The 72089-nt window shown below is 42.2% G+C and overlaps 1 protein-coding gene across 2 annotated transcripts; it reads left to right on the top strand.

Annotated features, from left to right (window-relative positions):
• The first annotated feature begins 21406 nt into the window (after positions 1 to 21406).
• On the top strand, positions 21407 to 70079 carry RUNX3 (RUNX family transcription factor 3). 2 transcript variants are annotated; one of them, XM_083173632.1, is made up of 6 exons: positions 21407 to 21450; positions 22960 to 23201; positions 26662 to 26818; positions 36892 to 36996; positions 55910 to 56074; positions 65929 to 70079. In XM_083173632.1, exons 2-6 carry the CDS (start codon positions 23016 to 23018, stop codon positions 66444 to 66446), a joined length of 1131 nt encoding a protein of 376 aa, XP_083029758.1. In that variant the 5' UTR covers positions 21407 to 21450; positions 22960 to 23015; the 3' UTR covers positions 66447 to 70079. The 2 variants fall into 2 exon arrangements, with proteins under 2 accessions (XP_083029758.1, XP_083029757.1); XM_083173631.1 differs by lacking the exon at positions 21407 to 21450 and having other exon boundaries at positions 22704 to 23201.
• The last annotated feature ends 2010 nt before the right edge of the window (positions 70080 to 72089 follow it).

Below are 72089 nucleotides of genomic sequence, written 5' to 3'. Positions count from 1 at the left end.
GATTGTGTAAACAATCAGAAGATTAGATGGGTCGTTTAATGACTGTAAATCAGTGGTTCTCAACCTCAGTCCTCAAGGACCCCCAACAGTGCACATTTTCCAGGTCACCCGGCAGGTGCACAGGTGCGCTCATTATTCACTGACACATTTTAACAGATCACAGTTGAAGCTAATTATTTCCCCTCTGATTCTGTGTGGGGACCTGAAAAACATGCACTGTTGGGGGTCCTTGAGGACCGAGGTTGAGAACCACTGGTGTACATAATAAACTCATCATTTCCACACGATTCCTCTTGGCTACACATGGGGCCTGATTCTGGTTCACTCGCAAAAGGAAATTATCTCTCTAATGAACAAAACCATGTGCACTGCAGGTGGGGCAGATGTAGCATATGCAGAGAGAGTTAGATTTGGGTGTTATTTTGTTTCTGTGCAGAGTAAATACTGGCTGCTTTATTTTTACACTGCAATATAGGTATCACTTTGAAGTACAAACACCACCCCAATCTATCTCTCTCTGCACATGTTACATCTGCACCACCTGCGGTGCACATGGTTTTGTCAAATAGAGAAAGAATTTGCTTTTGCAGGTGAACCAGAATCGGGCTCATGGAACATTGTGTGCCAAATCCTGCAAGACAAGTGGTTATCTTTCTGCATGTTGAAGGGGTTTAGCAAGCTAGATGAACGACAGGTGGGTATGCACATTGGATCATTTTTTATTTCTTTATTTACAGTTTCTTATATAGAGCAGGATATTCCAATTGGTGGAAAATGGACATATGATTTAAACTATCTTACCATGTGTGGGCAACTTTAGAGTGATGTGTGACTATATTATTTTATTATTGCGAATATTGTGTGTTACCGTAATAAATTAATTTGTATTTATACTTTACTGTATATGCAATCCACAGGGTTTTTTTTCCAGCTTTAAATCTACTTATTCTGGGTGCAATTTTTGTACTAAAGTATATGTGCTTTGAGGATTAGTATATGTAAATGTAGTATAACTGCTGCAGCACTTGATAAATAGCTAGCTATGTTTAAAGATTTTGAATTGACAATGACCATGTCTAGGTCAACATTGTTAAATGGTCAACATGGCGATGGTTGATACATGAAAAGGGTGAATTGAGTTTTATTAAAACTGTTCCTTCTTTTAAATTTTTCATACAGATGTAGCCACGCTTATCGTGGCTACTTTATGGAACGCTCTTACCCATATACAGGCGTCTACTCTAGGGCCCTTATTCTGGTTCACTCACAAAATAGAGCAACCAGTATTTTCCCTCCACAGAAACAAAATAACTCACCCAAATCTAAATCTCTCTGCACATGTTACATCTGCCCCACCTGCAGTGCACATTGGGCCTTATTCTGATCGGTGCGTACTTTTCCGCATTCCTACGGTGCGGGCCGCACGCCACGCTGTGCGGACGTCGGCCGTAAAAACGCCCACCGAGCCTCCGCATTCGGACGGACTCGCACTTTAAGAACAGGGCGTGTTTACGGACGACATACAAACCATGCGTGTGCGGTGGACACACTCAGATTCTGCACGGTATTACAGAGTATGCACGGTGATACCGCATCCGAATGGATGGCAAGCGGGGCGTCCGCACCGAAGCGGTGTATTTACGCAAAACTAGCCACTTTTATGTCTACTCTGCAATACATCATATGACCCACTTATTCAATTACCTATCCTCATAAAAAAAAGTTTATTTGTAATTGGAATCAATTAAATGCCAATATATACTTAAACCCATGCCTAACACATCCATTGCACACATTAACCCTTACATCAATTGAAGTGCAATGGTTTGTATTTGTCCCTGTGTAAAATATTATAAACAATCTACACATATACTGTTTAATGTGAAAAGAAAACCAACAACTTCGAACTTGCATAAAACATTTATTTAGAAAACTTTGCAACAGTAAAATAATAATAAAAAAAAAAAAAATTACAACAGCAAGTCTCGAAGGTCCTGCAGGTCTGCAATGAGCAGCTGTATGTGGTGCCGCATCCGCATGAGGGCCCCACGAACACCCTCATCTGCTTGTGTTGTGGCATCTGTGGGCATGTAAAAGGGGCAAAAATTATTCATGATATTCATGCATACATTTCACATACTCCTACATAAATCGAAGAAATGCAAGGTGACATGTATGTATGTATATATATATATATATATATATATATATATATATATATGTAGAGAGATAGAGAGAGAGAGACACAGAGAGAGACACACATAGATAAATATATATGACACATACATATATACATACATGCATACATATTTAATTAATACTGTGTTTTTGTCCCTCTACCCTTTACTCTGCAGAAGACCTAACAGTCATAGTGTTTCTTCTGATTCACAACCCACCCATGACTAAGCAATGACAAGCATGTCATGTCCTCCGTCAATAACAACTTGTCACAATCTCCTCAGTCTAAGTTCAGTGATGGTTCGTGGCATGGGAGTTATGCAAATGTCAGGAATGCACAGTACACATCCTCAAAATCATTATTAAGTCTAAACCAACCTACAATTCTGTGAGGGCAAAAAAACAATCTGAACCACAGGGGGTGTTTAGGTAGAGGAGGCTCCAGGGACACTGACACCTTGTGACTCTATTCTAAGGCAGGCCTGGCCATACTCCATTTATAGCATACATCATATAGTTTATAAATATCATTCCCCTAAAACATATATTCAGCTATATGATGTGACAGAATCTACGCTTGCAGCAGGTGAATTTAATCCAAAAATGATAAACTCATCCCTTTACTCCAGGATCCTGTTTAACTACAACGGTTATGTGGCAGTCAAAATGGAGCTCCAAGCCATCCCACAAACCTGTGTAATTAAGATGTGTCCTGGATGAAAGGGATGCCTTGGTCACCCCATCTAACCCGTACCTGTATCTGTAGCTACCCACTTTGTGTTATGTATTAATAGTATTGTAACAAAAATTATCCTCACCAGTGCTACATAACAAATACGAGTACAAATAATTGATGAATGATGCATTATGTATACATACCGATCTCTTCACCCTCCACCACCTCACACGCCTCCTCCTCCTCTGCCTCGGCCGCCTCCTCGACATTCCTGGCCTCCTCAATAGGCACGACCGCCTCAGCCACCTCCTCCACATCCTCCTCCGCCACCAACACCTCCTCAGCCACCTCCTCCTCATCCTCCTCCGCCACCAACACCTCCTCCACATCCTCCACCACCACCTCCTCAGGCACCTCCTCCTCCTCCACATCCTCCTCCTCCTCCACCACCTCCTCCTCCACTTGCTCCTCCTCCTCCACCACCTCCTCCTCCACTTGCTCCTCCTCCTCCACAACATCCTCCTCCTCCACCACCTCCGGCACCTCCTCCTCCACATCATCCTGTTCCATCTCCTCAGGCACCTCCTCCTCACCCTGGCCTGCCTCTGCCCGTGCCTGTCGTGCTTGGGCTCGTGCTGTGTGGGAGAAAACAAACATCATTGTCAATGTAGGGTCATTGGGGCACATGTATTAAGCCATAACAAGAGATACATGGAAGGGTGATAATGATCGAAAATGATGCTTGAAAGTTGCTCCTTACTGTTAATGGACTTACAAATCTGAAATTTAAGTTAATATGTGATTGTTAGTAATTTGTTAAATCATTACAACCCTTGCATTTATCAATGGTTAACACATAATACATCAGGCACATTGTATGCATCCGAATCAATAATCCTATGTAATTACATATAAAAGCCACATGACTGCATGTTAACCAGGAAGAAGCACACATAACAGTCTATGGACTTTTAAACCCATGGACACCCACTTAACATTCTACAATATTTCTAGTTTATATATGCTATGATGTAAGTGCGAAATTTCCTTGTGTAAATACTCACAATCAGCTATTTGCCTCCTTATCTCCTGGAGTAACTCTGGCTTGCGCCTGCGGAGGTCTGACCACCGCCTCTCCAGTTGGGCGATGGTCCTCCGCACCCGGGTGCGGGCGTAAATACGGCGCCCTGCCGCAGCATAGGCTCGCCGTTTCTGTCCATTTGTTATAAAGGGCCCCGCACGGCCCAGCCTTGTCTCCATGACGGAGACCAGTGCCCGAAGCTCCGCAGGCGAAAAAGGGTCTGCTCTGCGTGACTCCGCCATGTTAGCACTGGCATAAATCAACCAATCATGTGCTGTAATTGGTTTATCACAGTTATTTGTGTTAATAACTTTATTGTTCATCTTTACATGAACAGCGTCTCTGCGCCAACACAAATGGCGAAAACATCGCATGCCTTAACAACGGTAGTGCTGATGTATGGCAATGAACAAATCTGATATATATAAAACACAGTGTGTATGCACTTTGCAAATCGAATAACGCATCGCACCGCCAAGCAACGCGTGCTATAGCTTTGCAACGCATAGCTGTACTTCGCATTACTTACTCTATGCATCTATGTGTATGCGTACATTTATGTTTAAAAGAAACATACACATACGTGCAGGTATCCTGAGTCCACCATTATACACCAGCGCTGCCTGCCTGCCTGCCTGCCTGGCTGCATGCCTGCCTGGCTCCTACTTGAAATGTCTAAACATGTTAATAAATTCAAATATCATATATATATATATCTGCGAACAAATCATACATCAACACATAAAAAAGTCACCAACACATAACAAACATACATGTGTTAAAAAGAGAATAAATCAATGTACTCACCAGACATCAGTGATAGTATCAACTACAATAATGAAGATATAACAAACACATAAGATCCCTTGCACAAGGTATAATTATGAGCAGCTATATTGTACTTCCAACAAAACTAAGGCCATATGATAAATATCTCCTATTTCTTTGCCATTAGGAGGGCAGGCTGCCTAATTGTTGTTTTGTAAGACTGACAACTAACACACTGTACATATTTGAAGGGGTGATTTTTACAATAATTGGTGTGTTCTGTTCAACTATATAAAATGTACCTGAAGAATCTGTGGACCACAGAGTCCCGCAGCTGGTATCCCCTACGGCATTCTGGGGAGCGGGATGGGCGCAGGGCCGGATCTTGCGGCTCAGATGGAACCTCCCACTCATCAAAGGGTATCTCACGCCGCACAGCAATGTTATGAAAACATACACACAGGCCCACGATCCTCGACACCATTTCAGGCGCATACTGTAAGTCACCACCAGTGCGGTGGAGCACTCTAAATCGTCCCTTTAAAAGGCCAATTGAGCGCTCCACCACTTGCCTGGTGGCAACATGCGCCCGATTGAATGCCTCCTGTGGGCCAGGTGCTGGGGAGCTGTACGGCGTAAGTAGCCAGGGCGTACATGGGTAACCGGAGTCACCCAGAACCCACGCATCACGGCCTTCCAGCTCTTGTAGTCTCTGCCAAATCCCGGTTTGTCGGATAACATGAGAGTCATGGGCACTTCCGGGAAACTTCGAGTTGAAGGCGAGAATTTCCATGGATGGGCCACATACCACCATCACGTTGAGTGAGTGGAACTATTTCCGGTTCCTATACATCTTCTCACTTCGTGATGGAGGCACAAATGGTACATGGGTGCCATCCACAGCCCCTATCACATTAGGGAAGCCAGCAATTTGATGGAAGGCCTGCTGGCTTCTGCGAAGGGTCTCTTGGGCAAAGGACATGGCCATGAAGTGCCCCTTGCGCCTAAACATGGCCGACGTCACACGCCTCAGGATTCGGCAGAAGGCCGGCTGAGATATTCCAGCAAGTACTGCCACTACTTGTTGGAATGATCCTGAGGCGCAGAAATGCAACACCGCCAGCAGCTGTGTGTGAGGCGGAATTGCTGTCGTGATCCCGTGAAGAGGTTCCAGATCACTCTCAATTAGCGAGAGAAGATCCAGAATGACATGTGGCGGTAACCGGTACCTAGTAAGTACCTCATCATCGGGCATACCAAACAGAGTCACCCGTGTGCGATAGATTCTAGCACGTCCTGGCCTCCTTGGCCGATGAGTGGGGAGAGCCGCAAGTGCCCTTAGCCTCCTAGCCATGAAAGCCATCATTGCTTCAGCAACCTATAAATAAATGAACATAAATAATGATGCACCTATACACATAATGGCCATATCCGACAACAAATATATTTGTAGCCTTCAATACGTACAATAGATGGCCGCCCAGTGAAGTCACGAATATCCATTTGACTCTATAATGATGTAACAATAATATTTGATGCCGACATCATGTACTATGACACATTTCAACTATTGCTGGGACATGTTGTCCTGCAATAGATGGACACACACAGGTTTAACACCTGTGAGTGAAATAGTGAACATGTGACATGTTGCAATAATGCTACAAAGCCTTTGCTGGGCCAACAATCTGTACTCAGTGAGGCAATGGTGCATACATTAATACACTTACATTGTTAATGTATATCATATCTACAAGGACCATGGAAGAGCTTACCTTAGACCCTGGCCAACTACAGATCTGGAGACAAATGATTCTAGCAGCAATCCACTATTTATAGGCCTATCACATGTGTTGTCTATAACATTAGTGATGAGTATTGCATGACTTGTGGCCTGGATTTTCTAAGGGATTGGGTTACTTTTAGATTTCAATCAAACTCAAGAATACCACAGTAGTCATGAACATTCCCAAATAGCATGTATCTTGTGCGATACTCACAGGTGTATCACAAGATTCTATGCAATCTTAGAATTGGTGACCGATATTTAATGTAGAAGTTACGCCAGGTTTTGCACAATGGATTTTCCGCAACTATGGGCGTGGCGTATGCGGCGCGAAACAAGCACGCCGTACGCTGGCGGCCGTTACGCTCGCGCACGGAACGCAGGTGTCGCTGATGTACGCCAAACAGGATACACAAACAGTATATAAAGGTGTATTAGAATGTGACAAAGTTGCTGGAAACATGGCTGGATCTCAATCTGAGGTGGACCAGGAGTTGCAGCAACTGTTTTCCAGGATGGACTCCAGCACCTCCTATGTGCCACTGCACAGGCAGGCAGTGGGAAATGATGAGGCTGCTGGCCCATCCACATCAGGGCAACCTGCAGCTGGCCCATCCACATCAGGGCAACCTGCAGCTGGCCCATCCACATCAGGGCAACCTGCAGCTGGCCCATCCACATCAGGGCAACCTGCAGCTGGCCCATCCACATCAGGGCAATCTGCAGCTGCCTCATATGCAGCCTCAGCAGAATCATTTGAAACACAACCGGTGACTTCCCAAGATAGTAGCATGGGCAGCACTTCAAGTACAGCGACACGTGCCCGTGGGCGTGGCCATGGGCGAAAGAGGGCAACAGAGGAACCAAGTTCCAGAAATATGGCATTTGAAGCACAGGAGCTTGCCATCCTGGTTCCGCGAGCACGTGATTGGATTGAGTGTCCACCGGAGAGGCTGACACACACACGCAGATGGAAGATTTGGGAAGACATAACAGCGGAGATTAATGCAGTGGCGCCACAAGTTCGTGAGGCGGAGCACGTCAAGAAGAGGCAAGTTCTTTTGTGTTACATGTGACCAGTAATAGACAAGTAATGTTTGAATTCATGCTTAGATGGATTTGCCAAATGGCCGGTGAGGTTGGTACGATACACAGACATGATTGACATGTCATTTAGTTGAGAGTTATAGTAGGGTGAGTGTGAATGTGTATTGTAAGGGTTGATATCATAGTTGAATGTCATGTTATGTTTTTGACATTAAGCACATGTCGTAATATGTAGCACATAGCAATGGCTGCAACAGCAAACATCTGGAGTGACATGTATTAATATGTCAACTTACATTGCAGGTGGCACGACTTCAAAACCAACCTGAAGAAGAAGATGACCAAGCGGTGGGAACACAGCCACAGATCTGGGGCCGGGCCCATGCCATCACGCCTACAGTTCACCCCCCTGGAGTTGATGGCCGAGTGCTGTGTTGCAGTTGAGGAGGTCAGGGGGGTGAGCACCATGGATAGCGAGGCCCCAGCTGAAGTGTTTGCGGCTTTTGTGGAAGGTAAATATTTGTCAGGATATAAGATTGTGGAAGTAATTATCTTAGAATGTGTCCTAATTGTGTTTATCATTTTCAACAGAAACCCCACTGTTTGGTGAAGACTCTTCTCAGGAGGTGGAGGAGTCCGTGCCACCTGGCCCCAGTGGTAGGCCTGTGCAGCAGCAGCCATCGGTCCAAGCCGATTATGCCAGCTTGGCCCAGATGCTTGGAGACATTAACCAGCAGGGAGAGTTGGCATCAGAACGGATGCGTAAGACAGAGGAGATCATGGCGAGCTTGGCCAGCACCCAGCAGTCCATCGCTGGGAGCATGCAGGCCATGGCTGAGGCGCATCAGGCCATGGCTGTAAGTGTTCAGGTGCTGGCCGAGCAAGCCACGCGTCAAAATGATCTCCTCCTCCACCATAATGAGCTTATGGTGGAGCTAGTTGGCAGCAATAGGGTCCTAATGTCATCCGTTTCTGGTGCATTACCACCAGCAACACTCCCTGCTGGCAGAAGGGGCAGACCATCCACCCCCTCACCAGCATCTGCTCCACCTGGGCCAGCATCTGTCCGTGGCCGAAGAGCTGCTGCACAGGCCAAGGAGCCTACCAAGGGCAAACGTGGCCGCAAATGAACTTGTGGCTGCATTAATCTCCACCGTTATGTGGTCCCAACTCTTTCATTGTGCTGTGTGTGTCAGCTTCTTGTGTCCAATCACGTGCTGAGGGTAACCAGATTAGCCCTTGCTTCAAATGTCATTTTTGGTTCCCCTGTTGCCCTCTTTTGCCTGCCATTACTGTCTGCTGTACTTGAAGTGATGTTGCTAAGTCCCTTTGTGTTCCAAATGATTCTGCTGTGGTTATGAATGTGTACAATTAAATTTATTTTATGTTATAATTTATTTATGTACATTCCTGCCATGCTTTTTGATTTCTTCACAGTGTCAGTGTCTGTGAAATGTATTGAAATAAATTTATTTATTTCACCAAAATTGTGTGGTTTAATTAGTACATGTAGAATACACATGTGTATTGATAGTATTAATATTCAGTGATGTCCATTCTTAGCAGTTTCAAAGTGTGTGACAAGTACAGCATATGTGTGTGTTTAGTAAAGGTTCCTTGAAGCAGCAATGGTTTCAATTAAAGCACTGACAAGCGTGCCATTAGTGAGTAATGAGTAAAGGAGTCGATTGTATTGTGTTCAGCTGTTAATGCTTGTAGTCATTAGGCGTTCCGTTCGCCTACCGCAGGACCGAGTGGTTTCCGCAAAGCAATACTTGCTTATGGACACCGCACATTTCTATCGGTTTTGTTCGCGTGCATTCGGAGTGCTATCCGAATGCACGCCCCCCAACATAAGTGTACTCCCCCGTGTCCGCCCATGTTTCCACCCAGTTTTGCCCACTTTGAAACTACGCCCCTGTGTCATTCCGCATGATGCCCATAATACGCCCATATTTCCCAACTGATTGCGGTGCAGTTTTGTACGGGATTAGCACGAACAGGTACGGAGTCAATGCTTGGCACATGCGCCTTGCGTTCCCCACGCATGCGCAGACGCCGTAAACACGCTATCCGAAAGTATTCGGGAAAGTACGCACCAACCAGAATAAGGGCCATGGTCTTGTCTATTTGAGAAGGAGTTTGCCTTTGCAAGTGAACCAGAATAAGGGCCTAGAATCCTTCAAAATCAGAATATATTATGTTAACAGCTGTGTTCTGTATTTAGAAACATTTGCACAATCCAATAAGTAAAAATATTAATTACAACCTATATATCCAAGGTGTTATCATTGCAGGCAACTTTTTTAGTAAATTATATTTGCGAAAGTTCCAGGATTTCATTTCTACTAAATCATGTTTTATTTTTCACCTCACAAAGGTGATGTCAACTACTGTTTCTTTATTTCATAATTGCTTCATAGTAAACAGTCAGCGTATCAATATACTTGGCTCACCCTGGGACACATTTACAGGAGCAGAATGGTCAAGACAAAGCACAAGCACATACGTTTATGGAGCTAAATTGTAGAATAAGCTGGGGGACAGATGCCTGCATCAGAAGATAGGCAGCGGAGCTGAGCACAGTTAATGCGTTCTGTTTTTAAAATGTCTTGATATGAGCTGACAGTGGGGAAGAAAAAAGGTGGAGCGCTAGGTGGATCAATTGGATATCACAATTTTAATGTATATAAAATATTTTAAAAAACAAAATGAAGAAAGACAATAACATAGATGTCAATGACAATAACGATAAAAATATATATAAATAGGACAAGGAAGACAATACTTATGTCTCTGCGTAGCTGCCTTTGTATCCCTTGAGATGAAGGGGCTTTTTACTCTCCGAGTAGTGCACTACCGAAATGATGGTTAGCAAGTTGCCGTCCTGGATGGTGTAAGGAGACGCTGGAGGATGATCTGGTTCCCAAAAACTGGGGTCCTCACTATATTGCGCTGATCTCAGAAATGGAGGCTGTGGTTAATTTCTCGCTGGAGGAAGATCTGATTTCCTTCTAAATGAAGGGTCCTCACGATGATGCGATAGATGAAATCCACAGAGTGATGGTAGATAGTTCCCCAAATTGGGGTGGGGGTTAGGACTGTAATCCGGATAAGTGACAATGAAAGGGAAAGCTTCCAGGAGAGTGCCGGGTATGGGGGGGGGGGGGGGGGGGCAGTAGGCAGAGTCAGAGATTCTTCCCAATCCTTGTTAAAAATAGCAAGTGCTGCCATTGCAGCAGTGTATGGCCACCATTAGCTTTCTAGATAGTTAGATCTACATTGTCTAGATAGACAGTCAATAGGTCTACCCCACAATGTCGACATGCAAAAAAATCGACATGGTCAAAAGGTTGACATGGTTAAATATCGACCATATCAAAATGTCAACATTAGAAAATTAGACACATGACAAGGTCGACATGAGTTTTTTATGATTTGTTTTTATTAACAGCCTTTTTCTTACTTTACCATTCATGTCGGCATAGAGGAAGAATATAATAGTGCCCAGTCCGAAGCAGCGAGCCATGCAAGGGTACCTGTTGCACTAATTGGGGTCCATATCGACAGTTGTCAACAATGACACACACAAAAAAGTGGAAAAGTCATGTCTACTTTTTCATGTTGACATTTTGACCCTGATGACATTTTGACCCTGACGACCTTTCCCATGTATAGCTTTTGACCCTGTTGACCTATTGCATGTTGACAGGAAGGTCTTGGGGTAGACCTATTGACTGTCTATGTAAACACCATCTAATAATCCGCATCCCTTCAGCCTCCGCTGGTGTCCTCTTACACTGCCAGTGTCCTCTGTATTCTTCCGGAGCTCTTGGGCACGCCGTCTCAGCTGACGCACTTGGCCGCTCTGCCTGACATCAGAATCACACAGGGGGTGGGGCCAAGTACAGCACGACAAGCGCTGACTAGCTCACTAAGGCCATTTCCCATTGACTACCATTTCGTAAGCTGCAATTGGCTCACAAATGGCAACAAACTCAATAGGCCAGTGGCAGCATTTCTTATTGGAGGCCGGAATGGTGGTGCCAATTTCAAAATGCCACCCTGTCCGAAACCCCACCGGTGCACATGGCATCTTTCTATGTAAATAGCACCTATGCCATACCTTGCACCATGGGCAGTAGCACACTACTCATTTTGACCCTGAATGTGGGGTCACTGCAGTACATTCCTGTAGGGCATCTAGAAAGTTGTTTTGCAAGAAAACAGCAGCTTAGAGCTTCACAAGGTGGAAAGTGTTTTGCCTCATTTCAGAAGCTTTATTGTACTGTAGCCAGCAAAATGTGATAACTTTCATAAGACTAAAGGTCCCCATACACTACGCGATTTGGCCCTGATTCACCCGATTCTGGAGGATTGGGCCGAGAAATCGGGTGAAATTGGCCAAATTGCATACGGTATGACATCTGATCTGATCCGATGCGCGGTCCCGTGCGCATCGGATCAGATCCGGATGTCGGACGGTCAGCACATAAGATAAATCATGTGCAGCCGTCTGGGGGAGAGGCAGGAGCAGGCTGGGAGTGTGGACCGGTCCGGGGGAGCGGCGCGAGATGTAGCTGCAGGCAGGGAGCGGGGACCGCGGCGCAGTGCAGAGCGGAGAGACCGGGGGCGCAGCGGGAGAATAGAAAGAAATCATAGCGGGACTGGGAGCGGGATGGTTTCTATTCTCCCGCTGCTCTGCAGTCCCCACGGCGAGCGGGAGAATAGAAACCATCCTATTCAAAAGACTGGGCGGTCGCTGATTGGCTGAGTTTCCAGCCAATCAGCGGCCGCCCAGTCTTTTGAATAGGATTTATTTCTATTCTCCCGCAGCGCCCCCGGTCTCTCTGCTCTGCACTGCGCCGCGGTCCCCGCTCCCTGCCTGCAGCTACATCTCACGCCGCTCCCCAGGACCGGTCCCCACTCCCAGCCTGCTCCTGCAGCTCCCCGGACCGGTCCCCACTCCCAGCCTGCTCCTGCCGCTCCTGCCCCCCCTCGGACCAGTCCCCGCTCCCACCAGATACCCTGCAGCTCCCCGGATTTTTACATGTGATAAATCGCAACCAATTTATCACATGTTAAAAATGGCACATCAAGTGCCAAATCTTATCAAGCTCCCCCGGGGAGCTGACAGGGAAGCTCAAGGGAAATCGGGGCTGACTTGTCCTTAGGACAAGTCGCCCTAGTGTATGGGGGCCTTAAGTTCATAACTGAATAATTTTTTAACAGATGAAAAACCAGAGAAACCAGTAGGCACCCCCCCCCCACACACTATAACACACACACACACTTCCCCTGGATTTAATTGGAAACAGCTTACCTGCTCGCCGTCCTCATTGTACTTTGAGTGGCTCAGTGCTCATCCAGAGGCTTGAGTCTTAGACTCAGAGGTAAATTTACAAAGATGGGAGTTCTATTGAAGATGGGGTGTTGCCCATAACAACCAATCATATCCTACATATTTAGCACCTTTAGCACCTTTTAGAAGATAATAGATAGAATCTGATTGGTTGCTATGGGCAACATGTCATCTTCAATAGAACTCCAATTTTAGTACATTTTCCCCACAATACATGGCTGGCGGAATTGGCCCTGTTTGATGGTGATAGGGCTGTATGTACAGTATGTTGACCATATGGTGTTGGCTTATTGACTGTCAACCTAAACATGTCAATCAGCCATCAAGTTACCAACACTTATCAAAATCAAATAAGAAGTTTCCAGGGGTAAGAATATGTATATTTACTTATTACCAGTTATTTATATAGTGCACACATTTTCCGCAGCGCTTTACATAGAATATATTTGAACATTCACATCAATCCCTGCCCCAGTGGAGCTTACAATCTATATTCCCTACCACATGTACACACACACACACAGTTCACTTACCCGGCTAGGCTCCTTCGATCCACTTGCAGCAGCTCCGGGTGTCGGTGGCAGGGAGGACAGCACGGCTTCAGCCCTGTGGCCCGCCATCTTCATGCCTGGCTGCCAGGCCAGGGGAGAGAGAGCGGCAGTACGGCTGTAGGGGGGCGGGTTGTGGGGGGGGGGGAGGGTTAGTCACCGGGCTCAAGCTCCGTGGCCGCCATCTTTATGCCTGGCAGCCGGCCAGGGGAGAGACAGTGGCGGCCCGGTCAGGGGGTAAAGCGGCCAAGTCTGGCCCGGCCCACCGGGAAATGGCCTGGTTTCCCAGTGGCCCAATCCGACCCTGGTGCTGTGAGGCAGTAATACTAACTATTACACCATCGGTGCTGCATAGTATGGATGTAATGTAATTGATAGAATGCTTATTTTTGCAACATAAATAATAGTTTTGATTTCAAGATCCTAATGTACCTGTATGAATTCTTCATTTAACCTTAAGCACTTCATTAAGCTAAAGTATGTACAGCTACAGTGACACAGACAACTGCTTTAAGTTTAATGCTACTACAGTGACCACTAGTGGTGGGAATGAATAACTGACCACACTGCAGCACAAATGTCACACTGTTCTCCACCGCCAGCCTCAACAATTTGCTCTTCATTATTCAAATGACATTTGGATAATCTGGCCTTTAAATATAAAGATATGTGTGTGTGCAGTATGCTATGCAGACCCCTGATCTGATTAAACCGTTTGCTACTTTATAAAGATGAGGGTAGGTTAATTGATTTCTGACAAATGACCCCTAATACAATACAGTATGTGTCAATGTCACAAGGAACGGCACTGCTGAATATGTGTGCCCTATATAAAGAACTGTTCATAACACACCATGTTTCACACTTTCATCAGGAATAACTTTTTAATTGTTTACTCTACTAAAGAAAATGTTACATATGTTTTAGTTTTTTCATAAGCTACTGTCATAGAAATATTTCTGCCTATGAAATTTACACATTACAATATCTATGACTTGCTAATATTACAGTGATACCTAATTTATTATTTCTGTTGCATACATTATTTGGTGATATTTGGTGTTTTGGGGCAAGTAAGAGGTAACTTCTATTGCCATTTTATTATTAGATTTATTTTGATTACCTTTTAAGAGAGGAACTGTGTTATCATGCAGTACAAAGCTACTGTAAGCATGTAAGCATATACTCTCACACTAGATTATATTATCTTTTAGAAGGTGCAGAATATATAAGAAATAGATTCTGATTGGTTGTTATGGGCAACATCCAAACTTCCGAGGAACTCCCATTTTAGAAAATGTATCCCTAGGAGTGCTGTGGGGTAGAGGTGATCTATGGCTTATTAGAACCAGATCATCTATTTTATGCAGAAAAGAGCAGTGTTTCCTGTCTACCACTATGGGAGCATTGTGTAGCCTGGGAAGAGTTCTCCATGTCTAATTAGTGATGTGTCTAATTAGCTATTGCAATTTGCAAGTGAACTGGGTGCTGTTGGCCACAGCTTAAGCCCGATACACACGGGGCATTGGTGGAGCTTGTGCTGAGCGACGGGCTAAAGCACAATCGCTCAGCACACATAGCGGTACACCCGCAATGCACACCGCTATGTGTGCTGCACAGGGCTTTGCCTATTATTTATAGGCAAAGCCTCGCAGTCTAGCAGCAAAGACAGTGCAAGCACTGTCTTTCCCTGTAGGCCAGGCATGTCCAAAGTTGGCCCTCCAGATGTTGTGAAACTACACATCCCAGCATGCTTTGCAATAGTTTTAGCATTCTCTAATAGCAAAACTGTGGCAAAGCATGCTGGGATGTGTAGTTTCACAACATCTGGAGGGCCAACGTTGGACATGCCTGCTGTAGGCGATGGAGACGCATGGGACCGCACATCGCCCGGGGCTGCACACACAGAGCGATCAGTGCTCCATTTCTAAGTGATGCAGTCAGATCGCATAGAAATTAGAAATGGGGTGAAAATCACCTCTTGTGTATGCCCCTTGAGAATAACGGAGTAAGCAACATCTAACCTCCAAGTCTGTGTGTCGTTACCCAGTTTGTTTTATCACTGTCTACCATTGTAAAGCGCAACGGAATCTGCTGCAATATATACTGTAAGGAACTGTAAATAAATAAATAGTGTTTATAGTGTACAATAAGTTTGGAACATCTTTAAGGGGCATATTTATTATTTTTTGCAATATGCACCCCAGCATTAAAGATTTTATTGCTGCAATCTTCAGCAACAAATAATCTGTGCTTGCCAGAATGTATTCATTCTGCCTTGCCAGGAACAGAGCCCATCTGGTTGATTAGTAAGAAGTAAAGTGATCATACAGTACTTCCTCCTTCTGCAGCCCATAATCCCCCTTAGTACTGCCACTACTGCGCATTCAGCAATGGTAAATGATCCTATGGACCTTTCTCCTGTGGGATGTGGTTAGGTAGACATGGGTTAGGTCGACAGGTAGCGAGGCCGACATGCGTTTTTTCAGTTTTTATACCCGAATGTCGACACCGTCGACTTGGACACAGTTGGAAGTCAACCGCAGCCACTCGCATTGTTCGCTTCACTCGCAATGCTTCGGGCACGGTGCCTTGCTGCACTTGGCACACTATTTTATTCTCCCACCACGCCCTAGTGGATGGTAGGGCATGAAATACCGCCTGTCGGCACATGTCGGCTTAAAAACCAGTGAAAAAACCCATGTCGACCTTGCGACCTAACCAGTAGCGCACGCAGGGGGGGTTTATGAGTACCCAGAAACCCCCCCCAGAAGTCTAAGGGCCCTAGGCTGAAAGCTGAGGGTCTCCTCTTTCCATGGGTACAAGAATTTTTAAAATCGGCCCTTGGGAACCGGAGATATCTGACTTCAAAGCAGTGGTCCCCATCCAAGCCTGTTAATTGCTCTTCCCAGTCAGATATTTCAGGTTCTGTCTGACAGAGTTTTTCTGAGGGTATATTCCAAAAGCTGGGACTCTCCCCCTTTGATGGACACTAGTAGCTTGTCTCTACTGTTCCCAGAACTAGATATATCAGCCTTCCAGCAGCTGGTTACTGCTCCAGCTCCACACACCTGGTATGTAGTTTTATATACTCGTTGGCAGATTGCTCTGCCTCCTGAACTCTGATCCCCTAGTCCCTAATACCATTTGGTACTGTAGGAGGGATTCTCTCGTTTTTAATTCCATTAAAATCTAAGAAATGTATTTCCAGGAACTGGAGATATCTGCAGTCAAGCAAGCTGTCCTCCCACCAGAAAATTGTGAATAATAAGCCCACTCCACTATACACCCCTCCTCTGCATATTAATCATCCTCTACCACCCTGGAAGTTATGTATCAGGGCCCCTTCATTCAACCCAATGCCCCCTTCTCCCACCCCATCTCCCACCATCTGTGCAGTAAAGGGGTAATTAGTGGAAATTACTGATCCAGGCCCTACATGCTGAGTGGTTGATATAATACCCCCTACCACCAGCGGGACATCAAAGCTTCCCCCACCCCTACCGCTGGAGGATTGGTAGGGGCCCCAATACATTGCTATGCCCAGGGGCCTACACTGCTGTTATGTATGTATATGTGCGTGTGTATTATTTTAATATTATTATTATTTATATACATTTGGTCTATCTATAATACTTTAACTGACCCGGCATATACTGGGTCACCTAAGTGTCCATCTCCGTGCTTTGCTCCGCCCCTCTGGAAACCCCCTTCTGAAAATCCTGCGTTTGCCACTGCTAACCCATGTCGTTAACGCATTTTTTTACCTAAAACCATGTCCATCTAGACACCTATCGACCTTCATCCATGTCAACCTAGAACCCTGTCGACCTAGTTTCCTGTTGACCCAATGGTGTCGACCTAATGACTGTCGACCTAAGTTGGGTCAACAATACGACCTTATCCCCTCCTGTGAGGGATTCCACAGATCTTTCTAATGAAGTAGCGTGTAGGGTGCAGTGGATAACAGCCTCTGGAGCTTGAAATATGTTGCATTGAAGCAGCCTATATAGAAACTTAATGTGGGCTGCTTTAGCAAACAAAAATGTGGGATCGCAGCACATATATCTGATACAGACTGGCCATATGGCAAATGCCAGAGGGGCTGATGGCCAGGTGGGCCTATTTCTTGCCGCAAGGTGGAGGCTTCACCTCCCGAACAGCACACAGAGAGAGCTGCTGTACTTGCGGCGGGTTGAGCAGCCCTCTCTGTGTGCCGCTGGGGTCCAGGAGAGAGGAGGGGATCACATTCCGCTACCCCCTTTCTCCAGCAAGTCGGGAGAGGCAGCGCAGGCACGCGAGGCATGTGCCGACGTGTGCACTTGCGTGACAAAGGTCAAAGTTCACATGCATGCACAAGTGTCAGGGTCGATTCGGCGGTCCAGTCCGTCACTGATCTGATATATATACAGTATTTGCTGTTTATGGGTGCCCCTCTAAAACAGGGGTTTTCAGATGAGTTCCCACAGATTGGACAAATACAGTATGTTCCTAAATAGACTAGCGAGCAGGGCTATCTTACTGCTTGTTGTCTGTCTTTTGTTGCCCAGTCTTGTTTTATTGGTGTGGCTCATAGGATCAACAGTTATTAGGTCAATGGTGTCTAGGTAATCCCCACAGGGTCAACATGCACAAGGTCGACATAGAATAAAGGTCACCTCAAGCAATACAAAGAATATACCTATGACACATATTCTGTGTCATAAGTATTTTCTTTATATTATTTTATTAATTTGCAAGCTGTAAAATAGTTTGGGAGGCACCAATAAGTGTGCCTCCCAAACAAGTATACTATAAGGGGATAAGGGGATGAAGTGAGGGGCGGGGTTAAACCATGGGCTAAAAAAGCCCATTAAAAATGAAGGCAAAAGCAGCACTTCTTGAAGTACTTCATTGGGGGCTGCTGTCCAATCACAGCAGTTCTTGTCAATTAAGCTAATGGAAGTGCTGCTTTAGCTCTCCCCTCCTCTGTCACTGGCTCCCCTGTCCCTGTGACATGGCTCCCCTCTCCCCTGGTGCATTGAGAATAGTGTAATTGTTTTTCCCGGGGAAGGGGCGTAGGGACGGCCAGGGGGAGGTTCGGAGGTCGGCTGCAGGGGCGTGGGGGGGGGGGGGGCATCCGTCGGCAGTGCCTCTCTGTGCAGTGCACCACCACACGACACTGGTTTTATTACTGTTTTGTTTCTAATTGTAAAGTATTATGGAACATAATGGCGCTACATAGTTAATTACTATTATTAGTAGTAGTAGTAGTAATAATAATAATAATAATAACTAGCTGATGTGCCCAGTTTCTAATGAGCAAATATTTGCTAGGCGGAACATTTTACCTATTTTCACTCCCTTGAAAGGGACTCAAAAAAAAAATCGCTGCATAATGGCTGAAAATAACTGTCACAGTTTCCACACCATGCAGCAAGTCACATTTTTCAGGTCACCCAGCAGATGCAAAGGCAGAGTTCAGCAAGTGTGACATTTTGCAAATCACAATGGTCATGCGTATTCAATGGTAGGCAGAGGTATTGCCACATAACTCCTAAATGAAGCATTCAATTACACCAATATTTGCTAAAATAATAAGTAGATTCTGTTTGGTTGCCCATAGCAACATCTCATTTGAAATATAAATCTTATCTTATAAAATTTCCCCCACAGTGGAGTGGACTTTAAAATGTCTATGGGAACTTCAGAGATCCTTTCATTATGAAAGATGATATTTCCCAGAAGACAGATTATATAAAACAAGCATTAATACACATGTTTTCCTAGTGTACAGCTATTGTATAAATGTGGTTTTAGAATCTGTTCTTTGACATAAGGTGTGTACACACGGCAGATCCTGCATCAGATCAGATCGCATCGGGACTCGCATCTCACGGCATGCTAGAGGGGCACAATTTAGACTATATAGTGCAGATCTGCACTATATAGTGTTGCCTGCCCTCTCTATCTGGCTGCCGATTTGCGCTCACACGGGAGCGTGCATCGGCAGCGCATCGGGCTCACAAGCCCTAAAAAAGCATGCGATTTGCATGCGATATGGCTTCCGATGTTCACTATATCGGGAACATCGGAAGCCATATCTTACCATGTGTACACACTAATAAACTGCCAAAAATGATATTGTTGATAGATAACTCAATAACATAAATAAGCATAGTTACAGGGGACTGCAGCATTTTATTCTATTTATTGGTATTATTATGATACATAGGGGGAAATTTACTAAAGGAAATTTATAAAAAATAGGTGTATTTGTATTCAGAAATACACTTATTTTTGACATTTACTATATCGAAAATACGGCAATTCGTATTCGTATTGATAGAACATCAATACGAATACGAATTGCCATATTTTCGGGATAGTAAATGTCAAAAATAAGTGTATTTCTGGATACAAATACACCTATTTTTTTTACAAATTTCCTCTAGTAAATTTCCCCCATAGTATAGGCTTTTATTCACACTTGAATAAATAAGACCAGAGATAGTGTGTTTCTTTGTAAGAAAGATATTATATCATATATATATATATTGACACATAAAATGTAAATGATAGCATGTTCTCAGCCTTTCATCCCTCAGCTTCTATTACTTGTGGAATTCCCAATGTGTGAATGCTAGCACGCTTCCTTGTCACATGCATGCAGTGCTAGGCCGCTCCTCTCTGACCCAAGCCTAACCATATGTACAGTAGCATGTAAAGGATAATATTTTAATCTAAAAATGTAAAAGAATAATCCATCAAATGTCTTAGAATTTTTGTAAGGAATTTTTTGTACTTAAACTTTCTCACATGTCTCACAAACTATCCCAGGAGGCACTTTTCAGCCATTTTGCTGAATTGAACACCCCATAAAATAGTATTAACTCAGGTAAATCATACTCAGTATATAACACGTGCACTATACAAGGAACAATGAGTATGAAACAGCACAATTGTGTGTAAAGTATATACCCCTTCCTTGCAACTGATATAAGTCTATCAAATTTGCGAATAAAGTTGTTTTGTTATGGCATTTTTGGCATGTTAATATATGAAGGGAAAACAACACTAGAATGCAGCATAAAGAAGCCATTGACATTTGTAAAATTACAAATGTATGCAGATATGCTGTAGAAAACATTTATTACAAAGGAAATCAGATTAAGTTATTGGTATTATTATTATTATTATTATTATTATTATCATTAACAGTAGTATATAAAGAATGCACATTTCTGAATACAACACAATCTGATTTAGTATACAATAACAATTCACATTATTTATAAAACATACATCATGTGGAATTGTACAGCTAGGGAGAGCATTCTGATAGATAAACACTACACATCTTCAATCTATTGTGCATGTATATATATAAAGCTAGTGACATTTGAAGTGTTTTCATGTCCCCAAGTTAAAATGATTGTACTGTGAAGTAATTCCCTCTTAATGCAAACCATTAGCAAAATAAACCACAACAAAAATCAACAGATAAAAGAACTTTGCATTTTTTTTTAAGTTGATGAATATTAGCTAAACACTATACCAAATGTGTATAGAGTAACAGTTATCCTACATTTTGGTCTGCATTCAATTAAAATGGATATACAGTATAATAAGGTATAAATACATAACATTTTCAGATTCCAATTAATTCCAACATTACCAGTTCTATAGTGACTGCAAAAGAATGTATAATGTATTCTGAAATACTGTTTAAACTTCATACACACTTTTATCTAATCTATCTATCTATCTATCTATCTATCTATCTATCGTAATAATCACCTGAAGGTCAGTAGCTGCTGCGATGAAGCCACTTTCTGCAGCAGCCTGTGCACATGGCATATTGTCCTGCTTGTACCTGGAATATGAAGATCTCAGTAGGGAAGAGAGAATATCGGCACATATACATACTGTATATAGCAGCAAAATAACATGTCTATTCGCAAATAAACCAATGCTACAAGCCTACCTGGCAGTGTTAATCCTAATGTGTTGCACTAAACACAGGTAGGTAGATGTGTATCCCGGCCTCTGTGTTGGTGAGTGATGTGTGTGTGCGCGGTCACCCCACGGTGGGCACTAGTGGGTATTTTATTTCTAGCCAATGGTCAGCAGCCACATTACAACCAACGAAGTCCATTAAAACCAAACTCAGCATGTATAACATGAGTTCTGTGATTATTCCTTCCAAACTGGAACAGGAGTTGACCCCTGTGTTTGGGGCTGTAGTCATTCCCAGTGCTTCCCTGCTACAGGGTACTGGTCCTGTCAGACACACCCTTTTGTGGGGTACATAGGGGTCTCATGGGTCCTAGAGGGGGGCTAGATTGGGATTGCACCCTCCTCCCCTCCCTTTGACAGCTCAGTGTACTGGCACTAGCATCAGATCAGTAGGGAGGACACTGATGGGACTCTCCCATCTATTGCATGACACACAGAGGAAAAGCACTAGCATCAGATTGAGTAGGGAGGACTCAGGACACTGCTGGTACTCTCCTATTTCATGAAATGCAGAGGGAAAGAACTGGCATCAGATCAGTAGGGAGGACACTGCTGGGACTCTCCCATCTATTGCATGACATGCAGAAGGAAAGAAAGCACTGGCATCAGATGAGTAGAAAGGACACTGCTGGTACTCTCCCATCTATTGCATGAAATGCAGAGGGAAAGCACTAACATCAGATCAGTAGATGAGTCCTAGAGCTCAGTTCTCTATTACTTGTGAATTGTGAGGTCTGTTTCTGTGTTTGCCTCCATTGGCTGCAGCAGGGGGCATCTGCCACAGGGGAGAACATACAGTAACAGCATCAGACATTTCTCCTGGACTGTTCTATAACCACCCAGCTGTACTCAGAGTAATGTCACCAGTGTCTGACAGAGCCGACCGTACCCCCAGCAGCACCCCCTCCTCTTTTTAAGCTGACATTGCATCTTCCACAGCCCTCAGGAAGGAGCAGCAGGCAGATGTGTGCTCACTTCTGTTTTTCTATGTACTTTCTCCCATTTCACAGAGTTTCTGGACTGTTATATAAAGAGCAGTAGTGTTGTGTGTGTATCCAGCCAGCAGCAGCCATAGAACAGGCCTGTGCCTGCGTCTCCAAATCACCAGGGACCGGTGCAGGAGTCGGAGAGCAGCTCCAGCCCGGCTCAGTACCCGGGACACTTGCAGGCAGCGCTGCCCGGACCGTCCTATGCACTGTGTGTAGCGTGGTCCCTGTGGCTTCTGGTGCTGGAGGGGGTGCAGCAACTTGAGAGGACAAGGTTGGGTTGAGTGTTTCCTCACATGCACACCCCCCTTCCCCTGCAGCTCTGAGATCACACACTCACTTCCTCAGCTCTCAGCTCACACTTCACTTTTTTTTTGTCTTTGAGAAAGATGATAGATAAGCAGCTGTAGGGTACACTCAGCGCAGTGTAGTGAGGAGCCGCTGGCCAGGGCCTGGGCACTAGACTTGTGGTACATCCCCGGTGGCTGGCACTTCCTAACCCCTCTTGTTGTAATGCGTATTCCCGTAGACCCCAGCACCAGCCGGCGCTTTACCCCTCCATCAACTTCCTTCTCCTGCGGTAAAATGGGAGACAGCAATGGGGCCATCAGCTCCTCTGGCCCCGGGAGGACAAGGACGGAGATCCGGACGGTGGTGGATGTACTGGCAGATCACGCAGGAGAACTGGTCCGAACCGACAGCCCCAACTTCTTGTGCTCGGTGCTGCCGTCACACTGGAGGTGCAACAAGACCCTGCCCGTGGCTTTCAAGGTAAATGCCCAGTGCCAGCTGCAGGGGCACAATCACCTGTGTACTGTGTAAGGGATCATATATATATATATATATATATATATATATATATATAATAATAATTCTAGATAAAATATTACACAATTCTCATTAATTGTGTCACCGTTCTAGATAAAATATAACAACATTCTAGATAAATGTCAGCAGCACACATACTGTATGTAGCATCATAGGATCCCCCTTTTTAAAACAACACTGGGTAGAATCCTGTATGCTAAGTTAACAATATTTACTAATTACATCATTATGTTAATTATATTTTAGAAGCAGTAGAAAGGCAACAAGTTAACAAATAAATAGACATGCACATTGCATTATGAAAGCAATATTTGTTCTCCCGCTGTCATAATGTATGCATTGCTTAACCAAATTGACTGACTCAGGCATGGTTATTATAGTATGGTTTGGTATAATCGGTACACCACTTCAGAGACTGGTAACATAACCTCACTCGTACTCCTTCCCTTTTGAAGATTATCAAGTGTAATAATCAGAACAAAAAGCTTAGTTTAACCATACATTGTGCAAAAAGCTTTTTACCACTGTAATGTAAGTGCTGTAAATATACTTCCAATAATATCAACATTTCTGTTATCTCATATTCGTTTTCAAGTATTTTAAACTCAGCATCTTATAGAACAGTCACCAATATGGATGTACTGTATGTTTCATTCCAATATTCTGATTTTTATTTGGTGTAGGTTTTAAGCCAACATTTTAAATGCTGCATTCATGTTTTCCAGAAGTTATAAAACATTGCATTTGGACAGCAGCCATACCGTTTTAGAAAAAGCTTGCCATCATGCACATATTCACTATTAGTAAACTAACGAAGAAAACAAAAAGCATGTACTGTCAGTAGATTATTATATTTCATTGCGATGACAGAATATTTTTATGTAATGTTTTATATATGCACATGGGAACATAGGTGGGTAGCTGGTATGTTATATCTAAAACATGATAGCTCTGTGGTCAGGGGAACTAGAACAGAAATAACACACATCTAGTGAGATGCTCTGTTGGTATAAAATCCAAAAAGTGCAAGCTAGCTGATTGCTTGAAAAGTGCCTGGGAATATTTTTTATAGTGCTCCTTCCCAGTTCCCAATCTCTCAATCTCCACCATCAATTATTTGATTGAGTTGTCATTTTCACTGTGTTTACAGGGACTTCTAAGTTATTAAGTGGAAAGGTAATAACTGATAATATTTGTGATGTTAAAATATCTCTTACTGCAACATGAGAAAATATTAAATGTGTTTTGTGCACAATCTTATGCAGCTCTGCAACATTGACAACACTTTTAGATAACCAGAGCAATAAAGAATATTATAAAGAAAAATAGTAATTTAACATCTAAAATGATTAGAGGGAGATACCTATTAATATGCCATGCTTATTATTTTCTTATGTCTATTTATTAATAATTGCACAGATTGCATACTTATTTAATACAAGGGTCTGATCAAAATTATGACATTTGTACATTTATTTTCTTCAATAACTTGTATAGCATTTATAGTAATATTTCTTTTTATAAAATCAAATTGAAGCTGTAGCAGTAAATTAAAATACGTAATACAAAAAATTCAATATACATTGGTGAACGTTTGTTCTTCTTTTACGATAGGAATTTTATTTATCCGAGTCCAGTTGTGAAAAAAATGACAATGCTCTATAGTAAACTATTACATTTGTACTAGATCTGATTGTCATTATTATTGTTCTAGATTTATAGGAGTGTGTCAAGGTGAATATTTTATATTCTGCTTTTCACATTTTGAAGCCACATTTAAAAAAAGTTAACAATTATAAATGATTGTATTATTATTATTATTATTATTATTATTATTATTGTTAATATTATCTTCTAAATATATTAGTTTAATAACAGTTAACAGAGTAAATGAATACTATGTGGTAAAATATGGGCTATATAGAATGCACACAAAAAAACAAAGATTGATACATTGAGGTGGAGTAAATGTAAATGAAATCAGGACAGTTGGGGAAAAGGACAAAAAGAAGGAAAACAACCCATTGAATTGCTGCCATATTGCATTTAGTGAGCTATACCAAGAAAGAAAAGGAATAAATAGTAAAACTCAAATAGGGAAAGACAATTTGTTTAAAATTTCCCATACATATACCTAATGAAACATATACCTAATGAAAACAGAAAGACTAAACGAGACATGAACAAAATGAGGACATGTTCAACAAAGTACTCATATTTTATTAATATCATTTGTAGTTATTTTTTGGGGGAATGATAAGTATTAAAATAGTAAATAAACACATTTCCAAATTACAACATTATGTACATTGCAGTCATATTCTTTGGATCAATAAAGTTATATTTTTGTGAAAACAAGAGCATGTGAATTGTTGTTTGGACCACACTTTTATTTAGTTCTTAGCAACTCGTGTGTTTATATGCTGGAACATAAAACAGCCTGTAACATGAGTTGGTTTTTAGATTAATTGGGTTTATTTGTGGGGCAAATATGTCTTTATTATCATACACCAACTCTTTTACGTGAAGCTAATCCTAATCCTAATGAAGGATCCTAATACAGATATACACCTGCATGGGATCTTTTAGATGTATACCCTTTATTTAGAAGTCAGTTGTGAACTACGGGGTCTATGTACTAAGCCTCCTAACTGTCATTTTTCAATCACAGTCTGTAGCATGACAGTTACCGTAGGAGCTGGTTGGCTGGTACTTTATCTCTGTTTTCTTAATCAATCTCAAAGGCATAGATTATACACCCCTATGACACACATCTTTATAGACAGACATGATCATTTTTTGTGATTAGAATTAATTATTCTGCTGCAAGACAGTCTGAGGAAATACTATTTTATATGTGTTTTTGCGGGTAAATGGTTCTTTAGTGCAAACAGCAATTAAACTGAGAAATATATGCAGAAATCACTAAGTCATCAGTCTTCTAGGTAGAATATTTCATACCTTAACCTATTTTTAAACTAAACTCTATTATGATGTATTTTACAGGATATTATTTTCCATTGAACATACAGTACACAATACAGTCACTTTTAATGACTCCATTACATTTATTGAGTTATCTAATTTTCACATGTATCTGGTAAGAAAAATAATATTACATAAATGAAACATTAATGATAGTCCTTTTAAATGACTTACATTGTTTCAGTTACAATAACATCTTCAATTTCTGGTTAACTCCAGATAACAATCTGATGTCTTCATAACACAATCCTAGCGGCCTCTGTACAAATACTTACTCATGGCTCATAAGGTTCGTTCATCATCTGGCCTTATAATTGTGTATTTGTATCACAGTACATGGGGTATGGTTTGCAGAATTTATACCTAATTGCTTTATTCCACTTCCTTAACACGGATAAACTTATTTTCCCATTTGCAGGTTGTGGCTTTGGGCGATGTCCCTGATGGGACAGTTGTAACAGTCATGGCTGGAAATGATGAGAACTATTCTGCCGAGTTGAGGAATGCTTCTGCTGTCATGAAAAATCAAGTAGCTCGATTCAATGATCTCCGCTTTGTCGGGAGAAGTGGCAGAGGTGGGTTATGTTGTTTACCTTAAAGTGTTAATGTATCTAACGGTTGTCTTTTGTTTTGGGTCTTTGGAGCTAAAACCATAACTGTTTTACACAGCTTCCGGTGCTAGACTATTTGTACATTGTACCCTAAGGAACCCCATACTGTTTGACATACCCAGACAGTAGCAAAGTGATTTTAATACACTAATTGCTTAATGATTTATAAGGTGCACAGCTGTTTCTTTTACCTATAGGTTCTAAGCACATGGCCTACACACCAATGACAATGTAATAATGCCCTTTCTGCTAGTGTTTTTATAGTGTAGTAATAATCATTTGCACCTATTTACCTGCATAGTTTGCAGTCCCAAGTGGAGTTTACTTAAACATTGACACATCTTGCCAATAGTCCTGTAGGTAGCATTCTGGAATACCTACACATTTCCTTTTATACCACCTTACATTATGGATTATTCATAATATCTATGGGGGTTATTCATACATGACCGATTCTGTTAATTTGCATAGCCCTGTAATCATGTAGCCAATGCCCCCGCAGAGTGAAATCCCACCCTGTGCAAGGCTGCAAAAATATCGCAGGTTGGTGATTAGCTAAAAATCCATTCACACATTATTCCCATTGCCAGATTTTTTCCTGTGTGTGCAGACTGTGCTTAACCCAGGACTTATTCATGTGAGAAAAACAGGCTGATCAAGGTCAGAGCTGTTGGCACAGGACTTCCCTGAAACCCCTGGGCACGCTTGCATCTTCCCTGAATGACGGGTGACACCCATAAACACTGACTTTCTCTTAATCAACTTGTAAAGGTCAGCGATAAAAAAAAAAGACGCTGGATTTTATCGCTGGATAGCCTCACACATGTGTACTGTGAGCCGTACGCATGTGCAGTCGTTCGATTATTGCCTGGCCAGATCTGAATAACCCCTTATATTGCAGCGATAATCTTGCATCATTTGCATCATTGGTTCCTAACATCAGACACTCTGTTGATAAAACAAATATTATCATGAACTAAAACAATGAGATAATAACTACAGTATTTCACTTTGGAAACCATGATGGGTGACTTTATTGTGTTGTATTGCATAGTCATCTGTTCTTACTTATAATTAGAATCAACAAACAGGTTACGTTTACAGTCTTGCAAACTTTTATTTTATTTAGTAAAAATACTCCTGTGCATATATTTCTAGCCTGCTGTAACATCAAAATGTTTATCTGAGCAGAAGCCTGTGCAGGATCGTAATAGTAATTCGCAGTTAGGAGCAGTTTAAACAGGAGCAAAATATGGAGCAATTTAGACCTTGGCAAAAACATGTTGCAATGCAAGTGGGGCAGATTAAAATATGTAGAGCAGTGGTTCTCAACCTCGGTCCTCAGGTCCCCCACACAGTGCAGGTTTTCCAGGTCTTGTGCACCTGCTGGGTGACCTGGATAACATGCACTGTTGGGGGGTCCTGAGGACCAAGGTTGAGAACCACTGGTGTAGAGAGATGTAAGCTTGAAAAAGGGTGTGTCACAGGAGGGATTGTAAATGTGAGTGTACAAACTACCCAGGTATTTGTTTGCTACGAGGGTGGATTAATAAATAAGGTTACAAGGAGGCTGTGGATTATCAGGTCCACAGTGTCTAGATCGACAGTCATTAGGTTGACCATGAATGCTCGACAGTGAAAAGATCAACATGTGAAAAAGGTTGACATGCATTTGGTCGAAAAGGACAAAAGGTTGACACAAGAAATAGGTTGACGCAGGAAAAAATCGACATGAGTTTCAGCTTGTTTTATTTGTTTATGTGGACATGGATCCCCAGTTAGTGTACTGCTTACCTTCCTATGGCTCGCTTTACCGTTCTCAACTGTAGTTCATGTGGATCGTAAAGCATGAACAAGTTATCTAAATGAAAAAATAAAAAAAAACTCATGGTGACCTTTTCATGTGTCGATTATTGCCATGTCAACCTATTGCTTGTGTCAACCTTTTGTCAATGTTGACGTAGTGCATATTGAACGTCAATGACAATATCGAGCATTTACTTGTTGACCAATAGTGGTCAACCTATTGACTATGAACCCAGACCAAATCGACCTAACAACCGGAACCAGACAAGACCTCTTATTGTGCAAGTGTATTCAACTTGTACATGTACGTATAAATAGTATGGCCTTCGTACCACATAGCATAGCCCCATACTTGTCTAAGCATTTGTGTTCCAATGGTCAACAAGGCATCTATCCCAGCATAGCAGAATTGGGTGTGAATCACCTTCCACCCAGGAGCTTCCACAATGGTTAAAAAGATGGAAATCAGTCAGTGCCAGGTCAGGGCTGTAAGGAGGATAATCCAGCAGCTCCCAATGGATCACTGCTCGTTTTGAATGTCTGCCCTGCTTTTTTCAAAGGTAATGAACCAAACCTAAACCTGTTTCTATGACATGATGTTATTGCTGTACACCTGACAAGTTGGTTAAGAGTTTGAGCTGCTGATGTGCCCTTTAGATGCAGAAATTTGATCACACTGCACACTTGATAGTTTGACCATATTTCCACCAGCCTTAATGTTGGGACAGTATGACGTGGTGAAAGGGAGCTTTGCTGACTTATTGAAGCACAGATCGCTCAGCACACATTGCGATGTATGCTGAGCGGTCTGTGTGCGCCAGTGTTCTCTGGTGGGAGAACACTGGCAATGACTAGAGTTTGACTGCATGCAGTGAAGATCTGTATGGGCCTTAATGGCCATGAGGATATGTAGTGGTCTACCTGCTGTGGCCTGGTGGGAGATATGAATGAAATAGAGGACAACATTACACACTTATTAAATCACCCTCATATACAAAAACAGCCAGTAATTTCCCTGCATGAAAAAAAAATGCATTTGCACCCATTGTATTGAGGCATGGTATGGGTCAAGAGCACATTGCATTTTTATTTTCTCCTTAAATGCAAAAATTAAAAATCTGACTGGGAGGAATATTTATGTAAAAGCATTTCAAACATAAGGCAAGTTAATGTATATACTGTATGTTTTCCTGAAACACTTTCATCAAAATATTAATATCTTTACAGATATTCTAGTTCACTCTTTCTGACAAAATCCTTCTTAGATGGACAAAACCATGTGCACTGCAGGTGGGGTAGATGTTACTTGTGCAGAGAGAATTAGATTTGGGTGGGGTTTTACTTCAAAGTGAGATCTATATTGCAGTGTAAAAATAAAGCAGCCAGTATTTACCCTGCACAGAAACAAAATAACTCACCCAAATCTAATTCTATTTGCACAATTTACATCTGCCCCCCCTGCAGTGCGTGCACATGGTTTTGTCCATCTAAGAAGGATTTTGTCGGAAAGAGTGAACTAGAATAAGGCCCATAGTTTATAACAATTTATATAGTTAAGAGATGGGTTTGTATTGCGCTCTACCTGGGTGGGGTATTTGGGATGGTGCAGCAGATTCTGGGTTTAGTCCACAAACCCGATTGGCTTGGCGTGATTCTAGAGGTGAATTGCGCACTCAATTGGGATGGGGTGTAGAACTAAAAGAATAACTGTCAAGAACTAAAAGAGTAACTGTCAACCCATTGAGGTTCGGAACTTTGTGTTTACTGACCATGGTTTATTAGTGACAGAAGGGTGTTATATTTTGAATGACCTGTGGTGATTGCTACACATTTGACTTATTCATTGTAAACTTTCTGGCAATTGGCAAGCATATACTGTATGAACATATCCAAGAAGAATCACAAATCAAGACCTAATACAATATGTTACATGTGGACATGAACCCATGTATATCTTGGCAATACCTATTGCTGTACATAAGGCATGCGGGAAACTACTGGAAGTGCATTGCAGAGAAGAAGCACACCACATATAACAGTAATAAAGAAAAGTAAAAACAACATTGTAAAATGCTTACATATAAAAAGTAATGCACCAAGATCTACACTGGTTTTAAGCATTCATGATAATGTCGTGAAAATGTCAACATGGTCATAATGTTGACAATGACCATGTAGATTTAATTGGCAGTAATACCTTACTTTAGTAAATTGACACTTTAGTAAATAAACACCCAGGTGTTAAGGCCCCTATACACTATGCGATTCGGGCCCGATTGCACCCGACTTTCACCTGATTGGGCCAAGAAATAAGGTGGTCAGCCCAAATGGCATGTGTCTGACATCCAATCCGATGCACAGTATTGTGCGCATAAGATTGGACCCAGATATCATACGTGCTGCACGTAAGATTCCCAGGTCACACCCCCTCCTGACGGCAGGTAGTGGAGATCTTATGCAATTCTGCCATCCGGGAGGGCCTAGGCGGCTCATAGGGAATTGGATGTGACTTCTCCAGTAGGAGAAATCCCATAATGTATGAGGACCTTTATAGCCAATCAACTGCTCCATATAATTGAATAATATGCAAATTAGAAATGTTACATCAATGCTGATTGGTTGCCATGGCATGGGCAACTTCTCCACAGCTTCACTTCCCACTGTTTTCACAGTGACTTTCCAAACACCCTGTATATATCTCTTGTCAGCTAAATGGTGTCACTGTCACTGTCTATATACTGTGTATTCATGCATTAATTAAATTAGCATGTATGAGTTATGTGCAGCATGCAACTATTGTCTACTTGTTAGGGTTTGCAAAATTGAAATCGTTGACATTTCTTTTACATTTCCGTCTTGTTTCATTTTCTAAAAAATGTAGGAGGTTTTTTTTCCTTCAAATTCTGCACTTAACTGGCTGCACATTGGCAAATGGAAAATGTCTGCTTTTATGAATTAAACTTATATTTCTGTAGTTAATTATCCTGTTAAGAGTTTTTCATGCTTCCAATACACATTTCCAAACCGGAATGCTTTATAATTCCAAGTCTTTTCTTTGAACTGATTCATCTTTTGTGTAGTGCAGTCATTTCAAATCTCCAAAATAAAAGTTCTGTATAGCCTTCGTCTATTCCAAAACTTTTGCAGTCCATTATTGTTTTTAGAATACTGCAGTTTTACAGGAAAACTGAACAAAATGTGGAGATTTAATAGGATTTTGGAGATGACTTTTACATAATTAAAAGTAATTTCAAAATAATTGTTGATGACCCTGTTCTGCAGGACACACATTTGTCCCAGGACAGAAACAGAACCTGTGTGTAAGGTAACGACCCAGGATTTTTCCAGGACCAAATTGTGGTCTTAAAAAATGCAAAATGGGTGGATATCATGTTCATTATACTGTCTCTGACCAATGAAAGAGGTGAAACACTAGTCTAGGTTTTAAGGATAGTCATAATCAGGTACTTCATACTCAATTATTCTGATTTATTTATCTGTGCTCACACATACATAAACCTGCACTTTTAGGGGGTAATTCTGCAAAAGCAAACTCCTTCTTTAATGGGCAAAACCATGTGCACTGCAGTTGGGGCAGATGGAACATGCGCAAAGAGAGTTACATTTGGGTGAGTTATTTTATTTCTGTGCAGAGTAAATACTGACTGCTTTATTCTTGCACTGCAATTTAGATTTCAGTTTGAACACACCCCACCCAAATGTAACTCTCTCTGCACATTTACATTTACATCTGCCCCACCTGCAGTGCACATGGTTTTGTCCATTTAAGAAGGTGTTTGCTTTTGCAAATCAACCAGAATCACCCCCTTAGTTTGAAATGAGGAGCAACTTTGGGTGAAGTTTTACTGGGCATACTCCCCAAAAAGGGCATTTACTGTACTCTGTCTATATGCAGATTGGTATTTGTGCCTCCTTAAGCTTTAGCGAGGCAGAATGAGAGTTTGAAGGGATATACTAATGCATACCGGTTACAGTAAATCTGTAATCATGTAATTGTGAACTGAAACAGGCATGCACATACACTAGATAGACTACTCCTGTCAGCAGGGCCAGGATAAGGGCCTTATGGGTCTGGAGATGGAAATGTTGTTCAAGGGCCTATTATGAGATGTGGATGAGGGGAGGCCAATGCCATGTAGACATGTAGAACCCATACACTAAACATCCCAATGTCTCTGTAAATATGTAAAGTACAAAAATTGCATAAATAGATAAAATAGAAATACAATTTTAATACTTGTGATTTATGGCCGACCATATGGATTGCATCCTGTTTGGATTGCATATCAGCTATATCATCCCTGGTCGGTGAAGCATGAGGGAAGGAGTCCATTGTCAATCTGACTGTTGTAAAAAAGGTCCACCGGTAAAAGCGGCTGGTTGGATCCCAATTTGAGGTGCAATTGCATAAAGTGGCAGTTGGGGGCAGGTGAGGTAAGGTATACCTTTGAAAAAGCTGTCCTTAGGAGCTGCTTGACTGGTCCTTTCTCTCAATTGGACCAGTTGACTGGTCCTTTCTCTCAAAACCATCTTTGGCGGCATAAATAGGAGCGGATCCTTATCTAATCCAAGATCCAGTGGCCTCAATGGGCAGTGTGTAAATGCATTTTAACCATATCTTCATTTTAATATTTTATTTTGCATTTATTATTTTGTATGAGTACCAATAAATGTTAATTTTTCATCTAAAAACTCCTCATTGGTCCTAGCGCTACCTCATTTTTCTTCTGTCTTCTGGCCTACAGCCAAAATGTAATGATGTAAGCATGCAAATTGCCCCAGTGCATTGCTTTGACTAGGGCCCACAACGCCAGGGTAGGGGCATTTTATACTGCACCCAGTGTAGAAGTGGAACATGAAGAGCCCACCAGGGAAAGGCATTACAATACAGAGTTTAAAGGATGGGTTCTTTAATAAATATATATAATAAATACCAACGGCGGCTCCTTCCTTTTATAGGTAGAGGGGCTGTCGCTATCTATCTCGGTGAGGGGACGCCTGTATCCTGGATCCCGGCACCTGCGCAATAGAACTGCCAGGGACCAGGGGATTAAATGCGCATGCCTAATCCTTGGCTGCATCGCCGATAGGGCTGACAACCGGACAGGGAGTGAATTCCCACATTGCAGCTCGGACTGGCAGTCCTGGAGGGAGGGAACACCTCCAAATGGGACTGCCTGTCATGCCGGTGACTGATATGTAGGACCACAACAGTAGAGAGCCTGGAATGGCGCAGGTACTTTTCAGGAGGTGTGGCCTAATCATGGGAGGCGTGGACATGCACCCTTAGAATAAAATACAGAAAAAATATTTCTTCAAGCATCTCCCTGGACACATTGCAGTGTAACACAAGCTGGGTAGAGAAGAGTTTTTGCTGCAGCTGCTGCTGCCAGGTAATGTGGGCCTCAATTGGCCCATCCATCAGACCTGGGCATGTGTAATTTTTATGCCCTTTCTCTGCGCCACTGGGTAGGACTTTCACTAGGAAATCAATGCCAGTCACAGTGAAGTCACTGAGCCAGAGCAGTCATGCAGACTGCACTGACTCAGCTGAGCTCACTACAGTGGCAGATTTTACTGGGGGGGGGGGGGGGGGGGGGGGGTGGTAGCTGCAGCCCATAGCATAGATCTGCCCCTGGCAAATACTGCTAGTGACTGCATGATAATGTACCAGATAAATAGTAGCAATCCACTGTAGCAAATACATCATAGTCCTGTGCAGTATGAGGAAGCATATATAAATTGGGTGCACAGTCTGGAACCTGCACACTAGAGGAGAATGTACCCACCCCCCAGTCAGGGGTCTCATATCTAAATGTTTTCCAGAAGTTGCCCCAGCATCCCCTAACGGGAGCCTTTTTGGCTGCTACACTCTGAACTTTGTTAACTATCTGCAAATGATGATGTTCGGGAGGATGACTGCTGGTGGAATTAGAGGGGTGAGCTGAGGACCCAACCACTTCCTGCTGCCTGTTTTGATTATCAGTGCCTGGTTAATGTCTGTGGGGGCCCTGGAGCAACTAGCTTGTGGGGTCCCCTACAACCTCCCCACCCCACCCCCTGGACACTAGTTACACAGGGTGCTGTATTATATAAGAGATACTGTACAGGCCATACTTTTATGATCATCTATAAGCTGTGTAGTACGAGTTTTTCAACCTGCAAACAAAAGTTTTCAACTCTCATGTAAAATGATATCACAGGTGATGAAGAAAATTGTGTACTTAATATTTAATACAAGTTATCCAGGCTTGCAAAATCATACCCTCCAACATGACCCATTGCATTCGGTGCACAATGCTCTGCTCCTGGACTTCCCTGGTAATGTAGGATTGCCAGCACCTGTGTGGAACTAGGTAATTGACGAGAAGGGTTTTTCACCACAGGTTATGACAATCATACATTACCAGAGACATCCAGGCAGAGGCGTAACTAGATATCAGTAGGCCCCATAGCAAAAGTTTGTAAGGGCCCCCCATTTACCAACTGATGGTGATAAATGTATGTAAAACATTAATTAGACAGTAAAGCTGGGCCCCCCTCAGCTCTGGGCCCCATAGCAGCTGCACCCCTTGCACCTATGGTAGTTACGCCCTTGCATCCAGGAACAGAGCATTGTGTACCGAATGCAATGGGTCATGTTGGAGGGTATGCAAAATACACTTTGAAACTGGTTGACCATGATTGATGAACCTGCAGACTTCCTGACTAATGATTTCTTTGCTTTGCATCAGTATATTTATGGAACCATTCAACCACGTTTAACACATCCCACCTTTTACCCAAATTCAGTACAAGAAAAGACCAGTTGCTTTTCGATACAAACCTTGCTCCCATTTACCTAATCCTATCCTTACCCGAATACACTACCTCCAGTTTTGTTTTTTTGTTTTTTTATATTGCCCACTTTGCTATAAATCTCTTCATGGTGAGAAAGCACTTATTTTCAACAAATGGCAAAGTACAGTGTATTTTCTCATCTTTAAACAGCAACATGATGGTGATGCCTATAGAAGGCTGTGGGCTTTGTATCACAAGAAATGGTCCGTTCCCTTTTTCCTGCAGTTATTTGCATGTGCTAACTGTCATATACCCAGAAGTCAGTTCTTCCCTGGAACAGCTGCTAACAGATGATCAGACAAGAAAATATTGCTGCTGACCATTAGTATGTATTTTTGTTATGTGAATAGGGACGGGTTGTTTTGCAGTGTTTTGTGATATATCTCACCCTCATTGTCTTAAACTTTATGTAAAAGAGAGGTAAGTAATTTGCAGCTTTTCAACTGAAAAGGAACTACAAGTAATTACGGCCAGTCCTTGTCTGAAAGTGCATGTTTGAAAGCTATGAATCTAATCCTAGTTTTGTGCAATACAATATGGCAAGCAAAGGACAATTTTAACAGGGTTTAGACATTTTATGACCTGACTAGCTACTCCGAAAGCCACTCTTTTGTGGATGTAACCCTGTTTACTAAACCCGAGTAGCTTTCTTTTATTTTCCAGGCAAGTTTTCTAAAAATGTTGCCTGTTGTCAAAACCTGACTGCAGAAAATGATATCACACCTCGTTTTAGGAATGGAAAAACGGTTTTGTGAAATACAGACCAAAATTTCCACCAGTCCATGTAATCATTGCATACCACAAGGCAGCTACTGCATATTGCTTTCTTTGTAGTGTGGACCACATTTATTACATTATTATACACACAGTATTCCCATAAGAATTTTTTTTTTGAGTTTAAAGAAATATATAAGTTGGGGAGGGAGCTGTGAAACGTGCAATGTAAAGAGAATTGGTCCATTGTGTTTGGCCGATGGCGGAACATTTGTCTTCTCATTTATTTAGTTCTTTTAAATTGACCCTTGCTTCCTATAGAAAGGGTCCCATTGACATACAGTAAAAATTCATAACACAGCCATGATACTTTGTAAGGTTACAGTGGCCATGGCTACTCCTCAATTGATAAAATGACCGGTTCTCTATCTCAGCCAGTAGATAATGGTCGCCCTTATTGCTCGTTGACAAATCCAACCATTTGCCCACTGTGTCAGTGCGATAAATAAATGCCAGAGGTCACTTGACATCATTGAAACTGTTTTTCCCTTTTAGTTTTAACAAGTGGTAAAGAAAGATGTTATGTATTGCATGACATAATACATTATTTTCAATGTTAACTGATATATATTGATATATATTTTTTCCATTTTCAGGTAAAAGTTTCACCCTGACAATCACAGTTTTCACAAGTCCTACACAAGTTGCAACCTACCACCGAGCCATCAAAGTGACTGTAGATGGCCCACGAGAACCAAGAAGTAAGTTGTAAATTGTGGTCAAGATGGTTATGAAAAAAGAAAACATTCAGGATAACTGAACTTTAACCGATAGCAGCCAATGAAAATGTAATATTCTTTCCTGAACTGTATAAGGAGAACTGTAGACTATGTGAAATGTCAGGGTATTACTGAACAGTATATCTTACCAAACACATGAGGAGGTACTTGTGTAGTTTCACGGTGGCAGTTACGTAGTTAGCGTAGCGTCCCTGTCAGAATCAGCGTAGTGTTCCTTCGGCCAGCGTAGTCAGCGTCCCTGTCAGTGTCAGTGTAGTGTTCCTGCCCGGCTAGCCCGAGCTTACGTAGTTAGTGTAGTCAGTCAGGTGTCCGTCTGTATCAGCATTGTGTTCCCGCCCGTTTGCGGCCAGCCAGAGCTTACGTAGTTAGCGTAGTCAGTTAACGTAGTCAGTCAGCGCCAGTGGCGTACAGTGGCGTGCGGTGGGGTGAGGCACAGCCTTTCCTGTCATACAAGCGTATATGCTGGCCTTTTGAATTGATAAAGTATGTAAAAAATAAAACAATTTAGAAAAATAATCTTATTTTTATTATTCTAATCATTTTTATAGTCAAAACTCTGGAGTAAAAAGTCTATGACAGGTGAGGCAGTGCCTCACCTGGCTACCTTTTCTGCGCATCTCTTATTAAAACTCAGTGAATCTCACAGCACCCCAGCAAGAGTCTTATTTTCTTCAAATTCAATTTGTATGACTCTTGGGGGCACCATCAACAGTAATGCTAGTGAATACATTCTAATGCATTGTGCCTTGTATGTCAGTTTTATATATCCTAAAAGACTAATGCAGCTCCTCACCTCTATGGGGGAGAATGCAAGTGTTTTGCACTGTTATGTTTGTTCCGTCATTTTAATAGGCTGTTACTAGTCTACTATAAATATTATTTAATAGATAACTTAGGATCAAATGCCAGATTCTCTAAACTTCAAAAGTGATAAAATAGAGAGTGATAAAAAGCTAGCCAATTTAGGTCCTAAATTGAGTATTCTGCCTTAGCTTTTTTTGGGCCCTATTTCTCGTCTGAGAAGGAGATACCAGACACACTGCCGGTGATTAATAAGAATTAGCCGATACTGTGTAGTGGAAAACCCCTTTTGCGTCTCGGATCTGCTGATAGTTGTCTTTGTAACGTGGGCAGCCATACAGTGAGGTCCTACTGCAGTTGTAGCAACATAAAGAGTTTGTGTATAACAGAGTAAAATATTAAATTTCTTTAATATAGTTTAACAAAAGATAGTGCTCTATATACAAATACCATAACAAATATTTTTTTTAAATGCATGTATACGTTTAAGTTACCATGAACATTCTGATTTTTCCATTAATAGATTTTCTCAGTATTTTCTCGAGGCAAATATGTTTGTTGCTCAAAAGTGCACGAAGCTCATATACCTGGGAAAGTTGTTAGCAGCAAGAATTAATTTAGGCTTAAGGTCCCTACACACTGGGTGACTATGCCCAGTGTGTATGGACAGCGATTATGTCAATCATCTCTGCGGGGAAAGCCGCTCAGTGCATACACACTGAGCGGCTTTCCCCCTGCCTGGCGCAGAGCTATGCAAAGCCATCCTCAACACCGCTCATCTGCTTGTATTACCAGCAGATGAGCGGCTTTCCCGGCGATGATGCGGGAGCACGCAGCAGCGCTCACCGCTCATAGCTGGGGCATACACACTGGGCGGCTTTGAGCTGAAAGCCGCTCAAACAGGCTGTTTTGAGCAGCTTTCAGCTCAAAGTCACCCAGTGTGTATGGTGATTTAGTGTTTCTTTAAAATCTATTATACATTTCAAATTATCATTATATTTATATATTTGTGCACAGGTTTGGACTTTTTTAAATGTAAGAAAACATCTTTCTAAATGCACTTGACACATATTCATCCTTTCAGAGAAAACGTGAGGTGTTGACATACTTGAGCAAACAGGAAGAGAGAGAAAAAGATGAATTTCCTGTTAAATGTTGATCGTTATTTGAAATAAGAATCTATGTTTATATGCAGAGCGTTACAAATTGAATTTTAAACCTTTTTAAAAGGTTTGACTGTAAAGTGGTTTTCCATCTATATATAAAAGGCTAACTACTCCTTTATGAGTTGAAGTACCGCCAGTAACCACTAGCGGCCACTCGACAGGCAAAATTACTCCTTAGCAGAAAGTGAATGCAAAATGGTCTGTTTCAGACTTGCTGGGTATGAAGAGAGGGAGCTGTGAATACAGAGATTGGAGGTAGGAACTAGTTGTACGTGACTACTGTCCTTTGCTTCTAATCCATGCTAAAAGATGGAAGGAGGAATGCTGGATGATGGGAGAATGCTGCAGGCTAAATTAGCAACCTACTTTCTGCATCCCTCCAATAACCAGCTCTAAATACCTGTATGTCTCCAGTCCTTCAGTACTGAATACTCTGATGCTTTAGCATTTTCCCAATGATTCCTTATTAAAAGGATTACGGCTAATATGCGAAGGGCTACTTTACGATGTCTTCATTAATTATTTACCCATATTTTTGGGGCATGTAGTAAATTAAGCAAATCTATGGTACTTGGAGGGGGGGGGGGCAGCATGCGAGTGCAGTGTGGCTGTCATCCAGGCTTACCATAGTCAGTGTCAGGATAGAAATAATCCCCTTTCCAGCTGCTCAACTTCCTGACTCCCCGCAGCCCTATTCGACCAGCTTCCCTCCTCCGCCCTGCACCTAGCTCCAGTTCCTGCAGTGTCTGCTGGTCAGGGCCAGATTAAAGCAGGGGCAAAAGGGGTCAGTACCCCTGGGCCCCCCTCTAGCTAGGGGCCCGCTGTGGTTGGCATGTATTTATAAAAAAATATATTTATTTTAGCTAAAGGTTTTGTGCATAGGGGTGGGGTAGTACTGCAGCTTCTTCTATCTGCCAATGTGACAATGATTAATGGTGCTGAGCATGGGGTGCCAAGGCACACTGACTGCACAAGTGTGCAGTGCATTACAGGGTGGTGACTAAGTCCCATGACACTTTGCACAAGAGTTCAGAGGCTGAGAGGTTTGTGCTGAGCTCTGATTGGTGGAGCTTATTACATGCTTCTCATGCCCATGGAGGACAGCAGCAGCCTAGTAATGGGAGACTTTTTAATCAGAGGCAGCACTGGGACTGTGAGGTCTCCTACAGGCTTTTCATGTAGTATGTATGTATGGATTCGGTATGAAATCCCGACGGTCAAAATCCGGACAGGGTCAAAATCCCAACAGGGTCATAATACCGACAAGGACAAAATTCTGACAAGGTCAAAATCCCGACATTTAAAATCCCGACAAGGACAAAATCCCGACATTTAAAATCCCAATAAGGTCAAAATACCGACATATAGAATGTACAGGTGAAACAGTCACCATGCCTTTGTGTCGACAGGTCGCGAGGTCGACATGTGTTTTTTCACTGTTTTTTTACCCGAATGTCAACACGGTCGACATGGACACAGTTGGAAGTGAACCGCAGCCCCTCGCATCGCTCGCTTCGCTCGCCATGCTTGGGGCACGGTGCCTCGCTGCGCTCGGCACACAATTTTATTCTTCCATCATGCCCTAGTGGATGGTAGGGCATGAAATACTGCCTGTCGGCACATGTCGGGTCAAAAAACAGTGAAAAAAACCATGTCGACCTCGCAACCTGTCGACACAAAGTCATGTTCACTGTTTCACCTGTACATTCTATATGTCGCTATTTTGACCTTGTCGGGATTTTAAATGTCAGGATTTTGATTTGTGATCCAGCTGCTGTGCTGTATATTGCCTTTTTTCTTCATTAAAAAATGTTTTCCTCACATATATGAAGGTGTGCAGTCCACTACGTGGTACATTACCAAATCGGGATCTTATTGGCTATTCAAAACATGTGACAGCTAATGCAATTCCGATTTGAGATCCGAGTAAAACCAAACCAGCACATCTCTGAACAAGTCCAGCTGCAACATTTAGCATCGAAAATGATATCTTCCCCCACTCCCAAGCTAAAAACATTATGGCACCCATGTTTTAAGGGCATATTCAATTAGCTGCATGGTTACCTCTGTAGCTAACTGGCACATTGACTTGGTTTAGTTAGTGGGGATTCATGCACAGGGGTACTTTTCCTTGCAACCTCAGGAAAAAAGCACAATTGGGGTTCACGTGGGGAAAAAACTACTTGATTGTGCAGTTTATTTCAGTTAGTTTCCACATGGTTATCCATGATTTTTGGTGTGTGGAAATGGCTATTTAATTTAATAGCTTTTTACAACACAGACAATTGAATATGCACCTAAATTGGAGGTTGGGTTAAAACCTCTCCTATAGCATCTTCAAACAAAATGATATTGCCAAGTCCAGTGTAGTTATAAATATTTAATTTTTTAATTATTAACATTTAACTATTTATTTAACTATTAACCTTAAGATTCATAAAAACATGTACTTAGTTATAGTTATCACAAACTAGGAATTCACAATACAAATTTTTAAGTTTGGAAAGATGTTGCTTATATTACATTGATTTTGGGGTTGGTTATACTGATTTAAAGTGATTTATATTGACATGGAATGTTTAATATTAATTGTGGTCAAATTTGTACTTTCCCAACAATCACATGCTTATCTCAGATCTATTTGACTATAAGTTTTAGGTACAGATGTGGGACTTTATAGGTTTGGGGAATTCTCCAAAGCTGTCACATGTGGATGTGCCACATATTTAGTGTGTTTTTGATTTATTTCTTTTTTTTTTCTTAATGTCAGGAAACTGTATCTGCTACTTCTGACTAATATTCTTCTGCAAGAAAAGCCACAATGTTTTTTGAAGTCCTTCTCTTCTTTGGTTATTTGTGTATAAGGTTCTAATCAAAGTACCTATAAATGACTCACTAACATTTCTCAAATGGTTTACAAGAGATTGAAGGGAAGAGATTGACTGCTGCAATTCATTTGTTATATCATGTCTGCTCTGTTCTCTAAAGTGACGGGAGATCATGTACGGTATCAATATTCAATTGTTATTTTTAATTGTGCTGATAGTGCTCATGATTGCAACATGAAAAATCTTGTGTGAGTGCTCAAACAGGTCACTTTTTCGCTCATATCAGCTTGTCACCTCCGAGGGTAGCGAGCTGAAATTATGTTAGCGTTCCATTGGCTGAAATTATGTTAGCGTTCCTTGGTTGAGGGAAAGGTGAAAACAATTGAATACCGCTCATTAAATTTACTTTTCCCTGTGTCAAAGATTATTCAAAAATAGACTAGATTCCATATGTAAAGAGCTGGATTGTTACTATATAAATCTTAGTATGGACATAAAGACAACTGATGACCAGACACAGACACCCACACTGACAAAGACTGACAGAGAACCATACTTACAGAGACACACTCAGAGACCAACAATGACAGAGACTGACACACAGATTCACAAGGCAGAGAGGGACTCTGACTCTGAGACTCACACTAACAGAGACTGGTACAGAGACCCACTGATACAGATACTGACAGAGTTTGAAGAGACCCATAATAGCAGAGACTGACACAAAGACCAAGTATAACAAAGACTAACTTGAGACCTAGGCTGATGGAGACTAATGCACAGTTCCAGAATGTCAAAGATTGACACACTGATTGACAGTGACAGAAACTGTCTCTGACACCTACACTGACAGAGTCTGACACACGGGTACATTTACTAAGATGGGAGTTCTATTGAAGATGGGACCAATCAAATTCTGTCTATCATCTTCTAAAAGTAAATAAGAAGTAGAATCTGATTGGTTGCCATAGGCAACATCCCATATTCAATAGGACTCCAATCTTAGTAAATTGAACCCACACACTCACACTGTCAAAAACTGACACACAAAGACAGAGAATGGCATAATGACCCAGAGTGACAGAGACTTGCTCTGAGACCCAGAGTGACAGAGACTGATACAGTAACCCACAAAAATGGAGACTCTCTATAGTTGGATACACACGATACAATATGCTCCATGAGCGATATTTAGTGTTTCCAGTTAACTCCAAGGTAAACAATATTGTGCATGTACACTGAACACTGTTCAGTGATATCAACCAGCCCCTCGGTGTACATTCAGTCATTGACCATATAGTCAGCAATATGTACAGATGATGGGGGCGTGTCGTTAATGACCAACAGGACCATGCATCTTTAACGATATTGTGCATGTCATTAACGATTTATCAGCTAGTGTGTACACCAGTGGCGGATCCACCAAGGGGCAACTAGGGGCGGTCTCCCTGTGGCCCCCACACATCAGGGGCCCCCACACTCCAGGTAGGTGATGGGTGGATGGCAGGCAGGGGGTCCCTGCGGTGCCTGGACACTCAGCGACCTACTCTCTTGTCACACTGTCTCCAGGGGAACCTACCCCGCTCTCCCCGCCTGATCACCCCATGTCCCAGTCGCCATGAAGCGGCCGTGCCTGTGCAGCAGCTCCGGCTCTGATAGGCAGCGAGAATAACTACTCAGGTGAGTGCTGTGGGGGGGGGGGGGGGGGGTGGATGAGAGGAGGGGGTGAGAGGAGGGGTCTCCCACAATTTTTGTTGTCCAGGGCCCCCACAGACCTTAATCCGGCCCTGGTGTACACACCTTAACAGACCCACAATGACAGAGGCTGACAGATACTTACTGAAAGAGCCACACTGACAGAGACTGAGGGCCAGATGTATCACGCTTCAAAAATTTATGAAGTGGAGAGTGATAAACAACCAGCCAATCAGCTTCTACCTGTCATTTTTCAAACCCAGCCTTTAACATGACAGTAAGAAGCTGATTTTTTTATCATTCTTCATTTTATCACTTTTTGAAGCTTAATACATCTGACCCTGATAGATGCCAACACTGACTGAGAATGGCTAAACAACCAACCCACACTGATAGAAACTGAGACAAAGAACTACGCTGACAGACTGGTCATACATTTGCCCTCAATGGGGTAAATTCAATGCTCTTTAGTGAGCTGTGACAGCGAGCAGTGCTGATTGCTCGCCATCACAGCTCGCGGGTCAGTATTCAACTTACCCCCCTGCACCTGCCGTTTCCACTCGCTGGGTTTTTACAGCGACGTGGAAACGTCATGTGCGGCCACCAAAACGGCGAGGCTACCAGCTAAATGCAGGTGCGAGGGTTAAACGGCGCAGGGGTTAAACGATGAGGATGGCTTGTTTTCGGCGATCCTCCCCAAAAACAAGCCATTCTTGCCATAAAAACCCCCTCGCCGGCCGCATTGAATATATCCCAATGAATGAGACTGACACACAGGACCACATTGGAAGACATTGAGACTCACACAGACACCTAAGAAAAGATAGGTTTATCCAGAAATACTCTTCTATCTCCAGGTAATATCTTTTACCTCTAATTATCTTGGCTTTAAAAAAATCCCTAATTGAAACAGTTTAGCAATAGAATATTGTGAAGCTTCGCAGAGGATACTAAGGGTTAACTTGCTAATTTGCTGAGCCCTTATTTGCAGATGTCTGTGTGTGTTCTGGATGAAAACATATTAAAAATATTTAAAACTTTTTAATATTAAAAAAAATCTGAATTCATGAAATAAAGTATTTTCTTTAATTATTTTCCTCTGTCATCACTATCCCAAGATGGTAATAACAGAACAAGTATTGTGGCGGTACAAGCCTCTGGGATGTGCTGTCAACAATAGCAATGTGATGACCAGCAATAATCCTTTTTTTGTATCCAACAGAGGAAACAAAAGCCTATTGCGCCTCACTTATACTGCTTTCACATTGCAGAAACGGGTATTGACCCTGTATTCTTAAATGGGACTTTAAAACGGGTCTGAACCTTAAGACCTTTCACATTGCAGGTGTAAACCGTTTTAAAAAGCATTTAATACCATTCACACATTCAACCCGTTTAACCCCCAAGGGATACGTTTCAACCAATAAAAATGGAGCCATTCACACTGCCTATCTCCTTAGTATGTAAGGCTTTATTTATTTTTTTTCCCCATTGATAATGTTACTCTAAATGAACAGACACACAGGGGTACATTTACTAAGATGGGAGTTATAATGAAGATAGGATGTTGCCCATATCAACCCATCAGATTCTACTTCTTATTTATTTAGCACCTTCTAGTCGATAATAGATAGAATCTGATTGGTTGCTATAGGTAACCATCCATCTTCAATAGAACTCCCATCTTAGTAAATTTACCTCACAGAGGGTCAGATGCACTAAGCTTCAAAAGTTATAAAATGGAGAGTGGTAAACAGCCAGCCAATCATCTCCTACCTGCTATGTCACAGGCTGTGTTTGAAAAATGTCAGGCAGCAGCTGATTGGCTGGCTGTTTATCACTCTCCATTTTATCACTTTTGAAGCTTAGTGCATCTGGCCCAGAGACTCATAAACCAGTCTACATTTGTGTTCAATTTAAGTTCCCCCCTGTCCTCCATTAATGTTACAGCATCCCAAGATGCACAGGACCTGCAATAACGAAACATAAAGTTTTTCACTATGGTTCAGGGCCACCGACAGGGGGGTGCTGTGGGTACAGCTGTCCTGGGCCCTGGCCTCTGGAGGGGCCCGGGCAGCTGCCACAGTGACATCCCCCGCACACCGCCTCTCCCACCCGGTGGCCCCCCAGCCAGGCATGCACGATACACAGTGCAGCTTGCAGGGCGCTGAGCCTAGGACACAGAGGGGCTCAGCGCTCTGCAGACTGCAGTGTGCGCTCCGGAGGAGACGTGGGATACCGCAGCTAGGCAGGGCTGGTGCAAGGTTTTATGGCACCCTAGGCAAAGATTCTGCGCCCCCCCAATAACCAATTACCCATTTTATTAATAAATCAGACACATACACACAACCGTGCACTTTATAAATATATTTCTCCTCCCGCCCTCCCCATATGTCTGCCTATGGGGGGCTATGCTGGAGGGAGATCTGAGACCCCATCCAGCACAGCACCCCCTCCCACATAGAAAGATATGTCATATATTCAGATCCCCTAATGCACAGCCTCCCCCAATAGGAAGACATGTCAGTCAAATGTTTTTGAGGCCCAGACTGAAGGCCCCAAAATTACTAGTGACAGCCCTGGGTGTATTCAATGAATTTTTTCATCTAGCCTAATAAACAGCACTAATTTGGCCCCTCAGCATTCAGCTGTGGGAGTTTTCTCCTGTTTTTTTGTACATTATCACCCATGTCTTTTTACTTTTTTGGGGGGACAAATTGGCATGGGTGAAAACGGATCCAAAATCATTCGAATATACCTGCAAATTTGAGCAAAAGTGGTTAAGAAAACACGCAGATCCAAAGCAAATTTGTCAATCCACCATGCCAGATTTTTCGACCAGTTAATAAATCAGCACGTGCATTGAATATCACAAATTCAATTCACCCTAAAATCAGCCAGAAATTACAGATTATTTCAGTGGTTAAAAAATCCATCAATAATTGAATACTGACCTAAGTAGGTTATAGTTGAGTAATAGAATGTTGCAACCCTGAAAAGAGTGTGGAGGGTGAACCTCCTATAAGGGTATATTAACTAAACTGTTGTGGCATCCAAGGGTACAGATGGAGCGCCTCTGATCCTTGGCCAGGGATCGCCAGCATGTCTCCACTGGCGATCGCCGGTGCAGAGGTGCTCCAACTGACTGGGATGCGCATGCGTCTCACACGCACACGCGTCCCAGTTTCAGGACAGCGCCGCGGCGGCATCCTGCCCGTCTCCTCTACATCTAATATTTACATGAATGGCATTGAGTTGCTCCTTTGACATGGTTTATACATTTCCTAACAGGTGGCAGTTTGAGCCATATATTCCATACCCGCCAACATGACCCATTTCATTAGGTACAAAATGCTCATCCTTACCAGTGGCAGTTGCAGAGGTGGGGTTGCAGCACAGTCCAGTATTCAAAAAGGGGAGCCACACCTACTGCCACTCCAAACATCACTGTCCTGGACTCACTGGCAGTTGATGTGACCCCCCTCTTTTAATTTTGGACTGTGCTTAAGTCCAACCTCTGTAACTGCCACTGGCAGGAAAGTCCAGGAACAGAGCATTTTGTACCTAATGGAATGTGTCATGTTGGAGGGTATGATATTCTGATGGTGCCATACTTACAACAGCTAGGAAAATAACTCATTAGGTCCAGTGGTGTTGGTGGAAATTTACCACATCTCTTTCACATGGCATGTTGCTATGGGCAACCAATCAGAATCTACTTATTTTGCAACTTTTAGAAGCTAAAATATAGTGTATGATAGGTTGCCCATTGCAACATCCTATCTGAAATAGAACTACCTTCTTAGTAAATGTCCCCCCTTGTCTTTATCGACTAATGTCTCTGTCATGTTTGGCTGTATTAAAAATATTTTCAACAGATGCACTTTTTGGCATAAAAAGATACTTACCCTTTGGTAAACAGATGTTTATAAAGATGTATAAACTTCATTAGAAAAAGCATTGCACGCCATGTGTTTTAAATTGCATCAATCTTACCAACTTCCTTTCTATCAGTGTAATATTTCACACTTTAAAAATCAGACCCTAAACTCAATCCCATAGTACTTTGTAATGTGTGTATTATTTGAACTGCATTAGAGTTTACATTTTCTGTAGTCAATTATAGAATGTTAACATGTTGTATGCCCTAGCCCCTGTTGAGGTTCCCTGCATCAGCATGCTGGCGTCGGCATTATGACCGCCGGCATCCTCACCGCCGGTCATCTGTATGTAACCCGTTTATTCAGATTGCTGTTCTCCAGTGATTTTGGAAGCTATATTGATTTCATTCTGATATACAGTACCCCATTCCAAACACTTCAATGAACACTTCTACATGTGCTGTCATTTACTTCTGATTAGCATTGTTATCCATGTGTGAATGATAAATGATATATGTGTATCAGGGGAGCTTTAACAGAGGAGTAGGCCTGTGTGCAGCCTCCACCATACGGGCCCCCTCCTCTCTAGCCAGAATCAGAGGTGTAACTCTAAAAGGCAATGGAGTCATCTGTCACCGGGCTCCTGCTCCCAAGGGGGACACCTCGCCTCCCCTGAGTTTGAATCAGTTAATTGAAAGCTGTCAATATAGCTTTTATGGCTGACTCCCCCTCCTAGTAGGACAATATACGGTACGTCACACTCTAAATATATTGTTTTGAAGTGTCACACCCTGGCCATTATTCTGATCGGTGCGGCCGGATCCGAATATGCGACCAGCACCGTGCGTCCTAAACCCCGCCTTCCATACGGATCGCCAACTCCGTCCGTACGCGGTAAGAAGCTGTCCGAACGAACCGCACGTGTATTTCTCATGAATACACCTCCTCCATCTCAGGGAACCTCCCCATCATTCGATGGTCGCAGAATGCAGGACCGAGTGGCCAGGCAGCTCCCGCAACCTCAGACCACACGGGCATTTCTCCGTGCAAAAGCAGGGATCTGGGCGGGCAGCTGACATCCGGCAATGTCATATGTCCGCCCCCTACACGTGCGTCACGGCCGCATTACCATACGTATGCCCAGCGTTTGCATGGGAACGCCCATGAAACGCGGGGTGTAAACATATGGTAATGAGCCCAAACAGCCCTTCACACCCCTCTCCACCCACTGTTCGTAGTGTACACATTTCATGCGGAATGTGGCCGTGTGTCCCGCTCGCACATGCGCAGAGACGCCTCTGCACATGCGCAGACACAAAACATCGGCGGCACGAACGCACGCGGATATTACCGCACCAACCAGAATAAGGGCCCCTGTATTAGAACCTATGACCTGTTCCACTAGAGCAGGGATGGGGAACATTCGGCCCACCAGCTGTTAAACTACACATCCCAGCATGCCCGCTACAGTTTTTCTATTTGGGCATGCTAAAATATTTGCAGGGCATGCTTGATATGCAAATTTTAGCTATATGAAGTTACACATATGGCTAAACCAGGGCATGACTGCTAATAAGTGTTTGCTAAAAACAAATGATAATGTAAACAAAATTAGAACAATGCAACAATAGTTAGAAAATATTTAATATTTTCTGGATTGTTTCATATATATATATATATATATATATATATATATATATATATATACTCACAGCACTGAGGTCAGGGGTTCGATTCCTGAACTCACACCATGGGCCTAACTGTGCGGAGTTTGTATTTTCTCCCCGTACTTGCGTAGGTTTACTCCGGGTACTCCGGTTTCCTCCCACAATCCAAGAAATATACTGGTAGGCTAATTGGCTCCCAACAAATTAACCCTAGCATGTCTTATATACAAGCACAACCATAGACTAAAGGCTGGATTCGGACCTGTTCACAATACTGCGAATGTGCAGCGGCCAGCTGTCAGTTTTTCCATCCTGCAAATTAATATCCTTGCTGTGCGAATGAGTTCAAGGCCCATTGCAAGCCCCACCATCGAATGATTTTTTACACTGGGCATGTCATCGCAAGCGCCACGTAGGATGAAGAAAGGCAGACGCTTCAGTCAATCAAGGCTGCACAAGCTGCTACATCCAGGGACATAGAGTCTTTAACTCCCTAATTAATATCACACTATCTGGGATTAATTGTTATATTGGTTACACAGTTTCCAAGCCATAGTGCTAAAGGTGATAGGCATTTTCAGATTTCTGAACACAACTCCAATCTGACAGGGCACATATAGTAAAGCATGTTGTACTCCCACAAAACTAGTAATCACTGCCTGTCAGCACGGTTCTAATTAAAAAAGAAACACCGTTTGCAAACTTTTAAAGGGGACCACAGGGGAATTGGGCCACACTGAGGGCCTTATTTTAGTTCACTCTTTCTGACAAAATCCTTCTTAGATGGACAAAACCATGTGCACTGCAGGTGGGGCAGATGTTACTTGTGAAGAGAGAATTAGATTTGGGTGGGGTTTTACTTCAAAGTGAGATCTATATTGCAGTGTAAAAATAAAGCAGCCAGTATTTCCCTGCACAGAAACAAAATAACTCACCCAAATCTAATTCTCTCTGCACATTTTACATCTGCCCCCCCCTGCAGTGCACATGGTTTTGTCCATCTAAGAAGGATTTTGTCAGAAAGAGTGAACTAAAATAAGGCCCTGAGTGAGGATAAATTCGCTTATCCTTTTTAATACACTGTCCGTGTTTTATGTTTCACTGTTTTGTCTATATTTCGCCTCTTTGTCTTTTAATATAAGTTAATAAAAGCTAAATTTTATGCTATTTTTCTCATGAGGTGCACCACACAGAAAGACATTTCCTTTTCTCCTTTTTGCTTGGACATAGAGTCACCAGCTGCAAGCCAAATTTGACAATCTTCAAATGCTACAAAAACTGCAGTTCTCAGATTAGAACCATGGCAAGACTTTGCACTTGCACCATTTCACTATGATGCAAATATCCAGGATGAGATTCACCTCCAGGCAATGCATGCAGTGCAGTGCTAAGACACTGCATGCGCAGACTGACTCCCCGGTCTAAGACCCGGAAGTCCAGCGTGGGAGCCTCGTAAGGGACAGCTCTAATCGCAAGAGCTGCCCCTTGTGTTAATGATCGCATATGTTAGAGCATATGTGATCATTAACAATCCGAACCTCGGCAGAGGGGGGCGATAAATGTAAGAGCATCCCGCCCACAGTGAGGTCTGTCTCAGGATCAAGGGAATGGGGGTTATAGCCAGAGGATAATGTAAAAAATGAAGGCTGCAAGTGTACTTCAAGGTCCATTCTTCAACGCAGGCAATGATGGGTATCCCACCTAGTTTTTAATATGATCAACATGTAATAAGACCATGGGCAGGATAAACTAAAGGAAGAATGCAACAATATCTTGTTTTCGAGCTTTGGCCATATTGCCCATACTGTATGTACTAAACCTTGCACGCCGGTGCTTAAGTGAGGAGAGTAATGCCAGCAAACAGCTAGTGTTACCCTATAGTAGCCTATGTCAGTGGTTCCCAAACTGTGTGCCGTGGCACCTGGGGTGCCTTAGGACACTTGCAGGGGTGCTCCAAGTTAGTGGTCCAGGACCAATTGAAATTATTTATGATCAATATCACAGGTGAAACCAGTGCTGTCACTGATAACATGCACAAACAGTAGCAAATCCTGTCTCTTACCATATAACAGACCCTAAGGTGACATATAAACATAATTTACTTAATTTAATATTTTTTTCTGAAATTATCAATAATTAACATTCGGCCTAGGGGTGCCATGAAATTGTTTTGATAATCAAGGGCACCGTGATTCAAAAAAGTTTGGGAACCACTGGTCTATGTGCTTCCAGCTGCATCTGTGCTGTTGAGGGATAACCTGCGATTGTCAAGTCCCGATGCTGAAACCAAGTACTGCGGCCATAGCAAATGACAGCACTTATAAGGAGTAGTAGTAGATAGTACAAATGCGATTAGTATCAATGGAGGGGCTGCGCCGCAAAGGCCTGGTACATTCTGCCCTGTGAGTTATTCATTGAGACAATAAGAACCTAGTACCCGGTTACTATCACATTATAACTATGCAGGCAACCAACATTATGCCCATTCCTGCTGTACTGCATAGCATTAATGGGCATAATGTTGGTAGATATTAGATATATTTCTATGTATAACTGGTTGAAACACAGCATTTGGGTCCAGGGAGGAAACTCTTGAGTTTGCGTGAGCAGGCTGATTGCTTGAGGGGAAGACTGAGAAAATTCCCACTGCACTGTGCTCACAAGCAAAGGATGTTAGTGTGACCAACTCATTTCCCCCTTCTGGCACATGTCTTACCACTTCAGAGGTGGGAATATTAAGCTCTCTGCAGGCAGTCCTGTTCACAGAGACTCAGAAGAATCAGGGAAGATAAATAGATATTAATAATCATTTAGTATGCCTTGTGTACATGATATAAGTATATAAGACTGAGAATTAAAGGGAAACGACTTTAGATTTTAGCTGTACATTATTTAAACATAATATTCAGTTCTCACAAATGCTTTTATTTTTTATGTTTATAGATATAATCTGTGAATACGTATATGAATTGAATATGGCTTTTTTAGCATAGTGGTGGGATAAGCTATTTTTGTCTTCATACAAATATATCCTCATACACTGAGTGTCTTTAAGCCATATCACACTATATACTCGGCATGACTGAGACACTACAAGACGAGAAGAAGTGTACCGTCATTCTCTTTCAATTTTGAGATTTAGGCCCTTATTCTGATCGGTGCGGCCGGATCCGATTATGCAGCCAGGACTGTGCGTGCGAAACCCCGCCTTCCATACGGATCGCCAACTCCGTCCGTACGCGGTAAGAAGCTGGCCGAACGGACCGCACGTGTATTTTTCACGGAATACACCTCCTCCATCTCAGGGAACCTCCCCCATCATTCGATGGTCGCAGACCATCGAATGCAGGACCGAGTGCTCCACCAGCTCCCGCAACCTCAGACCACACGGACATTTTTCCGTGGAAAAGCAGGGATCTGGGCGGGCAGCTGACATCCGGCGATGTCATATGTCCGCCCCCTACACGTGCGTCACGGCCGCATTACCATACGTACGCCCAGCGTTTGCATGGGAACGCCCATGAAACACGGGGCGTATGCATATGGTAATGAGGCCAAACAGCCCATCACGCCCCTCTCCACCCCCTGTTCGGAGTGTTCACATTTCATGCGCCCCGCTCGCACATGCGCAGAGACGCCTTTGCACATGCGCAGACACAAAACATCGGCGGCACGAACGCACGCGGATATTACCGCACCAACCAGAATAAGGGCCTTAGTCACATTGCAATCACAGTGAAAAGCCACTCACCGCGGTAAATTTACTAAAGCTTTTACTAAGCAACAACATCTATTTGGCAACACCACCTACAGATGGTGTTGTCTACCGGGTCCTAGCTCTGGACAGTTTCGCTGGGATATGCAGCCATAGCTACAAAAACTGGATTTTGGTTCATTAACATACCTCCAGTGTCCCAATTTTTGTGGGACTGTCCTGAGTCCCACCCGAGGCCAGCAGTGTCCCACAGTGGGGGGCCAGTTGGGAGTCCCTCTGCCCACTGCTGCAGGGAAAATATGCTGTGCATATGCGCTCAATGTCTATTCACTGAGACAGAAGGGAGAGGGGGCATGGCCAGCAGCTCTCAGCTCTCTCATTAAGGGCAAGATGTACTAAGCCATGAAAAGGGATACAATGGTGAGCGATAAACCACTAATCAATCAGCTGCTACCTGCCATTTTTCAAACATAGCATGTGGCATGACAGGAGCTAATTGGCTGGTGGTTTATCAATCTCCATTTTATCACTTTTCAAGCTTAGTACATCTGGCCCTCAGGGATTAACAGCTTCACTAAATAAACAAACCACCTTGAGAGACTTGCATGGGTCTGTGGTTGGCTACTGTTCGAGACACTTTCTATACACAATCCCCCTCTCAGCGGAAAATGCCATTCTCTGACTAAAGCCGGGCATACATTAGACAATTTTTGTAACAATATGCCCGATTCCAAAGAATCCAGACTTTGAAACTGTTCACATCCTCCAGTATGTGCACAATATCACACTATTGTGAGTCGTTCATCACGCCTTCAGGTTGGTTGTGCATGCAGCACAATCGGATGATATTGCCAACAACAGCAAATATACTGTAAGCCTACTTGAAGCAAAAGCTTCAAAAGCTAGTCTGCTACCTTCTGTGTTTGTGCATATGTGAGAAAGAGATGTAGTTTTACTCTCTGCCAGAAGATGGCGGAATTTTGGAGACTCACGGACACTAGACACACACACACATATATATATATATACATATACATATTATATAATGTATCTTCAAAATAATATAAATGTGTAACTCCAAAAGATGATATTAATACATCTGACAACATATTACATCATATACAGTACTTCTTATAATCTGAATATATTTTAATGTGCTTGCTGCTCATTCATTAAACATATACAGTTACAGGTTAGCATACAGAATTTCACCCAGATCATTCCAGGAAAATACCGTGAACTTTTTCCTGCATATTGACAATACTGTCTGCTATCACATTTGAAGAATATTTGATGTGCTATGCATATTGATTTAGTATTATATTAAAATAAATTCAATACCTTACTGTTTACTGTAAACACCGGTCCTAAGGTTACAACATAACAAAATAATAGTCAGGCATGTAGTTTGGTATGCTGATAACTAGGATTTTATACATTTAATATTTGTATTTTTTTATTAATTCGTATAATTTTTAGCAGTTTATTACTACCTGTTACATAAATGTTTGTTTCTTTTTGTACATTAAGATTGCATGTGTCAGTTTTATTATACATTTTCATTGTAATGTAAATGTGAACAATCAAACACTATGGGGGTTATTCTAGTTCACTCCTTCTGGCAAATTCCTTCTTAAATGGACAAAACCATGTGCAGTGCAGGGGAGCAGATGTAAAATGGGTACTTATATGTTAGTTGGGCGCCCAATAAGCTATTTGCTTTGTTGCGCTTGCCACACTATGTAAAATCAACTCCATGCCGACATGGATAGTGGGGTTATGAGCGTACTAACTATAGTGGGCGCCCAACTAACAAGTAAGTACCGTAAAATGTGCAGAGAGAATTAGATTTGGGTGAGTTATTTTGTTTCTGTGCAGGGTAAATATTGGCTGCTTTATTTTTATACTGCAATATAGATCTCACTTTGAAGTAAAACCCCACCCAAATCTAACTCTTTCTGCACAAGTAAAATCTATTCCACCTGCAGTGCACATGGTTTTGTCCATTCGAGAAGGAATTTTCCAGAAGCAGTGAACCAGAATAACACCCTATATACTGTAGTTACTACTAACCAAAAGTTTGAAACTTACAAAAGCAAACATCTGTGCACTACACACTCTGTGCCCTTGTGCACTACACACTGCATTCAATCTAGATACACCAATAGGCATCACAATTATTTGTCTTTTAAGGTGCTTGAAAGGGAATACTGTGAGTGAGGGGTAGAGGCGGGCCCTATGTGTCCTTGTGGCACTATGTTCCCTGTAGACATTATGGGCCTAATTCAGAGCCACACGCAATGCCGGTGTTAATTTTTTTTCCACTACGTATGTGTTGCAATGAGTGCAAATGTTGCAGAAAGCTGATGGGTGTTTTTCGGTACTGACTGGGAGGTGGCTAGAATTGTGCACAAAAATGGTCTGCTTAGTAGGCATGTTATGGCAATACAAAGTGGTTGCCATCTCAGGCAATGATAGGAGGTTCAGGGTCAGATGGAGAGACCAACTGCCATAAAGCTGGTGCAAGGTTTCATGGTCAATCGATGGTGATGCTAAAGGATGAACCAATGGGTGTTGAATTATGCATGTATGCTGACATTGGGTGCCTCAGTCCTTGGACATTCAGTGGCATGGACGTATACACAGGAAGGTGTTTATGGCAGAATTTACATAAATTTGCATAGGGTGAACACCAATGCTCTTGACTGGGCTTTTGTGTGCAACTTAGAATCAGACCCTATAGGTGTTACTTATATAATTATCAAATATCCTCTCTGATGTGAGTTAGTTGTTACACGTTTCTCTTAAGGATGTCCTCCAAATGTGCTTGTGTCTTATTATGAATATGTAAATGTGATGAATAAGATGTTTTCTCATATGCAAGCCAGATGCCTGTGTATACAGTTTATTTGATAATCTGATTATATAACGGCTCTAATTTTAGACACCAAAATGTTTCCATTGAAGGCCAAGAGAACAACAGTCAGCACACATTAAGAGCCTATTTAGTCAATTCATTTCTGTCTCATTATGGTTCTTGCCGTAAATCTGCACTTATTAGTGCCTAGAAATGAACATGTATTTTGTGAAGATTTACATACATTTACATTCACTATTTCAGGGCACCGTCAGAAGCTTGAAGAACAGGGCAAGCATTTCACGGAGCGCTACAGTGAATTGGAGCTTATACGGAGGCAGAGTATTAGAGTGCAGCCCAACCCAAATCCAAGGCCCACACTTACTAACCCAAATCCATTTAGCAACCAAACGCAAACACAAATACAAGGTAAGATGCAAAATAATATTTTGCTCTTTTGAGCATAGTGTCATGTTATGTTATACAGTTTTTAGTTATAATACTGATCCACAGGTGGAGATAATTATTTCACTTGTGATTCTGTGTGAAGACATGGGGGTCCCTGAGGGCCGAGTTTGGGAACCACTTATCTAACTTAACAGAAAGTCGTTAATTTGTAAAATGCTGCTGGTTCCACAATCTTCTTTCTACCCCATTTTTTTAAAGCTGCTTTTTACAGCTTCCTATTTGCCAATCAATACACTGACCATATTCACTGGCTTTTTATTGAGGTACCCAACTATTAGTTCATCTGTCACCTGTCTCCTATAAATGTCATTAACTGAAGTGGCAGAGACAATCCCATTAATCTATTATGGACATTATTTATCTTTTATCATTTGGGAATTATACAAAAAAGAAAGGAAGTGGCGCTAAACATTATAAATTAGAATTTTTTATATATAAAAGTATATTGAATAATCACAAATATATTCACAATTAAAACAAGGATGCAAAACAATTGGGATAAGTAGTGTAAGGTGGATCTATATTTGAAGTACTGTCGGTAGAGTCCCGTTCCTATTATGTCGCCAATGTATAGATGGTACCTTGATAACCAATGGGTTAGAGAGATGAAGGTTTACTAGCTCAGATGTTATGAGTGTTCCCGCACATATTTACAAAGCCGTGGTGGAGGTGATTGATCCTATATAGGAAAGCATTTGCAGCAAAAGGCCTCCTAGAATGCGGTAAAGATGGTGTGTTGATAAAGTCCCACTACAGCTCCCCTCTCTCTACCCAGGTAGTTTTGAGTTTTGTTAGATCCTTTGGGATCTATCATTCTTAAGACTCAAAGGAGCGATTCAATTATTCTAATCCATGTCTGCCACTAGTTGGTGTCTGACGGAGCACTTAAATTTGCTCGAGGGTGAATGGCTGGGGGGGGGGGGGGGGACACTTTGGATGGCCAAACCAGTACTTTAGATGCTTTGCATGGCTAAACCCATAACTAATGGGCACTCACACACACATGCGGACAAAATTAAATTGCTCTGATTGGCACCCATGAGTGCCCAGAAAACAATTGATTTCCTTACAAAAATAATTGTATCGTATCTATATGGAGAACAGTTTAAAAATAAAACAGATATAGGGGTTATTCAGTCTTGGATTCCAACTGTCGGAACAGTATTAATCCTGGGCCGTTTTTGTTCAGTTCAACAGTAAATCGACTGTCGGAATTCAACGTTCCGACTGTCAAGTGACGGAAAGTCTGAGGATTGGCGAAAATGGGGTATGGTGATTTTGACAATCCGTGGCCGCTTCAGAGAAAACAGATACATAAGATAGATAAAGTTGGATCTGGTTTGTCCGAAACTGCCTTCAATGCTGTCGGAAATTGTAGCATTGAATAGGGGAGGGCCACTATTTCCGCCGGCGATAATTGCATCCGATGTTGAATACCCCACATAAAAAGAAAACAAAATAAAAAAATAAAAAAAAAAGGATTCTGGCCAGATTGTCACATATTGTGCATGTGTATGCACATGCTGCGCACTGTATGAATCTCTGCAAAGGTGCAGACAATTTAGCATGGTACGCATCTCAGCCACTGCATGGCATGGGCATTTCTGGGTGGTAACTGGGTGATAAAAATGTGACCACGTACAAGAAAACTTGCTGGTATGCAAGGGCGTAACTATCATAGGTGCAAGGGGTGCAGCTGCTGTGGGGCCCAGAGCTTAAGGGGGCCCATCTTTGCTGTCTAAGTAATATGTTTTACATACATTTATCACCATTAGTAGCTAAATAGGGGGCCCTTACAAACTTTTGCTATGGGGCCCACAAATATCTAGGTATGCCTCTGCTGGTGTGAGTCATAGGTGCATTGCTACTGTCTGTTCTGAGTAATGCATTTTCATTCTCGATACCAAATTCCAATGGATTTTATGCACATAGAATGGGGTACTGTAGGTGTAAGTGCCAATGATAATGATGCGCTCATCGGATGGAATAGTGGGCCAGTGCGATTGCAAAGATTTATATACATGTGTGTGCATGGTATTCCTTTTGTAATTTATTTGTAACAGGTGGCCAGAAATGTGATTGCAAGACAAAAATCATGCTCCCTATGTGCTTTGTGTCTTGTAGTGTAATACCTAGAAAATATTATCACACCAGCTTAGTAAATGTTAGTTAATATCATACTTGCCTTCAACTTCTCCTCTGAGATGTCCCAGAGAGGAGGAGCAAGTGTAGGGTTGTGATGTGTGATATGCTCCCCCATAGCCATGCTGTGCAGTACCACGTCATCCTGCAGAGAGTGGTGGGACCAGACCCCGCCACCTAGACCTAGTAACCTGGGTGGGATAAAGTAGGTTTGGCTGCTGTCCTATTATGCTCTGTACACACGGTGAGATTTGACATTAGATTTTGACTATATAGTCAAAATCACATGCCGATCGCACAGGTTTTTTTACATTGCGATCCTGATGCCTGCTCCCGGGAAAGCACAAATCGGAAGCCAGAAAGACAGGGCAGCAATGACTATATAGTGCAAATGGAATGTAGATTCCATGAATTGTATGTAAATAGTACAGAGTTAGCAAAGATTGCATAGCACTCGAATCTTAAGTCAAATAGCAAGGGAATCATTAGTCTCCCAGATATTCTGTGAGCGTACGCAAGTGTTGAAATTAGACACCTGTATTGTAAGAGCTACCAGTTGTGATATCAATAAATAGTGACTAAATGTAGGTCTGTCATCCGGAACCCATTCAATTATGTTTAGTCATTTATACAATTATTGCTTAGGGAACGTTGAAATGCATTTGTGCAGCTGAACTATATAGGGTACAAATAGTGTTCTATGCAGAAATGCTCTGAAGATTGTTACATATAATACAGATCAAGGCTGTAGGTCATTTGTAGCAATTACATCATTATGCATCATCAATTATCCCACACTCCTTCCTCATGACCAAAATAGGTTTGTTGTTTTTGTGCTAGTGTAACTGTATTTTGGAATTGGGAACAACTGGTTTTTCATCTCTATGGGAAATGCCCCCAGGATAGAGGTATTTGGCATGCAATTAAACGGAACACTGGCGAGTTGTCATTGCAAATCCAGTACCAGTGAATGGCAAGCATGTGAATGTGTGTGCATCTGTGTGTTTATAAGAGCACATGTGTTTATATGTAGAGCGTTCTGCTCCCCTGGTCATATCAAAAGCAAAAGTTAGTTAAGTAGGGCCCACAATGTTTTCTCCTGTGGGAAGGGAGCACTTCATTTGGTCAGTGGGAGTGAATAAGTCATTGTTTTCCCTGATGGTCGATCATGAGAACAAATTCTAATCTGTATGTACATCATTATCTCTAGTAGCACTAGCAACATACTGTTTCCTAGACTTATGAAACAGAAATATGTGTGAATAGATTGAGAGATAGATGTGTACACGCCTAAGCAACAATGTGACACTGCATGCAGGTGTCTGATTTTGTAATACATTTTCATTAACTTTTCCTAGCGCCACTTTTGTGTGTTCAGAACGGTCAGTAAATATTTGGTTGGTTTAAGTGATTTTTTACTAAGGGACAGCTGCTTTGAAGAAAGTGGTTAGAGTTTGTGTTAGTTTTTACCTCTAGGGATATCACTGGACCAGGTATGTCCTAAATTCACTTTAGTTGCGCTGTCCCTTAAGTTGTATAAGCAGGACAGTCGGTCGAAGTTTGTTTTTGGTGATCCCAGTACAGGGCCGGTGCTAGGCTGTCCAGCGCCCTCCTGCAAACCATACATTTTGCGCCCTTTCACATTACCATTGCAATAAGCTGCAGCCCGATTGTGAGAGTGTATGCAACATGCGATCCTATGGAGGATATCGGGTGCATGTACATGTATACATACACCATCTCAGTGCTGTGTCCGCAAAATGTTGCAGGCACTAAAGGTGCCCATACACGCTGCAAGAATCGCATATGTTATGGGCTAGATCGCATCGCACGGCATGCATGCAATGTGTGTGCGATGCGATCCGAAAGCAGTAGAAAAAATATGTGCAGCACTCGTGACTGAGGGGGAAAGGAGGGGAGAGAAGGAGGAGATGGAATAAGAGGGGTGGAGATAGAGGGGGCGGAGTGTTGAGGACTGGCAGTGGCAGAGCACACTGAGAAGAGGGAAGGAAGGGGAGGCTGCGCTTTGGCATTTGATTGACAGCTGACAGGCGCAGGGAGCAATGGGTAGGGGGCGGATCCGGACATGAAATGTCATCCAGGCATTCACAGACAGCGCTACTTGCCTCAGCGCAAATGTCCGTGAGAAAGAGGGGGCAGGTCGCAGGAGGAAGACAGTGTGTGCGCGGTGCAGGGAGCTGCTCAGCCTCTCCATTCTGCCGCCCCGCTGTCAGACAGGCACTGTGAGCGGCGTACAGGAGGCAGTGACAGTGAGGGCTGAGGCAGCTTTAGCAGAGCAGGGAGGGAGACAGCGCCTTTTCAGCATGGCGCCTCCCTGCTTTGCAGGAGCTGCTGAGTGGGTAGCGCCGGCCCTGTCCCAGTAAGTGCAGGGTGAATAGCCAGGCAATTACGAGTTGCAGATGGAATTGAGGATGGAGGCAGTAGGCCTATCCTGGTGCTCAAGGCCAGGACGCCCTGAAGACATTTTTTTTTTCTAGAATTTTTTACATTTTATTTATATTTAGCTTTTTTGGTACTTATGTATTATCTGGGCTCCCATGTTAAATGCACCCCATTTTTTCATACCCCTACTATCCAAGTATGCATGGAGTTGATTTTATATAGTGTGGCAAGCGCAGCGAGCCACCGTGCCCGAAGCGTGGCGAGCGCAGCGAGCCCCACAAGGGGACGCGGTCTCATAAGAAAAACGGGAGCCCAGATATTACATAAGTACCGCTTTTTTATACCTCAATGCAACCGTTCTTCTCCCTGCCACCATAGACGAGGAAAATAATTTTTTCAAATAGGCCTTCCTCAAAAAATAAAAAAGCTGACCCCTTTCACCACATTTACAGTTGTCTGTGTCTTTATTTTAGTATTTAAGTGGGTATGAATGATGTATGGATGCGATCTGCCATGGAGAGTATATAAAAGTGTATAACTAGTGAGGCGCAGGGATAGGAGGGAACAGCATTTCTGTGCTACAACAGTTGAGACGCATAGTTTGTTTAAAAATCTCTAAATTATTTGATATTTGTGTTCCTAACGTGCACCACTGTTTGGATACAATTATTTAACCTAAGCAGATTTTAGTGGAAACATTCAAAATTCTGTCCTTTTAGGATAGAGAGAGCCTGAACATTATATAACCGCAGTACTATAATTGTGTCTGACATCTAGTAGCAAACATAGGAATTTCCAGTTCCCCACAAGAATCTAACTATGAGAGTCACAATATGCACCATTATTGTAGGACTGATATCTAATGTCAGCAAGGCTTGGAAATTTCCAGCTCCTGTATATACTTGCATAGCAAAGTATTTTAACCATCTACAGTCAGATTTATGCCCTGTTCCTACTGAAATAAGAAAACATTTTTAAAATGCATATAAATGTAAAATTCTGGCTTTTTTTTTTTAAAGCATGTCAATGAATATTGGTTCCAAAGACCCTACATCCTCATTTGTAGTGTGGAAACATTGTGGACACTGTTTTTCATTAGATTCTTGCTAACAATTATTTATATATCCAGCTCAACATTACATTGAAAATTCTAACAGTAATTAAACAAGATTCAGTATTAGCAGACAGACAAGAAAGTATGAGGAAGAAATAAGGGGTATGGCTCATACAGTTGACCCGATTTAGGTCAACATGCATTGGGTAGACCACTGAAGGTGGACCTGGCTTAGTTCGACTCCTAAAATAGGTTGACATGGCTAAGGTCAACAGGGTTGGAAGGTTGACAAAGTATTAGGCTGACAGTGGGAAGGTCAACAGACACAACGTCGACATGAATTTTGAACTTTTATTGTCCCAAAATGTTGACATAGTCGACATGGACAATGTCTCAGTGTACCGTGTCTGCTTGCATGGCTTCGGGCACAATGGATGGTACAGATGGAGCCGGGCTCTTCTTTACAGGGGATGGCGATGGCGATGCCATCCGCCATCCCCCGCCACCCGCCATCTGTATTTGCGAAAGGGGACGCACGCGCACGAGATGCTCGCGCGTCCCCTTCCGACGGCTTCCCCCGGGTGACCACCGACAAGCCGGCGGGGACCCGGGGGAAGCCGTTGGAAGGGGACACACGCACATCCCCACACCCACCGCCTCCCTCTCTGAAGCGGAGACGGACGGGGTCCCGTTGCCCTGGCGCACGGACACTGAGACACGCGCGCGCGTGAGACGCACGCGCGTCTCAGACAGATGGCGAGCCGGGCTCCTGGCTGAACGCAAACGGTGACGTTCTGGCGATTCGCCAGCAAAGATGAGCCCGGCCCCATCTGTAGGGCATGAAATACCCCCTCTGTTGGGACATGTCGGCTCAAATAAACTTGAAAAACTCATGTGGACCTTTTGACTGTTGACCTTCCTATTGTCTACCTAATGTTTGTGTCGAACTTCCAACCCTGTTGACCTTAGCCATGTTGACCTATTTCAGGTGTCAACTTAAGCCATGTCGACCTTTAGTGGTCCACCCCATGCATGTCGACCTAAATAGGGTTGATCTAGTGACCGTATCCCAAAATAAGACTTTGATACATTACACATAGTACGTATAATAACTCTCAGGTCCAACATAGTCAGGCTAAACAGCCATAGTGCTGGTAGCAGATCCAATGGTGAGACACTTTAATATAAGAACATTGACATCGTTCAACATTCTATATAGACCATTTTTGAATAATAACGAAAAATGTGAATTAATTTAAACATTTAAGGCGTGTATGTAGCAGAGCTATAAGTGATGCAATCCGGTCATTTAGCCCGGCTCCCTTCCCACGGCTCCCATGATTGCCAGTGAAAAAAAGACAATCCTGCCTGCTTCACTAGGAAGTCAGCAGGATGCGGGAGAGCTGCCTCCTCTTCTGGGGCTGAGTGGGACTACCCCAAAAATCATTATCCTCTTGCAGCATTCCAAGAGAGTAGGCAAGTTTGCCCAGGGCTGTCAACTTTGGCTATATAGCCAACCACATGCATGTTCAGAGGGTCCCGGTGACGTCACTGAATTATATTGTTAATGGCACTCAATATCGTAGTGTCGTAGTGTCGTTACAGTACAGTATATTGTCATTATGAATTAATGTTCCAGCTAGAGCAGTGGTTCCCAACCCTGGTCCTCATGTACTCCCATCAGTTCATGTTTTCCAGGTCACCTGTGGATTTTTAAATGGTGACACTTGGTGATAACCAGTGCACCGGCTGGCTGACTTGAAAAACCTGAACTGTTAGGGGTACTTGAGGATCGGGGTTTGGAACCGAGCAAGAGCATAAGTTACACTGCAAGTGGTTATGATTTACTAATTGTGCAACACCATACATCGATGGAACTATATATACTTTTTTGTGCTTGGGTATAGTCCTTATACTACCAATGCCATTTTTTTAGTCAAAAGCAGTTAAAATGTTAATGAGTTCCATATAACTTACTAACCAGCAAAGCATTGTGAGACCACAGACAGGCAAGCCTGGAGTTTGGTTAGAATCCAGCTGAATGGGGGAACAGACATTCTTCAAGACTCCTTTTCCTCTGGAGGTTTGAAAGTGTACAGAAAATAAACAGAGTTATAATAACAGTCTGCCAGCATCTGACAGTATTCAAATTTAGAAAAATTAACCCCTTGTGCATTGCCAATTCACTTGGATCCCAGGTTACGGCTATTCATTATTCAGTTAATGAAGCCGTCAATCACACAAGTGTCCTGTAAATGTCCTTGTAGTTCTGAAATTGTCCCTTACTGCAGTATAAGCTATATGATCTATCCTAGTAGCCACTTAAACCGAGAACACCGGACACTACTAATCAGCAATACTGACCTCTACATGCCTTCTAATTTATATACATACCACACCTCACCACACTCCCAATCCAAAACATTGACATTTCCGTAGATAGAGCAGTTCAGATTTGGAAGTTCTAGGTCCCTGTGCTAAGTCTCACAATGGCCAAATTCTTAGGGATAAATGGACTCATTCACTTGGTGAAGCAGCTGGTGTGATTTTGAGAAGAAAATAAACATATCCTTGAAATATTTTGCTTGGCAAAGAAAAGGTGCAATTCAGTACTGTAGCCAGCAGGCTTTGCCATACAGGACAATATGGGAGTGGAAGGGACAAAATGTGTACATAAAAATGTCATACAGTATCTTATGTCCACTTTTGTTTACACATAAAAATATAGCACATACTTTAATTCATAGTAAAAAAAAGTCACACGTGTTCATTTTATAAACACATAAATATGGAACGTAAACCAGTAAAAGGAAAAAAAATGACAGTAAAGCGTAACATAGTAGCATATTCTCCCTGCTTGAATTCTACATATTAAGTATGACAAGGAGAAGCACGCAATGCTGTGACAATGTCTCACTGTGCAATTAATGGGATATTTTCCTTTTTACCACGTAATCCTTTACATGGGGTGGTAACTGAAGCTCTCTGTATATCAATGGGAGGCTTGTGTATACTTGCCCACATGTAATAAAACAGGACACATGACACTTAACATCAATATCACTGTATAATTGGTATAGCAATTAGCAGTAGTTATTTGTAATTCCTTTTTATGTCATATATATATATATATATATATATATATATATATATATATACAATTTACTCTTACTACTGTTTACAAGTTGTATTCCAAGTGCAATGTGTGTGTGTGTGTGTGTGTGTGTGTGTGTTTGTGTGTACCTAGAATCCCCCTAGGCCTTTCAGATGCACCCACTGCAGCAGCACACCCATTCTTTTCCTGTGTGAGGTAGCCCTATGAGGTCTGACTGAATGGGCAGTTGAAAAAAAGAGAACGTGGGGCGCTCAATGGTGTACACAATATACACAATGTATTAAAACACAAACACACATAAATGACACATAGGGGGAAATTTACTAAAGGAAATTTGTAAAAAAAATAGGTGTATTTGTATTTAGAAATACACTTATATTTTGACATTTACTATCCCGAAAATACAGCAATTAATAGCACAACAATACGAATACGAATTGCCGTATTTTCAGGATAGTAAATGTCAAAAATAAGTGTATTTCTAAATCCAAATACACCTATTTTTTTTACAAATTTCCTTTAGTAAATTTCCCCCATTACGTCAATATTAAAAATGTATTCATGCACAATCGATGTGTAAAGATACACACGTTGTTACTTATTCTTGTGCTGAGCCCCTTTTATTACATAATGTCCTTATCTCCTTTATAGTAGCAATTAATTGCCAATTGGGAGGCTAGTCTTTTACTCCATAGTAGCTTTGTTGTGAATGAACCGTCCAATCTCTCAAACTGAGTACACACTGTCAAACCCAGAAATACCACAATATCTCTAGGTCTGGGTGGTCTGGGCAGTGTCTCTTTGTAAACGTTTATAAAGGTTTTATATTACCTCCAATGTGCTGTTAGACGGCAACAGTGTCCACTTTTTAATTTCATCCCAGGATCTCTGCATGTACAAAAGGAAATAACCCAGTACTTAGTTCTGGGTCCATGACCCTGCACCTGACCAATGTCATGGAGCTGAGACCTGGCAAACTCCAGCGTCTCATGTCTGAAAGTAGCATTAGAGTTCCTAAAGATTTTGAAGTTTTCACATTTGCTTTGGTAAGTGTAATCAAATGTATTTAAGATTAATTCAGCTGTTTCTTTGTTATTTCAGCAACAGATCTCAGCCCTTTCTCAGACCCACGACAGTTTGACCGCTCCTTTTCCACTTTACCATCTCTTACCGAGACCAGATTTTCTGATGCTCGTGTGCATTATCCAGGAGCCATGTCCTCTGCCTTTTCCTACACTGCTTCTCCATCAACAACTGGAATCGGAGGCATTAGCGTGACAGGTATGCCCGCCACCACTCGTTTTCATCCCACTTACCTTCCACCTCCTTATCCTGGTTCATCTCAAAACCAAAGCGGACCATTCCAGACCAATACATCTCCATACCATTTATACTATGGCACATCTTCTGGATCATATCAGTTCTCCATGGTTGCAGGGGAACGCTCTCCATCAAGAATGCTTTCTTCTTGCACAAGCGTGACAGCTGGGAACAACTTGATGAACCACAACCTGGCCAATCAGAGTGATGGAGTAGATGCAGATGGAAGCCACAGCAACTCTCCCACCGCTTTGACCACCAGTGGTAGAATGGATGAGTCTGTCTGGAGACCGTACTAGGTATACATAGAAGACAAGACAACTGTCGCTGAGACAATCTCCAGCAAAGACTGTCCAGTCTGCAGATGTGTTAAAATATATAGTTGCAATCATTTTATGGTACTTAATGCAGTGTATTATACAATGTGCTACAGACTTACATTTAAATCCACAAAGAAGACAATGGACAACAAAAACTTTGGATGTGTCTACATATCTCCTTTTAGTTTATAGAAGGTACTAGTCTAATTACTATGCAAGCATTATCATCTCAAAATGAAATATACATTGCTTACCAAGACGGAGGATTAAGCAAGAGTTGTAAAACTGCACTGAACTGAAAACCTCTTTAGCTGTGATCCGCGTGTGTGTTTTTAGGAGTTTTATGTTTACAGCAAATAGAAAAATAAGTGTACTTGCCATTTAGGAGAGCTCTTATAACAAGCAAATGACATGGGGTACATCGGTATGTGTATATTATTTACACTATTAAATATTGATATTATAGTTGACACATGAAGACTCATACAGAGCATCTAAAATGATGAATTGTATTTTTATTGTCTTGAGAACTAATCTAAGAGATTTATTTTCCTACTTATAGTTAGAACACTGTTGAGCGCAATCTTTAGGCCTCCCAAAGGTACATTTTAAATATTTACTGTTTCATAGATCGGCTTTTGTGCATTATTTTTTAATTAGCACAACTGATCATTAATTTATTTTTTACTTTTTTAAATGTAGCATCACAAACTAGTACTCTGCCACTAGACATGCAATTCAGGTTTTTTTTTTCCTGGGGTATGCAGCGCTTAGATTCATATTAATCCTTACTTGGGTCATACCTGCCTACTCTCCTGAAATGTCCACAATCTGGACCCTCCTGGACATCTGTAAAAGGAGGCAGGTCTCTGAGGGATGGAAGCAGACTGGGTGGCTTTAATTGCATCACAATGGCCCCTCCTCCTGCTTTACAATGCAAATAATAATGGCACTGTATATCAGTGTTACCCCCGTCATGGAAAATTGGCCGCAACAACCTCCCCTTCCCCTCACATGTTGTCCTGTAAGTTCTGGGGCATTTTCGTAAACAAATGCATATGGAAGTATGATGTTTGTTGGGTACAAAATGCCAGTATGTATTCTAACCCACCCCTCCCTACAGCCTAAACATATTATTTAGCAACTTACAGTAACCCTAACCCACCCCTCCGGCAGCCTAACCATATTCTTCAGCAATGTACAGTAACGCTAACCCACCCCTCCCGCAGCCTAACCGTATTCTTCAGCAACGTACAGTAACCCTAACCCCTCCCGCAGCCTAACCGTATTCTTTAACAATGTACAGTAACCCTAACCCACCCCTCCCGCAGCTTAACCGTATTCTTCAGCAACGTTAGTAACCATAACCCACCCCTCCCGCAGCCTAACCGTATTCTTCAGCAACGTACCGTAACCCTAACCCACCCCTCCCACAACCTAACCGTATTCTTCAGCATAGTAAAGTAACCCTAACCCACCCCTCCCGCAACCTAACCGTATTCTTCAGCAACATACCGTAACCCTAACCCCTCCCATAGCCTAACCGTATTCTTCAGCAACGTACCGTAACCCTAACCCACCCCTCCCGCAACCTAACCGTATTCTTCAGCATGGTAAAGTAACCCTAACTCACCCCTCCCACAACCTAACCGTATTCTTCAGCAACATACCGTAACCCTAACCCCTCCCATAGCCTAACCGTATTCTTCAGCAACGTACCGTAACCCTAACCCACACCTCCCGCAACCTAATCGTATTCTTCAGCAAGGTAAAGTAACCCTAACCCCTCCCGCAGCCTAACCGTATTCTTCAGCAACGTACCGTAACCCTAACCCCTCCCATAGCCTAACCGTATTCTTCAGCAAAGTAACCCTAACCACCCCTTTCAGCACCCTATCCCTAACTGTTCCCTCCTGTGAGCTGTGCCCCTAGTGCTTAACCCTAAAGCTAAACCTAATGCTCACTGTCGGGTTCCATCAACATTCTGACCGTCTGGATTCCACTGTTGGGATTCCAACTACATTCCAGTGATGTAAGCCACAGCAAACAAGCAGAAAATTTTGTAGACGTTTTTAGAAAATGTCAATGGTTTGCGTTTGGTATGAGTTTACATACATTTTCCTGTGCACCCATTGCTATACCTTCACATCCACAGTAACAGATCAGTATTGCTAAAGTTAAATGTAACAAATCCATAGTTGCGGTTACATTCTGTGACATTTTGTCAGAAATTCCCGGTCTTTTATATCACGTGTAATCAATTTACACTGAGATATTTGTATATTTTAAGGAACAACAACAGAAAATATAGTTTGCCCTATTTATTTTATTTAATATGCTAAATTGAATATTTTTATTTAAATTGTTTACAAAGTGAATCTGTTTAAACAAAAAAAATTTTTTTTTTTTTTACAATAGTCTAAGAACAAAGACAGTGTAATGTAAAAATACGGTACAGGAAATGAAAATACGGTACAGGAAATGGCTATGGATATACCAATTATGTTTATACAGCATCCTAACAAACCAATATACCCTGATAGCACAATCTACCACTATGTACCATTATCAAAGCATGAGATTTGTAATTAAAGTTAACATCATAGTTTACATCATTTTATGCTGTTGTCATATACAGAGGTGGATTTTCCACAAGGCAACCTAGATGCCTGCCTGCCTAGAGCCGAGCAGGTCCCAAGGGTACCTTGACCATCCAAAATGTTTCCAGAGAAGCATTGAGCGACTATCACATGACAGCATGTCATCACATAGACCCACAGTAACAAAGTCCCTTTGATGTTCTCATTCACTGTATGTGGGCGGTCAGTTTACTTTAAATGTGACACAGGAAATATGCCTACTTCCAAAAGACCCAGAGCCTGATTCAGATTTGTACGCAATGCTGATTGTCACGCATCTGAGCATTTATCGGTAGACTGTGCATGCGCCAAAGTACTCTATCGTTGCCACCTGCAATCAGCTGCAAAAGTATAGTGCTATGGATTGTTTAAGTAAAGAGGGCCCAAAACAATAACTTTCCTAGGGCCCCATGAGTTATATATCCACTTCTGGTCATATATGTAAACTGAAGCAGCCATATACTGTATGATAGAGATCATTGTGGACAGCTGAACAAGTGCAGCGATGTCCTGTGACACAGAATAAGGCTAATACTGTAGATCATTTCCAAAATGTGTGTTACATTGTGCACTAGTAATTTCTGTGTGCAATATTCTGTAAAAATGCATTTTGATAAAAAAAAGAACACAGCAATGTATAGCAAATTATGAGTTATAAACAGCTGTGGTGTATATTGATGGTAAGTTACACTGTATAAAATATAGTGAGTTTGATGGTGACTTTTCTATGGGTCTGCGAGAAGTCGCAGTAGTGTTGCCGCAAACACTGTGTCAACATTAACATATGACTTCACAGTAGACATGATATAAATATTTTCTATAAAATAACATTTTGCTTTGCACTATTTCTGCTTACATTGGATATGCAATATATTGAATTTATATGTTTTAATTTATGTGTATATATATATATATATATATATATATATATCATTTTAAGGATTCATTGTTGTTGCAGGGACAATTGTATGCATTACATATTCACACTTTTTTTATTTATTTGGTCTTAATTCCATTACTTGATCTTTCATCACATAGGTTTAGAAAATAACACATATTTTTTTACTACCTTAGAGTGGATAATGGTGTTTTATTCTAATGTGTATTCACATGTCTGTTGTGTGGCATTGTGATGGAGGTGGGTAAGAAATGTAGAATATGATCCCAAGTATTTTCATAGCAACAAACACTGGCATGAAACTTAAATACCATCCCTGCAAGTAGTAGAATTAAAAGGACATTTAACGTAATGTATCAAGGGCAGCAGAAGAGCATATTGTATACAGTATGTATATAGGGCTGATTGTGAGTCTCCTGGATCTCTGAATAGGCACAAATGTCAGGTTGTAGCATACAGCAAATGCGCAGTGACATTGTACACTGTGTATTCCTGCCCTATCCCAAATTAGACATATTTTGGCTGGATCTGTCTTTCCATGAAATAGGCATTTCAGGAAAGGAGTGTCATATCTCACAACTGTTCGTCATGGTGGAAGTGCAGCTAGGAGACTGAGCTAGAGGTCTATGCTATTCTGAGTTGGGAGAAGGGATTGTGGCATTAAGGGCCCACCAGGGGAATGCATGAGTAGGTGCCCATGTTTAAGGGATGTGGTCAGTTACCGCATGGGGTGTTACTAGAGGCTTGGAAACCATTAGAGACCCCATTACTTATCCTCGAATAGAATAGCAACAATTAATATGAGAGCACAGCCTGGAGCCTGACCTTAGAGAAAGGGATAAGCCCTACAGGCATTGGGAAGCACCCAGGGTTCCCACTGTACCCCTGTGGGCCAGTCCAGTCTGACCTTAGAGGACAGATAACTTGTGGGCCTCTAGAAATGTGGCAGTACAATGGACACTTTAACATACAGACTGATTAATACTCATACTACTATTAATAATAATATAATAATAATACAGGTTGAGTATCCTTTATCCGAAATGCTCAGACCATGAGCATTCCGGATAAGGGATTTTTTCGGTTTTTTGAATAAAATGACCTGTCCCCTGGTGGTGCCCCGATGGTCCCTCAGCGTCCACAGTGTCCCCTGGCATCCATGGCAGGCATTCAGCATCATCTCCGGCATCTCCAGCGATCCCAGGAGTTCATTGCACGAGTTCCCAGGCGTGCCGGTGATGTCACTGGCATGGGCGCACACTCGCAAAATGCACTCCTGGGACCACTGGAGACATCGGAGACTCTACTGAAGGCCTGCCGTGGATGCCGGGGGACTTTGTAAGTATAAAAAAAGGGTCAGGAAAAAAAAAATCACGGTTTATGGAATCATTTGGATAATGGATCTCTGGATACAGGATACTCAACCTGTGTAATATATCATCTAGATCCCAACTTTATATGTGCTGCCACATATCTACAGTACTGTAACTGATAATCTCTATGACTAGTAAATGAGTTCTAGAATGGGAGAACAAATCATGGACATGGCTCATAACTCAAATACATTAAAACACATCTGGTGTGGATTGTATTCTACAATACTCACCAATCAAGTCATAGCTTAACAATTGACAACCAGTGCATTTTACTTGTATGTATTTTATATGAAGAAATATATAATGTAAATTAAGTGGAAGACCTGAACTGTGGCAAGTAAGTGATGCGCAGAACTGTAAGACTGCCCATGGTAGGGGTACTATATGTATAGAAAGGTTTGTGGTGTACATTTTTATTTGTCAAACCTTCATTTTTACCTTTTTTTTACTTTTATTGGCTTTAAATAATTTAAATACAGCTTGTTAATTATGAAATACTGACGATAAATGTAAAAAATGTATAATAAATAATATGTTAAATAAATGTGATATTCAAATGTAAAAGTCTCTGGATGTCTTATCACTGGATCTGCATCTATAGGTACATGTAAATACTGGGTTGAGTTAAGATCCTAGCGAAAGAAATGACCCATGAATTCACCATCATGTGACACAAAACAACAGTGGGAGGAGCAAGGTCCGATCATGG

Source organism: Crinia signifera, chromosome 2 (genome assembly GCF_055691185.1).
Source record: "Crinia signifera chromosome 2, ASM5569118v1, whole genome shotgun sequence".
Classification (NCBI taxonomy): domain Eukaryota; kingdom Metazoa; phylum Chordata; class Amphibia; order Anura; family Myobatrachidae; genus Crinia; species Crinia signifera.
This window is presented reverse-complemented; position numbering and strand designations above follow the sequence as displayed.

Excerpts from the sequence above, each read along its gene's own strand:
- RUNX3 (XM_083173631.1), top strand. The coding sequence starts at position 22,944 with ATGCGTATTCCCGTAGACCCCAGCACCAGCCGGCGCTTTACCCCTCCA. Across the intron at positions 23,202-26,661 it reads CCCTGCCCGTGGCTTTCAAG|GTTGTGGCTTTGGGCGATGT; the intron begins GTAAATGCCCAG and ends TCCCATTTGCAG. Across the intron at positions 36,997-55,909 it reads TGGCCCACGAGAACCAAGAA|GGCACCGTCAGAAGCTTGAA; the intron begins GTAAGTTGTAAA and ends TCACTATTTCAG.